The sequence below is a fragment of the Bos indicus x Bos taurus genome, unplaced genomic scaffold, assembly GCF_003369695.1.
Source record: "Bos indicus x Bos taurus breed Angus x Brahman F1 hybrid unplaced genomic scaffold, Bos_hybrid_MaternalHap_v2.0 tig00003492_arrow_arrow_obj, whole genome shotgun sequence".
Lineage (NCBI taxonomy): Eukaryota > Metazoa > Chordata > Mammalia > Artiodactyla > Bovidae > Bos > Bos indicus x Bos taurus.
Window position 1 is genome coordinate 1 of NW_020867685.1, and position 61,334 is coordinate 61,334.

The 61,334-nt window shown below is 50.5% G+C and overlaps 1 protein-coding gene, 1 long non-coding RNA gene and 9 pseudogenes across 2 annotated transcripts; 10 read left to right on the forward strand and 1 right to left on the reverse strand.

The window, feature by feature from the left end:
• Positions 1–4,906: 4,906 nt before the first annotated feature.
• LOC113889046 lies at positions 4,907–8,384 on the reverse strand (annotated as a pseudogene).
• Positions 8,385–11,770: 3,386 nt separating this feature from the next.
• LOC113889055 lies at positions 11,771–11,890 on the forward strand (annotated as a pseudogene).
• A 3,416-nt stretch (positions 11,891–15,306) lies between these two features.
• Positions 15,307–15,426, forward strand: LOC113889056 (annotated as a pseudogene).
• A 4,399-nt stretch (positions 15,427–19,825) lies between these two features.
• LOC113889049 lies at positions 19,826–19,945 on the forward strand (annotated as a pseudogene).
• Positions 19,946–23,361: 3,416 nt separating this feature from the next.
• LOC113889051 lies at positions 23,362–23,481 on the forward strand (annotated as a pseudogene).
• A 3,417-nt stretch (positions 23,482–26,898) lies between these two features.
• LOC113889052 lies at positions 26,899–27,018 on the forward strand (annotated as a pseudogene).
• Positions 27,019–30,433: 3,415 nt separating this feature from the next.
• Positions 30,434–30,553, forward strand: LOC113889048 (annotated as a pseudogene).
• A 4,698-nt stretch (positions 30,554–35,251) lies between these two features.
• Positions 35,252–35,371, forward strand: LOC113889053 (annotated as a pseudogene).
• A 4,703-nt stretch (positions 35,372–40,074) lies between these two features.
• On the forward strand, positions 40,075–40,194 carry LOC113889054 (annotated as a pseudogene).
• An 11,477-nt stretch (positions 40,195–51,671) lies between these two features.
• On the forward strand, positions 51,672–53,586 carry LOC113889047. The gene is made up of 3 exons (XR_003510145.1): positions 51,672–51,767; positions 52,238–52,402; positions 53,504–53,586. It is a non-coding gene; the product is annotated as an uncharacterized LOC113889047 (long non-coding RNA).
• Positions 53,587–53,746: 160 nt separating this feature from the next.
• On the forward strand, positions 53,747–58,821 carry LOC113889045 (liprin-alpha-1-like; the record flags this gene model as incomplete). The annotated part of the gene is made up of 4 exons (XM_027535939.1): positions 53,747–54,046; positions 57,347–57,490; positions 58,361–58,517; positions 58,702–58,821. Coding segments are annotated over exons 1-4 (607 nt in total), but the record flags the coding sequence as incomplete, so codon positions are not given.
• Positions 58,822–61,334: the final 2,513 nt, after the last annotated feature.

The window sequence follows — 61,334 nt, forward strand, 5'->3', positions numbered from 1 at the left end:
GATACATGATATTGATGTTTGTTTATTGATCTAATTAACAGAGGCATTGTGAAGATACTTTTATAAATGATATAACTTTGGGTGATTTATCCTTACCAATCTACAGAATGATGATGTAAAGTACAAGTCATGGTTTCTGAAGAAAAGTAAGATGTGTGTTTTCAATAAAAAGTAATAAGGAATGGAATTCCATTCTATTAAGGAAAAGCAAAGTAAGTCTAAACGTACAGGTGGCTGTCCTCTAAATGGACAAATGAAGTGATGAATACAGAAAGTGTAACCAGGTGTGTTGCAAGTGAAAGAAGAGTTTTGTGCATGCTACAAGTTTGTTAAGACATTAAACTGCCTTTGAAGTCTTATTGTTACTATGACTAAGTGAATAACTATTGTTTCACAGTGAATATAAGCTGTTACCAAACTGGAATTTGGTTTTCTCTCACTGATTAAAAGAACAAAGTTTTCTTGGAATGTGGCTTTTGAGAACAGACTACAGCACATATGAACAAAGCTCATTCTGCTTCTACAAAAGTTAACATGTCTTCAGGGAATTTAAAATGGATTATAAATGGCCATAAACCAAAGAGTTGGGGCTATGAGAGGTCCAAGATGGCCACTTGGCTTTTCCTGGCTCCCTGACAAACCTCATTTTTATTTGATAATGCCTTTCCTGGCTTCAGGATTAATATCTCAGAATAGAAAAAAATGGTTAAAAGGTGCTTTCCACAATCTCCAGTGATCAGGGCACCCACTTTGCTGGACAGGTCATACAGACGTTCACAAAAACTTCATGAGTCTCTTCGAGACTATTGCTTTCACTGATGTCCTTGGTCATTGGGCAAGGACAGCAGAACAAAGGGATCAATTGCATGGGATGGAGTAGACTGCTAAATATGACCACAATTTTCACGACTTTTTGTCTGACATATTGTTGACTTTTACTCTGTGTTTTCAGATATAAAGAAGCACTTCTCCTCGAGTTACTGATCGTTTAAAACAATCTAGTGATTTACTCCTATGGGTAAAATTATACCTTTTTTCTCTCTGCCTCATCCCTCCAGAAACTGGAGACACTTGGGTTCTGAACAGCCTTATCAGGTAAATAAAAAGACTGTCTCCCGACATATACAGAAATCTCAACGTATACTGGGGAGCTCTAAAAGAAAAATCCACCTAACTGATGTCAGGCCTATGGCATCTATTATGTTTCACTGAATATTAAGTTCCAGTTTTTTTAATTAAGGTCTGTATTTACTAAGACTCACTCCTTAGATAGTTCCTTGTGGTTATGTTACATTGCTAAGAGGTTGAATTAAGTTGTTAAAAAGGACATTCTGAGTTTGTTTCTAAAGCTTATCTCAATAACCAGTCTTTGAATAAAGATCAGATGCTCAGGATCTACAAGCAGGATATCAACAGCAAGCTATAGTCATTTAGCAAACTAAGTCAGATGACATGGAGATGTCACTGGGCTACACCTAATAGAAGTTCTTGACTTAACTTCTTATGATTCTACTATTACTGCTATTGTTTTCGATATTGCCTGTTTCAAGAAGTGTTGTTCCTTACATTCTCAGGTGTGTGACTGAGCCACTAAGTGAGTCACTGTATGACTTAGCTGTAAAAAGAAGAGAAGTGAAAAGCAAAGGAGATAAGGAAAGATATAAGCATCTGAATGCAGAGTTCCAAAGAACAGCAAGGAGAGATAAGCAAGCCTTCCTCAGCGATCAATGCAAAGAAATAGAGGAAAACAACAGAATGGGAAAGACTAGAGATCTCTTCAAGAAAATTAGAGATACCAAGGGGACATTTCATGCAAAGATGGGCTCGATAAAGGACAGAAATGGTATGGACCTAACAGAAGCAGCAGATATTAAGAAGAGGTGGCAAGAATACATAGAAGAACTGTACAGAAAAGATCTTCACGACCCAGATAATCACGACGGTGTGATCACTGACCTCGAGCCAGACATCCTGGAATGTGAAGTCAAGTGGGCCTTAGAAAGCATCACTATGAACAAAGCTAGTGGAGGTGATGGAATTCCAGAGGAGCTATTTCAAATCCTGAAAGATGATGCTGTGAAAGTGCTGCACTGAATATGCCAGCAAATTTGGAAAACTCAGCAGTGGCCACAGGACTGGAAAAGGTCAGTTTTCATTCCAATCCCAAAGAAAGCAATGCCAAAGAATGCTCAAACTACCGCACAATTGCACTCATCTCACATGCTAGTAAAGTAATGCTCAAAATTCTCCAAGCCAGGCTTCAGCAATACACGAACCGTGAACTTCCAGATGTTCAAGCTGGTTTTAGAAAAGGCAGAGGAACCAGAGATCAAATTGCCAACATCTGCTGGATCATGGAAAAAGCAAGAGAGTTCCAGAAAAACATCTATTTCTGCTTTATTGACTATGCCAAAGCCTTTGACTGCATGGATCACAATAAACTGTATAAAATTCTGAAAGAGATGGGAATACCAGAACACCTGACCTGCCTCTTGAGAAATCTGTATGCAGGTCAGGAAGCAACAGTTAGAACTGGACATGGAAAAACAGACTGGTTCCAAATAGGAAAAGGAGTACATCAAGGCTGTATATTGTCACTGTGCTTATTTAATTTCTATGCAGAGTACATCATGAGAAATGCTGGACTGGAAGAAACACAAGCTGGAATCAAGATTGCGGGATAATATCATTAACCTCAGATATGCAGATGACACCACCCTTATGGCAGAAAGTGAAGAGGAACTCAAAAGCCTCTTGATGAAAGTGAAAGTGGAGAGTGAAAAAGTTGGCTTAAAGCTCGACACGCAGAAAACGAAGATCACGGCATCTGCTCCCATCACTTCATGGGAAATAGATGGGGAAATAGTGGAAACAGTATCAGACTTTATTTTTGGGGGCTCCAAAATCACTGCAGATGGTGACTGCAGCCATGAAATTAAAAGACGCTTACTCCTTGGAAGAAAAATTATGAACAACCTAGATAGCATATTCAAAAGCAGAGACATTACTTTGCCAACAAAGGTCCGTCTAGTCAAGGCTATGGCTTTTTCTGTAGTCATGTATGGATGTGAGAGTTGGACCATGAAGAAGGCTGAGCACCGAAGAATTGATGCTTTTGAACTGTGGTGTTGGAGAAGACTCCTGAGAGTCCCTTGGACTGCAAGGAGATCCAACCAGTCCATTCTGAAGGAGATCAGCCCTGGGATTTCTTTGGAAGGAATGATGCTAAAGCTGAAACTCCAGTACTTTGGCCACCTCATGCAAAGAGTTGACTCTTTGGAAAAGACTCCGATGCTGGGAGGGACTGGGGGCAAGAGGAGAAGGGGACGACAGAGGATGAGATGGCCTGGATGGCATGACTGACTCGATGGACATGAGTCTAAGTGAAGTCCAGGAGTTGGTGATGGACAGGGAGGCCTGGCGTGCTGCGATTCATGGGGTCACGAAGAGTCGGACAGGACTGAGCGACTGAACTGAACTGAACCGACATAACATAAGAAATCCCCACGTAATAGGAATTAAAATCAGTATATGAGTTTTCTCATACAGTGTGATTTACTAGCGAAAAGCAACCACCACCCCACAACCTGAACTGCTCATGAATCCAGACTGAATGAGGCAGGCAGAATAATGTCTTATTTTAAGCCTCATTCCGAGAGAGAGAGATTTGTATGAATGATGTCTCTGTGAAATGAAGCAATATATTCTGGCCTCTTTGTTTCCTAGTACTTGTACTTATTAACAAGAGAGATAAGAATGGCATATATTGTAAGCATCTTTTTAAAAAATTCCTCACCCAAAATATCTGGTATTAAACTCTGTAGTTCGTGGCTGAAGGTCATGGATTATGGTTTATGCTTAATTTACACATGAAGGCAGAACTGAGGTCTCTATGGAAGGCTATTAAACACTATAAGCAAACACAGAGATGGGGATATTGAAAAATATCAGTTATTACCAGATATTCGCAACTATCTGGGGAGATAAATGGATGATCTTTATGAAAATGTAACTCCAAACAACTGATCCACTTGAGGAGATAATTCAATTGGGAAAATAAGTAAGATTTGGTTAATTTACATTATTTACTACATATTCATTCAGTTACTTTGATAACTTTTGCCTCCTTAAGATTATTATTTACAATTCTGAAACACCATTCTTTTTTGACATGTAAATATGAAGCAAAATATGAAAATAATATTTGCAAAGTATCTTGCAAGTACAAAAATAAGACACATACATATTCAGTTCAGTTCAGTCCCTCAGTCGTGTCTGACTCTTTGAGACCCCATGTACTGCAGCAAACCAGGCCTCCCTGTCCATCACCAACTCCCGGAGTCCACCCAAACCCATGTCCATTGAGTCAGTGATGCCATCCAGCCATCTCATCCTCTGTTGTCCCCTTCTCCTCCTCCCCTCAACCTTTCCAAGCATCAGGGTCTTTTCAAATGCGTCAGCTCTTCTCATCAGGTGGCCAAAGTGTTGGAGTTTTAGCTTCAACATCAGTCCTTCCAATGAACACCCAGGACTGATCTCCTTTGGGATGGACTGGTTGGATCTCCTTGTAGTCCAAGGGACATTCAAGAGTCTTCTCCAACACCACAGTTCAAATGCATCAATTCTTCGGCCCTCAGCTTTCTTTAGAGTCCAACTCTCACATCCATACATGACTGCTGGAAAAACTATAGCTTTGACTAGACAGATCTTTGTTGCTAGTAAAGTAATGCTCAAAATTCTCCAAGCCAGGCTTCAGCAATACGTGCACCATGAACTTCCAGATGTTCAAGCTGGTTTTAGAAAAGGCAGAGGAACCAGAAATCAAATTGCCAACATCTGCTGGATCATCGAAAAAGCAAGAGAGTTCCAGAAAAACTTCTATTTCTGCTTTCTTGACTATGCCATAGCCTTTGACTGTGTGGATCACAATAAACTGTGGAAAATTCTGAAGGAGACACACACATAATATAGCCAAATATTAATATGGCCTATCTTTGTGTGGAGAACAGTTAACAACATTTTTATGACATATTAATAATATGATTCTTTAAAATTCATAATCTTTCCTATTAATTCTAAAAAATATTACATTATTTGAGAGAGAAACATTAGAAAATATCCTATTACCTAAAATAAATCTATAGTATTAAATATAGTTTAACTCATTATATAGAATACAAATCTATACTATCAATAGTTACACTTTATATCCAAAACTGTGCACATTTTCATAAGAAAATGCAGCAATCTTAAAAATGTATTTCAAACAAAATGTATACTTTGCACTAGAAAATCATGAAAATCCTATAGGTATGGATGTATACACATTAGACTTCCCTGGTAGCTCACCTGGTAAAGAATCCATCTGCAATGCAGGAGACCTCTGGTTGATTCCTGGGTCAGGAAAATCCCCTGGAGAAGAGATAGGCTACCCACTCCAGTATACTTGGGCTTCCCTGATGGCTCAGTTGGTAAAGAGTCTGCCTGCAGTATGGGAGACCTGGGTTCAGTCCCTGGCTTGGGAAGATCCCCTGGAGGAGAACATGGCAACCCACTCTGATATTTGTGCCTGGAGAATCCCCATGGACAGAGAAGCCTGGTGGGCTACAGTCCATGTGGCCACAGAGTCAGAAACACCTAAGCACAGCAGCAGAATATATATATTCCCATCACAGAGTCTGATCTATATTTTGTCAAATATTATTTTAGGATTATTCTACACTTGAAATTAGATACGAAGTGAAAGTCTTTTACTTTGAGATAAATCATCTATTTTGAGGAACTAAAGGATTTATATTTTCTTCTTTTTTGTAGCAAAGTCAGTGGTAGTTTATTTATTCCTTGATCATGTATACTTAATATCAAACCCAGTTAAAATAGCAAGAGTTTGTATATATTTTCCCCAATACTTACAATGTTACTTCACAAACAGATCACACAGTGACTTGCTTTTCAGACTGTAAGACTTGCCATGTAGACTATAAGGCTGGACTTTACACTATGTTGTATTTAGATCTACATATTCATTTCACTTAAGTAAAATAATCACAGTTCACAAATACACACAAAAAGATCTCTAGGTACTTGATTAAAAGAAATCTAGAGTTGTAGGATACGAGGCTAGGTATATAGCTCAGAAAGGAGTTTGCAGTATGTGATTGTTCTTATTTTCCTATAACTGCCTTTTTGTTTTTGTTTAGTCGCTGAATCATGTCCAGCTGTTTTGCATCCCCATGGGCTGTAGCCCACCAGATTCCTCTCTCCATGGGATTTCCCAGGCAAAAACACTGGAGTGGGTAGCCATTTCCTTCTCCAGAGGATCTTCCTGGCCCAAGGATTGAACCTGTGTCTCCTGCATTAGCAGGTGGATTCTTCAACTGTCTTTTACCTTTTAACATATTATTACCTTTTATACCTTGAGGCCAAGTATTTTGAGAGCGAAGTCTCCCCCAGGTTTAGCCTTCAATACAGGCAGGATCACTCTCCCTCCAGACTTTTCACTGTGTTTTTACTCTGTAAAAAGTTTTCTTTTCTTTTCTTTTTTTTTTTTTAAACAAAGGGGATTATTAGTGAAAAGTGAAATCAAGGAAAACACATTGAGAGGAAAATAAAGAAGGAATCACTGAAGGCAAGCTGTTGTTGGAGGCTTGGCTTTTACACATTCTGACTGATTTTCCCATTAGCAGGAGAGAATCAGCAACAGAGGGAGTGATGAGAAGACAGTCACTGGCGTCAGATGAATGACCTTCAGATCATTAAGCTCCCTTCCCAGAACCTTTTATTGCACCAAACTCTTCTTATGGAATTTTTCATCTCCATGTTTCTAAGTGTGTAGATAAGCGGGTTGAGCATGGGGACAATAATTGTGTAGAAGAGCGTAAACACTTTATCTTCTGGTAATGTTGTGGCAGGTCTAATGTAAACAAAGATGACAGGTGTGAAAAAGAGGATCACGGACTGTGATGTGGGAACTACAGGTGGAAAGTGCTTTATGGTGGCTTTCTGCAGAATATGTGCACACATTATACAGAATCAAAGTGTAGGAGGCCATCAAAACCACAAAGAGCACCAGTCCCATCAAGCCAGAACTGGCAATGACAAAAAAGCCAATTTTGTGAGTATCAGTGCAGGCTAGTTTCAACAAAAGATATGCATCACGGAAATAGTGATCTATTTCACTGGGGCCACAGAAAGGTCAAACAATCGCAAGAAGAAAGAGACCAAGAGAATGAAGAAGTCCCCCTGCACACGACGCTATGAGAATTGAGTGACGTTTTTGCCTGTTCATGGTGATGGCGTCGTGGAGAGGTTTGCTGACGGCCACATAGCAGTCACAGGCCATCCCTGTGAGGGTGAAGACCTCAATCCCCCCTCAAAGAAGTGGGTGGTGAAAAGCTGTGTCATGCAGTTTTTATAGGAAATGGCCTTTTTCTCCATCAGTAAGTCAGTCATGAGTTTGGGTGTCACAGTGGAGGTGTAGAAGAGGTCTGAGAGTGCAAGGCAGTTAAGGAAGAAGTACATGGGCTGGGTGATTAGCTGACTGCATGTAATAGAAATCACAATGATCAAATTCCCCAACCAAATAGCCAGGTAACAGAATAAGAAAAATAAAAAGCAGAGGATCTGGACTTTCTTGTCCATAGAAAGTTCTAAGAGGATAAATTCAGTAACATTATTTCTATCTTCCATGATCTGATGTTCAAGAAAGTGATCTGAAATGACAAAACCAATGAAACGAATCATTGATGAGAAAATGGAAACCTAATATCTACTTTAAATGGCACCAATGCCTTTTAAAGACAAGTTATTTTGAGACCCACTGAAATCATTTTCATTTAATACGAGTCTTTGACTATCTAGTACTAATATTCTTCTATGAGCTAAGAATACAGTGATAAATTAGACAAAGTTCCAGTTTTTATATAATTTAAATTATTTTGTGAGGAAGCAAGGAATTATATTTATCAAGAGTTTTAAAAAAAGAGATAATCTTAATAGTGTTAAGTAGGGTGACATATAATGTGCCAATTTAGGATGTAAAATAGAGGTAACTATAGAATTTGCTTGATTAAGTGGTTTCTAATGAAATCACAAAATTGGTGTAGGGTGTGTGGGTGGGTTTTGCAGTGCTGGCACAGAGTCAATGTTAAATAAATATCAATTAAATAAAAATCTGGAAAGTGAACAATGTGCTATAATTTTGAAGGAATAATACAATAAATAATCATCCTTTAGTCAGGTAATTCATGATAAAACTGAAGAACAAATCATTTTTATGAGTGGACTCATAATCCTTTTTGACTTTTAAGTTAGTTAAGTTGCTCAGTAGTATCTGATTCTTTGCGACCCCGTGGACTGTAGACCACCAGGCTCCTCCATCCATGGGATTCTCCGGGCAAGAATACTGGAGTGGGTTGCCATTTCCTTCTCCAGGGGATCTTTCTGACTCAGGGATCAAACCCAGGTCTTCTGCATTGCAGGCAGATGCTTTAACCTCTGAGCCACCAGGGAAGCCCTTTTGACTTTTAAGAGGAAATAATTCCTTCATGTGAAATACTCCATGAAACTTTCATATTTCTTAAACAATATTTGAAGCATCTCTAGGTTAATATATTGACAACTATGCTTTTCCTGTTTGTCTATATTTCTCTTGCAAGATTATTTCCTCTTTCAAAATAAATTAACATTCAGAAGTTATTTGAGTTCCATCTTATCAGACTGTAATTATAGTTGCCTAGTTTGGAAATAATATACTGAGAAATGGGCTCCACTAATTCCAAATTAGTTCCCCTAAACACAATGCAATAAACAAGATGGAGCACTTCTTCCCGTAATTTCTTAGAGAATTCACCCACACAGTCTGCATGTGGAGTAGAGTTCCCTTTGGTCCACATCTTCTCTAGCATTTGTTATTGATAGACTTTGCAATGAGGACCATTCGGATTCGAGGAAGTGGTCCCTCCTTGTAATTTGCAGTTGAGTCGCTCCAATCATTAGTGTTATGGAGCAAGATGAACTTTTGGAAATGCAGATGTAATTCTATCACCTCCCTGCCACAACTGCTCTTGGATTTTCCCATCATATTGAATATATGATCACATCCCTTCATTGCTTCTTCCCGAGGTTTGTCTCTGATGTCTTTTCACTGGAATGCCCTCTGCACGCTTTGGCTTCCATCCCATAGGGCATTTTTCATTTCTAGAATGTCCTAAGTTTCCCTGGTCACATAGCCTTCCAAGATGCTATTTTCCCTGCGTGAAATTCTTCCTGCATCTTAACCCTGGTTTACGTAGGTTCAACCTATGGATCACAAATGAATTGTTACTCTGAAAAGCCTTTGCTGACACCCAGGTTTTGGTGAGGGAACAGGTCCCACAATAAGTTTTCAAAGGATCTGGCTGTGATGTATCATTAAATTCCTCTCAGTGAAAGCAGGAACTCTGTGTCTTCTTCTCTCCGCATTCTATTTCCAGAAATTTATTACATGCCTCTTAGCTCATCGTAGGTGCTCAGTATTTACTTACTGTGTGAAAGACAGAAAAGCTCTTGGAGGCCTGAAGGTGTCACTTGGCTCGGCACTTTTGATCTCTTTGTATATTTGGCGATTGAATTCTTTCTTTCCTGGGTTGATGTGTACACTATACTCAAGGCAAAATATAAGGCATTAATACGTATCCATAAATATAGGTTCTTGCTTTCAAGGAACTCGTACAGCAGATTTCTACAAGTTAGGGCTTTTCAAATGCTCTAGAAGTATGTGAACGTTCAGTATGATTCATTTTCACTACAAAGAAAAATCGTTTGACTTCCATAGCAAAGGTGGAGACCTTCCAACGTTGAGTCCAATACTTATACCTTGACCATTTCAGGCAAGACTTGTGGTTCCTTCTGAGGGTGTGTGGCACTTGCAGAAATGTGAAGATTTTCCAATGTGCTCAGACTTTGCTGTCATTTTAAATCATCAAGAAAGCTTCCAGGTCTCACAGCACACACAGTCAGTAGCCAACGGAGTGGATTCCAGGAATATGAGTTGTTAACCAGCATCACCGTTGATACTGTTGCTGTACACTCAATGCAGTGGGCAGGGCCTGGATTGTCCACTGGGTCTCATGTGGAAAGGAAAGAAGGGATTCCCCACCCCCACACAGCCCCCCAACACCACCCGCTCTTCACAGCCTTGTGAATAGAAACGGTCCCCAAAACAAGAATCAGACAAACCAGAGAAGCCCAGATGGTAGGCCTTGAGATGAAGGAACTAAGCAGCTGGTTGAGATGGTACCAAGGGGAAAGGTTGCTCTTTTTGTCTGCCACTCTACTCCTTTCTTTCTGGACGCCTTAGGGGTTCGTCATGGAGATGTGAAATAAACTGCACAAAAGTCATATGTGTTGAATCAAGATTTTGCATTTAACCATCTCTCAAAAAGGAAGAGAGCTTCACCTGCACATGTTTCTTTCAAAAACGTCAACTGCTTTTCAATTCCGGGGTTTCTCTCTTGCCTTGTTCAAGTAGCCTTAATAGTAAAAATCAACGAAAACTACATAAAGATTCACAGATACCAACAAAGGACAGCTTCTGTTTCTGAAATCATCTTTCCATTTAGTAGAACACGAGATCTATTCTTTGTATTTTGCCTAGGGAATTAGCAATGTCCTGGTTCAGATGGCAAGGTAACCGCCCGCAGGAGACTGGGGTTTGATCCCTGGGTCGGGAAGATCCCGCCGGAGAAGGAAATGGCAACCCACTCCAGTATCCTCGCCTGGGAAATGCCACGGACAGAGGAGCCTGATGGGCCGCAGTCCATGGGTCGTATCAAAGTTGGGCTCAACCAAGCAACTACGAACAGAAGTATTTCCAAAGACCACACTCAAGTGTGTGTGTGTGTGTGTGTGTGTGTGTGTGTGTGTGTGTGTATCTCCTCTTGCCGTCTTGGAGTCTGTCTCGGAATCTTCATGTATTTCTGCCTCTGTATCTCCTGACAGCCAGCCGCCGGCCCGTTCGTCTGGCCCCGGCCTCTCCCAGGCGCTCTGGCTCTGGCTGAGGAGCTTGCGCAGGCCAGCTGTCTCCCTTGGCGTGGGTGCGTGCGAGTGTCTGTGTGTCTGTCTGTGTGCCTGCCTGTGGCTCGTCTGCTCTCTCAGGAAGGTCGAGGGCTTGGCGTGGGGGCAAAGGGGGGCCTCGGTAGTGCGAAGGGGAGGGGCTGAGGCGCTCCGGTCGACCGCGCCTCCCTGGCTTCTGCTGGGTTTGGGCACCGGACAGGTGCCGGGCAAGTTGGGCGCTCAAGTTTCGCTGCGCCTAGGCCCGCAGGAGGTTCAGAGGCCCCTGGGCCGCGGGGGTTGGGAGGCGGCGGGCGCCGAAGACCGACACCTCCGGGGCCGCGCGGGCCTGAGCAGCGAATGGGATCGGGGGGAGGCCCCGCTCAGCGAGCGCGGCCGGGTCTGGAGTGGCCGCGGGTGGGAGGGCGCCGAGACCTCCGCACCCCTCAGCCCAGCCCCCAGGCCCCGCGCGCACGCACGCACGCACGCCCTCCCGGTCAATGGGGGGTCCTGGAAGCCCCTCGGGCCCCCGGGCCCGGCCAGGCGCTTGCTGCTCTGGTGTTGGCGGTGTTCGGGGGGGCGGGCCGGCGTCAGCAGGCTGGAGTCCGGTCGCGGGTCGTGCGGCTCAAGTACAGCACGCCCCGCGACGAGAGGTGCGGCCCGTTGGCCCGACCTGCAGGGCAGAGCGAAAGGGAGGCGAAGCGCAAGGCTCTTAGGGCGCCCCGAGCCAACCGCCTCCGGCTCCGGCCCTATCAGCCTGAAGGCGCCCGATCTCGTCTGATCTCGGAAGCTAAGCAGGGTCGGGCCTGGTTAGGATCTTGGATGGGAGACCACCTGGGAATCCCGGGTGCTCGAGGCTTTTTGCCTACCAGAAGAGGTCCTTTAGCCCCCGCCGCGCGTCCCGATTCTTGGATCCCCCCCGCAGCCCCAGCCCCTCCCGGGCCGCGGGGAGCGGCTGGCCGGGGCCCCGACTCCCGCTGCAGACCTGGGTTGCCTCCGCGCGGCCCGCGAGCCCCTCCGCATTCGCATTCGGCTTCCAGGACACCCGACGACCGGCAGTCCCGTCTCCATCTGGGGCTCCTTTGGCTTGCCTCAGGCAATCCCGGGGCTTGCACGGACTCCAGCCAGAGCCCCAGCCCCCGCCCCACCCCCTGCCTCGCAGGCCATCGCGCATGCGCATGTGCGCACGCACGCACAGATAGATGTGCCCAAACGGGGCATCTATCTTGTTCACTTATACCGTGGGTGTATCTATGCCTGGGAGTCGGACTGCTGAACCATAGGCTACTTCCACTTTTAGTTCCTTCGGGAACCTCCATATTCTTTTCCATACCGGCTCTACCCACGCCCATTCCTACTCACCGTGGAGGAGAGTTCCCTTTGCTCCACATCTTCTCCAGCACTGGTTATTGACAGACATCGCAGTGAGGCCCAATCGGACTCATGTGAAGTGGTCCCTCCTTGGAGTTTGGAGTTGAGCCTCTCCAATCATTAGTGATGTGGAGCAAGATGACCTTTTGGAAATGCAGATGCAATGCTGTCACCTCCCTGCTCCAACGGCTCTCGTATTTTCCCAGCATATTGAAGATACGACCACTTCCCTTCAGGCTTGCTCCTCACGTTCTTCTCTGATGTCTTTTGCCTGGAATGCCCTCTGCACTCTTTGGCTTCCATCCCATAGGGCATTTTTCGTTTCTTGAATGTCCTAAGTTTCCCTGGTCACATAGCCTTCCAAGATGCTATTTTCCCTGCCTGAAATTCTTCCTGCATCTCAACCCTGGTTTACCTAGGTTCAACCTATGGACCTCAACGAAATGGTGCCTCTGGAAAGCCTTCCCTGACACCCAGGTTTTGTGGTGAGGGAAGAGGCCCCTCTATAGGTTCTCAAAGGATCTGCCTGTGATGTATCATTAGAGTCGTCTCAGTGAAAGCAGGAACTCTGTGTCTTCTTCTCTCCGCCTTCTATTCCCTGAAACTTATTACATGCCTCCTAGCTCATCGTAGGTGCTCAGTATTTACTTAGTGTGTGAAAGACAGAAAAGCTCTTGGAAGCCTCAAGGGGTCACTTGGCTCGGCACTTTTGATCTCTGTGTCTATTTGGCGAGTCAATTCTTTCCTTTCCTGGGTTGATGTGTACACTATATTCGAGGCACAATCTAAGGCATGAAGACATATCCATACATAGAGGTTCTTGCTTTCAAGGAACTCGTACAGCAGATTTCTACAAGTTAGGGCTTTTCAAATGCTCTAGAAGCATGTGAACGTTCAGTATGCTCCATTTTCATTTCAAAGAAAGATCGTTTGACTTCCATAGCAAAGGTGGAGACCTTCCAACGTTGAGTCCAAGACTTATACCTTGACCATTTCAGGCAAGTCTTGTGGTTCCTTCTGGAGGTGTGTGGCTCTTGCAGAAATGTGAAGATCTTCCATCGTCCTCAGACTTTGGTGTCATTTGCAATCATCCAGAAAGCTTCCAGGTCTAGGTTCCAGACCACCACCACACACAGTCAGTAGCCAACGGAGTGGATTCCAGGAATACGCATTGTTCACCGGCATTACCGTTGATATTGTTGCTGCACACTCAATGCAGTGGGCAGGGCCTGGATTGTCCACTGGGTCTCATGTGGAATGGAAAGAAGGGCTCCCCACCCCCCACACACCCCCCACCCCCACTGTTGACAGCCTTGTGACGAGAAACGGTCCCCGAAACAAGAATCAGACAAACCAGAGAAGCCCAGATGATAGTCCTTGAGATGAAGGAACTAAGCAGCTGGTTGCGATGGCACCAAGGGGAAAGGTTGCTCTTTTTGTCTGCCCCTCTACTCCTTTCTTCCTGGACGCCTTAGGGTTTCGTCATGGAGATTTGAAAGAAAGTGCACAAAAGTCATATGTGTTGAATCAAGATTTTGCATTTAACCATCTCTCAAAAAGGAAGAGAGCTTCACCTGCACATGTTTCTTTCAAAACCGTCAATTGCTTTTCAATTCTGGGGTTTCTCTCTTGCCTTGTTCACTTAGCCTTAACAGTAAAAATCAACGAAAACTACATAAAGATTCACAGATACCAACAAAGGACAGCTTCTGTTTCTGAAATCATCTTTCCATTTAGTAGAACACGAGCTCTATTCTTTGTATTTTGCCTAGGGAATTAGCAATGTCCTGGTTCAGATGGCAAGGCATCCGCCGCAGGAGACTGGGGTTTGATCCCTGGGTCGGGAAGATCCCGCCGGAGAAGGAAATGGCAACCCACTCCAGTATCCTCGCCTGGGAAATGCCACGGACAGAGGAGCCTGATGGGCCGCAGTCCATGGGTCGTATCAAAGTTGGGCTCAACCCAGCAACTACGAACAGAAGTATTTCCAAAGACCACACTCAAGTGTGTGTGTGTGTGTGTGTGTGTGTGTGTGTGTGTGTGTGTATCTCCTCTTGCCGTCTTGGAGTCTGTCTCGGAATCTTCATGTATTTCTGCCTCTGTATCTCCTGACAGCCAGCCGCCGGCCCGTTCGTCTGGCCCCGGCCTCTCCCAGGCGCTCTGGCTCTGGCTGAGGAGCTTGCGCAGGCCAGCTGTCTCCCTTGGCGTGGGTGCGTGCGAGTGTCTGTGTGTCTGTCTGTGTGCCTGCCTGTGGCTCGTCTGCTCTCTCAGGAAGGTCGAGGGCTTGGCGTGGGGGCAAAGGGGGGGCCTCGGTAGTGCGAAGGGGAGGGGCTGAGGCGCTCCGGTCGACCGCGCCTCCCTGGCTTCTGCTGGGTTTGGGCACCGGACAGGTGCCGGGCAAGTTGGGCGCTCAAGTTTCGCTGCGCCTAGGCCCGCAGGAGGTTCAGAGGCCCCTGGGCCGCGGGGGTTGGGAGGCGGCGGGCGCCGAAGACCGACACCTCCGGGGCCGCGCGGGCCTGAGCAGCGAATGGGATCGGGGGGAGGCCCCGCTCAGCGAGCGCGGCCGGGTCTGGAGTGGCCGCGGGTGGGAGGGCGCCGAGACCTCCGCACCCCTCAGCCCAGCCCCAGGCCCCGCGCGCACGCACGCACGCACGCCCTCCCGGTCAATGGGGGGTCCTGGAAGCCCCTCGGGCCCCCGGGCCCGGCCAGGCGCTTGCTGCTCTGGTGTTGGCGGTGTTCGGGGGGCGGGCCGGCGTCAGCAGGCTGGAGTCCGGTCGCGGGTCGTGCGGCTCAAGTACAGCACGCCCCGCGACGAGAGGTGCGGCCCGTTGGCCCGACCTGCAGGGCAGAGCGAAAGGGAGGCGAAGCGCAAGGCTCTTAGGGCGCCCCGCGCCAACCGCCTCCGGCTCCGGCCCTATCAGCCTGAAGGCGCCCGATCTCGTCTGATCTCGGAAGCTAAGCAGGGTCGGGCCTGGTTAGGATCTTGGATGGGAGACCACCTGGGAATCCCGGGTGCTCGAGGCTTTTTGCCTACCAGAAGAGGTCCTTTAGCCCCCGCCGCGCGTCCCGATTCTTGGATCCCCCCCGCAGCCCCAGCCCCTCCCGGGCCGCGGGGAGCGGCTGGCCGGGGCCCCGACTCCCGCTGCAGACCTGGGTTGCCTCCGCGCGGCCCGCGAGCCCCTCCGCATTCGCATTCGGCTTCCAGGACACCCGACGACCGGCAGTCCCGTCTCCATCTGGGGCTCCTTTGGCTTGCCTCAGGCAATCCCGGGGCTTGCACGGACTCCAGCCAGAGCCCCAGCCCCCGCCCCACCCCCTGCCTCGCAGGCCATCGCGCATGCGCATGTGCGCACGCACGCACAGATAGATGTGCCCAAACGGGGCATCTATCTTGTTCACTTATACCGTGGGTGTATCTATGCCTGGGAGTCGGACTGCTGAACCATAGGCTACTTCCACTTTTAGTTCCTTCGGGAACCTCCATAATCTTTTCCATACCGGCTCTACCCACGCCCATTCCTACTCACCGTGGAGGAGAGTTCCCTTTGCTCCACATCTTCTCCAGCACTGGTTATTGACAGACATCGCAGTGAGGCCCAATCGGACTCATGTGAAGTGGTCCCTCCTTGGAGTTTGGAGTTGAGCCTCTCCAATCATTAGTGATGTGGAGCAAGATGACCTTTTGGAAATGCAGATGCAATGCTGTCACCTCCCTGCTCCAACGGCTCTCGTATTTTCCCAGCATATTGAAGATACGACCACTTCCCTTCAGGCTTGCTCCTCACGTTCTTCTCTGATGTCTTTTGCCTGGAATGCCCTCTGCACTCTTTGGCTTCCATCCCATAGGGCATTTTTCGTTTCTTGAATGTCCTAAGTTTCCCTGGTCACATAGCCTTCCAAGATGCTATTTTCCCTGCCTGAAATTCTTCCTGCATCTCAACCCTGGTTTACCTAGGTTCAACCTATGGACCTCAACGAAATGGTGCCTCTGGAAAGCCTTCCCTGACACCCAGGTTTTGTGGTGAGGGAAGAGGCCCCTCTATAGGTTCTCAAAGGATCTGCCTGTGATGTATCATTAGAGTCGTCTCAGTGAAAGCAGGAACTCTGTGTCTTCTTCTCTCCGCCTTCTATTCCCTGAAACTTATTACATGCCTCCTAGCTCATCGTAGGTGCTCAGTATTTACTTAGTGTGTGAAAGACAGAAAAGCTCTTGGAAGCCTCAAGGGGTCACTTGGCTCGGCACTTTTGATCTCTGTGTCTATTTGGCGAGTCAATTCTTTCCTTTCCTGGGTTGATGTGTACACTATATTCGAGGCACAATCTAAGGCATGAAGACATATCCATACATAGAGGTTCTTGCTTTCAAGGAACTCGTACAGCAGATTTCTACAAGTTAGGGCTTTTCAAATGCTCTAGAAGCATGTGAACGTTCAGTATGCTCCATTTTCATTTCAAAGAAAGATCGTTTGACTTCCATAGCAAAGGTGGAGACCTTCCAACGTTGAGTCCAAGACTTATACCTTGACCATTTCAGGCAAGTCTTGTGGTTCCTTCTGGAGGTGTGTGGCTCTTGCAGAAATGTGAGGCTCGACATACGCAAAGGCGGGATCGAGCCTCAGGAGTCCCCCTGGAAATCCTCGAGCATCTACCCCCATAACCAGAGCCTGCCTACTTTACTACTTTGGTGCTCACCTACACCTCTGACTTTACGGGGGGCTGTCCCCCACCACCTCTTTTGGAGAAGGAGTTAACTTAGAGCTCCAGTTTATAATAATTCCTGGGCGTGATAAGAGTGTTTTAAACCTACAAACTCCTCTGAAGGTTCTCTGGCCTGCCTGACAGGCTTGTCCGGCCACATGTGATCGCTCACAGCCTCCCAACCGTGAGAGGCACAAGATGCTTTAAACCTTCTAAAAACAGGTTCCTTAGAAAAGTTAGAAAACTATTAGTATAAGTATAATGGGCTAATTAGAAATTGTGTTGGTGAAGGGTTTTTCATTTGTTGAGCCAATGTTTGTTGCTAAGTCTCCATATCCCTGCCCTTACACACATTAATGAATATATAGAATTAACCTTTGATATTAATCACGTTAGACCTTAGGCTAAGTAAATTCTTTCCTTAACTAAAAACCCACTACACCCTCACCCCTGTAGGAATGTAACTTTATTTGGGTGGCGTCTGTTTTGAGATAATCAGCCCTGGAGAAATAAGTGTCCTGATTGACTGACCGCTGTCACAAGGAGAGGGTCGTAAATTGTCAGCAGGGCCCCTGGCCAGAAGATGATGTAACACCCCTAAGACCTCTTGTATACATTTGTGTGAAGCACCTGACTTTAATGAAAGTCAGGACTGCTGTCCCCATGTGACTTTTGCATAACATCTCAGTGTATAAAAGTAGACCATGGAAAATAAAGAATTGGGATCAGTTTCTCAAAATACTGGTCTCCCCATGTCGCTCTCTCTCTCACTCTGGTTGAGTCTCCATCTGGAGCGCGGAACCCACCATGCTTACTAATTATGCCTGGGCTTCTAAGATCCGACCGGGGAGGCCTCAGTGTCTCCTCTCCTTCGGGAGAACGGCAGACTTTGGTGTCATTTGCAATCATCCAGAAAGCTTCCAGGTCTAGGTTCCAGACCACCACCACACACAGTCAGTAGCCAACGGAGTGGATTCCAGGAATACGCATTGTTCACCGGCATTACCGTTGATATTGTTGCTGCACACTCAATGCAGTGGGCAGGGCCTGGATTGTCCACTGGGTCTCATGTGGAATGGAAAGAAGGGCTCCCCCCCCCACACACACCCCCACCCCCACTGTTGACAGCCTTGTGACGAGAAACGGTCCCCGAAACAAGAATCAGACAAACCAGAGAAGCCCAGATGATAGTCCTTGAGATGAAGGAACTAAGCAGCTGGTTGCGATGGCACCAAGGGGAAAGGTTGCTCTTTTTGTCTGCCCCTCTACTCCTTTCTTCCTGGACGCCTTAGGGTTTTGTCATGGAGATTTGAAAGAAAGTGCACAAAAGTCATATGTGTTGAATCAAGATTTTGCATTTAACCATCTCTCAAAAAGGAAGAGAGCTTCACCTGCACATGTTTCTTTCAAAACCGTCAATTGCTTTTCAATTCTGGGGTTTCTCTCTTGCCTTGTTCAGTTAGCCTTAACAGTAAAAATCAACGAAAACTACATAAAGATTCACAGATACCAACAAAGGACAGCTTCTGTTTTTGAAATCATCTTTCCATTTAGTAGAACACGAGCTCTATTCTTTGTATTTTGCCTAGGGAATTAGCAATGTCCTGGTTCAGATGGCAAGGCATCCGCGCGCAGGAGACTGGGGTTTGATCCCTGGGTCGGGAAGATCCCGCCGGAGAAGGAAATGGCAACCCACTCCAGTATCCTCGCCTGGGAAATGCCACGGACAGAGGAGCCTGATGGGCCGCAGTCCATGGGTTGTATTAAAGTTGGGCTCAACCCAGCAACTACGAACACAAGTATTTCCAAAGACCACACTCAAGTGTGTGTGTGTGTGTGTGTGTGTGTGTGTGTGTGTGTGTGTGTATCTCCTCTTGCCGTCTTGGAGTCTGTCTCGGAATCTTCATGTATTTCTGCCTCTGTATCTCCTGACAGCCAGCCGCCGGCCCGTTCGTCTGGCCCCGGCCTCTCCCAGGCGCTCTGGCTCTGGCTGAGGAGCTTGCGCAGGCCAGCTGTCTCCCTTGGCGTGGGTGCGTGCGAGTGTCTGTGTGTCTGTCTGTGTGCCTGCCTGTGGCTCGTCTGCTCTCTCAGGAAGGTCGAGGGCTTGGCGTGGGGGCAAAGGGGGGGCCTCGGTAGTGCGAAGGGGAGGGGCTGAGGCGCTCCGGTCGACCGCGCCTCCTGGCTTCTGCTGGGTTTGGGCACCGGACAGGTGCCGGGCAAGTTGGGCGCTCAAGTTTCGCTGCGCCTAGGCCCGCAGGAGGTTCAGAGGCCCCTGGGCCGCGGGGGTTGGGAGGCGGCGGGCGCCGAAGACCGACACCTCCGGGGCCGCGCGGGCCTGAGCAGCGAATGGGATCGGGGGGAGGCCCCGCTCAGCGAGCGCGGCCGGGTCTGGAGTGGCCGCGGGTGGGAGGGCGCCGAGACCTCCGCACCCCTCAGCCCAGCCCCCAGGCCCCGCGCGCACGCACGCACGCACGCCCTCCCGGTCAATGGGGGGTCCTGGAAGCCCCTCGGGCCCCCGGGCCCGGCCAGGCGCTTGCTGCTCTGGTGTTGGCGGTGTTCGGGGGGGCGGGCCGGCGTCAGCAGGCTGGAGTCCGGTCGCGGGTCGTGCGGCTCAAGTACAGCACGCCCCGCGACGAGAGGTGCGGCCCGTTGGCCCGACCTGCAGGGCAGAGCGAAAGGGAGGCGAAGCGCAAGGCTCTTAGGGCGCCCCGAGCCAACCGCCTCCGGCTCCGGCCCTATCAGCCTGAAGGCGCCCGATCTCGTCTGATCTCGGAAGCTAAGCAGGGTCGGGCCTGGTTAGGATCTTGGATGGGAGACCACCTGGGAATCCCGGGTGCTCGAGGCTTTTTGCCTACCAGAAGAGGTCCTTTAGCCCCCGCCGCGCGTCCCGATTCTTGGATCCCCCCCGCAGCCCCAGCCCCTCCCGGGCCGCGGGGAGCGGCTGGCCGGGGCCCCGACTCCCGCTGCAGACCTGGGTTGCCTCCGCGCGGCCCGCGAGCCCCTCCGCATTCGCATTCGGCTTCCAGGACACCCGACGACCGGCAGTCCCGTCTCCATCTGGGGCTCCTTTGGCTTGCCTCAGGCAATCCCGGGGCTTGCACGGACTCCAGCCAGAGCCCCAGCCCCCGCCCCACCCCCTGCCTCGCAGGCCATCGCGCATGCGCATGTGCGCACGCACGCACAGATAGATGTGCCCAAACGGGGCATCTATCTTGTTCACTTATACCGTGGGTGTATCTATGCCTGGGAGTCGGACTGCTGAACCATACGCTACTTCCACTTTTAGTTCCTTCGGGAACCTCCATAATCTTTTCCATACCGGCTCTACCCACGCCCATTCCTACTCACCGTGGAGGAGAGTTCCCTTTGCTCCACATCTTCTCCAGCACTGGTTATTGACAGACATCGCAGTGAGGCCCAATCGGACTCATGTGAAGTGGTCCCTCCTTGGAGTTTGGAGTTGAGCCTCTCCAATCATTAGTGATGTGGAGCAAGATGACCTTTTGGAAATGCAGATGCAATGCTGTCACCTCCCTGCTCCAACGGCTCTCGTATTTTCCCAGCATATTGAAGATACGACCACTTCCCTTCAGGCTTGCTCCTCACGTTCTTCTCTGATGTCTTTTGCCTGGAATGCCCTCTGCACTCTTTGGCTTCCATCCCATAGGGCATTTTTCGTTTCTTGAATGTCCTAAGTTTCCCTGGTCACATAGCCTTCCAAGATGCTATTTTCCCTGCCTGAAATTCTTCCTGCATCTCAACCCTGGTTTACCTAGGTTCAACCTATGGACCTCAACGAAATGGTGCCTCTGGAAAGCCTTCCCTGACACCCAGGTTTTGTGGTGAGGGAAGAGGCCCCTCTATAGGTTCTCAAAGGATCTGCCTGTGATGTATCATTAGAGTCGTCTCAGTGAAAGCAGGAACTCTGTGTCTTCTTCTCTCCGCCTTCTATTCCCTGAAACTTATTACATGCCTCCTAGCTCATCGTAGGTGCTCAGTATTTACTTAGTGTGTGAAAGACAGAAAAGCTCTTGGAAGCCTCAAGGGGTCACTTGGCTCGGCACTTTTGATCTCTGTGTCTATTTGGCGAGTCAATTCTTTCCTTTCCTGGGTTGATGTGTACACTATATTCGAGGCACAATCTAAGGCATGAAGACATATCCATACATAGAGGTTCTTGCTTTCAAGGAACTCGTACAGCAGATTTCTACAAGTTAGGGCTTTTCAAATGCTCTAGAAGCATGTGAACGTTCAGTATGCTCCATTTTCATTTCAAAGAAAGATCGTTTGACTTCCATAGCAAAGGTGGAGACCTTCCAACGTTGAGTCCAAGACTTATACCTTGACCATTTCAGGCAAGTCTTGTGGTTCCTTCTGGAGGTGTGTGGCTCTTGCAGAAATGTGAAGATCTTCCATCGTCCTCAGACTTTGGTGTCATTTGCAATCATCCAGAAAGCTTCCAGGTCTAGGTTCCAGACCACCACCACACACAGTCAGTAGCCAACGGAGTGGATTCCAGGAATACGCATTGTTCACCGGCATTACCGTTGATATTGTTGCTGCACACTCAATGCAGTGGGCAGGGCCTGGATTGTCCACTGGGTCTCATGTGGAATGGAAAGAAGGGCTCCCCCCCCACACACACACCCCCACCCCCACTGTTGACAGCCTTGTGACGAGAAACGGTCCCCGAAACAAGAATCAGACAAACCAGAGAAGCCCAGATGATAGTCCTTGAGATGAAGGAACTAAGCAGCTGGTTGCGATGGCACCAAGGGGAAAGGTTGCTCTTTTTGTCTGCCCCTCTACTCCTTTCTTCCTGGACGCCTTAGGGTTTTGTCATGGAGATTTGAAAGAAAGTGCACAAAAGTCATATGTGTTGAATCAAGATTTTGCATTTAACCATCTCTCAAAAAGGAAGAGAGCTTCACCTGCACATGTTTCTTTCAAAACCGTCCATTGCTTTTCAATTCTAGGGTTTCTCTCTTGCCTTGTTCACTTAGCCTTAACAGTAAAAATCAACGAAAACTACATAAAGATTCACAGATACCAACAAAGGACAGCTTCTGTTTTTGAAATCATCTTTCCATTTAGTAGAACACGAGCTCTATTCTTTGTATTTTGCCTAGGGAATTAGCAATGTCCTGGTTCAGATGGCAAGGCATCCGCGCGCAGGAGACTGGGGTTTGATCCCTGGGTCGGGAAGATCCCGCCGGAGAAGGAAATGGCAACCCACTCCAGTATCCTCGCCTGGGAAATGCCACGGACAGAGGAGCCTGATGGGCCGCAGTCCATGGGTTGTATTAAAGTTGGGCTCAACCCAGCAACTACGAACACAAGTATTTCCAAAGACCACACTCAAGTGTGTGTGTGTGTGTGTGTGTGTGTGTGTGTGTGTGTGTATCTCCTCTTGCCGTCTTGGAGTCTGTCTCGGAATCTTCATGTATTTCTGCCTCTGTATCTCCTGACAGCCAGCCGCCGGCCCGTTCGTCTGGCCCCGGCCTCTCCCAGGCGCTCTGGCTCTGGCTGAGGAGCTTGCGCAGGCCAGCTGTCTCCCTTGGCGTGGGTGCGTGCGAGTGTCTGTGTGTCTGTCTGTGTGCCTGCCTGTGGCTCGTCTGCTCTCTCAGGAAGGTCGAGGGCTTGGCGTGGGGTCAAAGGGGGGGCCTCGGTAGTGCGAAGGGGAGGGGCTGAGGCGCTCCGGTCGACCGCGCCTCCTGGCTTCTGCTGGGTTTGGGCACCGGACAGGTGCCGGGCAAGTTGGGCGCTCAAGTTTCGCTGCGCCTAGGCCCGCAGGAGGTTCAGAGGCCCCTGGGCCGCGGGGGTTGGGAGGCGGCGGGCGCCGAAGACCGACACCTCCGGGGCCGCGCGGGCCTGAGCAGCGAATGGGATCGGGGGGAGGCCCCGCTCAGCGAGCGCGGCCGGGTCTGGAGTGGCCGCGGGTGGGAGGGCGCCGAGACCTCCGCACCCCTCAGCCCAGCCCCCAGGCCCCGCGCGCACGCACGCACGCACGCCCTCCCGGTCAATGGGGGGTCCTGGAAGCCCCTCGGGCCCCCGGGCCCGGCCAGGCGCTTGCTGCTCTGGTGTTGGCGGTGTTCGGGGGGGCGGGCCGGCGTCAGCAGGCTGGAGTCCGGTCGCGGGTCGTGCGGCTCAAGTACAGCACGCCCCGCGACGAGAGGTGCGGCCCGTTGGCCCGACCTGCAGGGCAGAGCGAAAGGGAGGCGAAGCGCAAGGCTCTTAGGGCGCCCCGAGCCAACCGCCTCCGGCTCCGGCCCTATCAGCCTGAAGGCGCCCGATCTCGTCTGATCTCGGAAGCTAAGCAGGGTCGGGCCTGGTTAGGATCTTGGATGGGAGACCACCTGGGAATCCCGGGTGCTCGAGGCTTTTTGCCTACCAGAAGAGGTCCTTTAGCCCCCGCCGCGCGTCCCGATTCTTGGATCCCCCCCGCAGCCCCAGCCCCTCCCGGGCCGCGGGGAGCGGCTGGCCGGGGCCCCGACTCCCGCTGCAGACCTGGGTTGCCTCCGCGCGGCCCGCGAGCCCCTCCGCATTCGCATTCGGCTTCCAGGACACCCGACGACCGGCAGTCCCGTCTCCATCTGGGGCTCCTTTGGCTTGCCTCAGGCAATCCCGGGGCTTGCACGGACTCCAGCCAGAGCCCCAGCCCCCGCCCCACCCCCTGCCTCGCAGGCCATCGCGCATGCGCATGTGCGCACGCACGCACAGATAGATGTGCCCAAACGGGGCATCTATCTTGTTCACTTATACCGTGGGTGTATCTATGCCTGGGAGTCGGACTGCTGAACCATACGCTACTTCCACTTTTAGTTCCTTCGGGAACCTCCATAATCTTTTCCATACCGGCTCTACCCACGCCCATTCCTACTCACCGTGGAGGAGAGTTCCCTTTGCTCCACATCTTCTCCAGCACTGGTTATTGACAGACATCGCAGTGAGGCCCAATCGGACTCATGTGAAGTGGTCCCTCCTTGGAGTTTGGAGTTGAGCCTCTCCAATCATTAGTGATGTGGAGCAAGATGACCTTTTGGAAATGCAGATGCAATGCTGTCACCTCCCTGCTCCAACGGCTCTCGTATTTTCCCAGCATATTGAAGATACGACCACTTCCCTTCAGGCTTGCTCCTCACGTTCTTCTCTGATGTCTTTTGCCTGGAATGCCCTCTGCACTCTTTGGCTTCCATCCCATAGGGCATTTTTCGTTTCTTGAATGTCCTAAGTTTCCCTGGTCACATAGCCTTCCAAGATGCTATTTTCCCTGCCTGAAATTCTTCCTGCATCTCAACCCTGGTTTACCTAGGTTCAACCTATGGACCTCAACGAAATGGTGCCTCTGGAAAGCCTTCCCTGACACCCAGGTTTTGTGGTGAGGGAAGAGGCCCCTCTATAGGTTCTCAAAGGATCTGCCTGTGATGTATCATTAGAGTCGTCTCAGTGAAAGCAGGAACTCTGTGTCTTCTTCTCTCCGCCTTCTATTCCCTGAAACTTATTACATGCCTCCTAGCTCATCGTAGGTGCTCAGTATTTACTTAGTGTGTGAAAGACAGAAAAGCTCTTGGAAGCCTCAAGGGGTCACTTGGCTCGGCACTTTTGATCTCTGTGTCTATTTGGCGAGTCAATTCTTTCCTTTCCTGGGTTGATGTGTACACTATATTCGAGGCACAATCTAAGGCATGAAGACATATCCATACATAGAGGTTCTTGCTTTCAAGGAACTCGTACAGCAGATTTCTACAAGTTAGGGCTTTTCAAATGCTCTAGAAGCATGTGAACGTTCAGTATGCTCCATTTTCATTTCAAAGAAAGATCGTTTGACTTCCATAGCAAAGGTGGAGACCTTCCAACGTTGAGTCCAAGACTTATACCTTGACCATTTCAGGCAAGTCTTGTGGTTCCTTCTGGAGGTGTGTGGCTCTTGCAGAAATGTGAAGATCTTCCATCGTCCTCAGACTTTGGTGTCATTTGCAATCATCCAGAAAGCTTCCAGGTCCAGGTTCCAGACCACCACCACACACAGTCAGTAGCCAACGGAGTGGATTCCAGGAATACGCATTGTTCACCGGCATTACCGTTGATATTGTTGCTGCACACTCAATGCAGTGGGCAGGGCCTGGATTGTCCACTGGGTCTCATGTGGAATGGAAAGAAGGGCTCCCCACCCCCACACAGACCCCCCACCCCCACTGTTGACAGCCTTGTGACGAGAAACGGTCCCCGAAACAAGAATCAGACAAACCAGAGAAGCCCAGATGATAGTCCTTGAGATGAAGGAACTAAGCAGCTGGTTGAGATGGCACCAAGGGGAAAGGTTGCTCTTTTTGTCTGCCCCTCTACTCCTTTCTTCCTGGACACCTTAGGGCTTCGTCATGGAGATTTGAAAGAAAGTGCACAAAAGTCATATGTGTTGAATCAAGATTTTGCATTTAACCATCTCTCAAAAAGGAAGAGAGCTTCACCTGCACATGTTTCTTTCAAAAACGTCCATTGCTTTTCAATTCTAGGGTTTCTCTCTTGCCTTGTTCACTTAGCCTTAATAGTAAAAATCAACGAAAACTACATAAAGATTCACAGATACCAAAAAGGACAGCTTCTGTTTCTGAAATCATCTTTCCATTTAGTAGAACACGAGCTCTATTCTTTGTATTTTGCCTAGGGAATTAGCAATGTCCTGGTTCAGATGGCAAGGTATCCCCACCCAGGAGATTGGGGTTCGATCCCTGGGTCCGGAAGATGCCTCCCGTAGAAGGAAATGGCAACCCACTCCAGTATCCTCGCCTGGGAAATGCCACGGACAGAGGAGCCTGATGGGCCGCAGTCCATGGGTCGTATCAAAGTTGGGCTCAACCCAGCAACTACGAACAGAAGTAATTCCAAAGACCACACTCAAGTGTGTGTGTGTGTGTGTGTGTGTGTGTGTGTGTGTCTGTATCTCCTCTTGCCGTCTTGGAGTCTGTCTCGGAATCTTCATGTATTTCTGCCTCTGTATCTCCTGACAGCCAGCCGCCGGCCCGTTCGTCTGGCCCCGGCCTCTCCCAGGCGCTCTGGCTCTGGCTGAGGAGCTTGCGCAGGCCAGCTGTCTCCCTTGGCGTGGGTGCGTGCGAGTGTCTGTGTGTCTGTCTGTGTGCCTGCCTGTGGCTCGTCTGCTCTCTCAGGAAGGTCGAGGGCTTGGCGTGGGGGCAAAGGGGGGGCCTCGGTAGTGCGAAGGGGAGGGGCTGAGGCGCTCCGCTCGACCGCGCCTTCCTGGCTTCTGGTGGGTTTGGGCACCGGACAGGTGCCGCGCAAGTTGGGCGCTCAAGTTTCGCTGCGCCTAGGCCCGCAGGAGGTTCAGAGGCCCCTGGGCCGCGGGGGTTGGGAGGCGGCGGGCGCCGAAGACCGACACCTCCGGGGCCGCGCGGGCCTGAGCAGCGCATGGGATCGGGGGGAGGCCCCGCTCAGCGAGCGCGGCCGGGTCTGGAGTGGCCGCGGGTGGGAGGGCGCCGAGACCTCCACACCCCTCAGCCCAGCCCCAGGCCCCGCGCGCACGCACGCACGCACGCCCTCCCGGTCAATGGGGGGTCCTGGAAGCCCCTCGGGCCCCCGGGCCCGGCCAGGCGCTTGCTGCTCTGGTGTTGGCGGTGTTCGGGGGGGCGGGCCGGCGTCAGCAGGCTGGAGTCCGGTCGCGGGTCGTGCGGCTCAAGTACAGCACGCCCCGCGACGAGAGGTGCGGCCCGTTGGCCCGACCTGCAGGGCAGAGCGAAAGGGAGGCGAAGCGCAAGGCTCTTAGGGCGCCCCGAGCCAACCGCCTCCGGCTCCGGCCCTATCAGCCTGAAGGCGCCCGATCTCGTCTGATCTCGGAAGCTAAGCAGGGTCGGGCCTGGTTAGGATCTTGGATGGGAGACCACCTGGGAATCCCGGGTGCTCGAGGCTTTTTGCCTACCAGAAGAGGTCCTTTAGCCCCCGCCGCGCGTCCCGATTCTTGGATCCCCCCCGCAGCCCCAGCCCCTCCCGGGCCGCGGGGAGCGGCTGGCCGGGGCCCCGACTCCCGCTGCAGACCTGGGTTGCCTCCGCGCGGCCCGCGAGCCCCTCCGCATTCGCATTCGGCTTCCAGGACACCCGACGACCGGCAGTCCCGTCTCCATCTGGGGCTCCTTTGGCTTGCCTCAGGCAATCCCGGGGCTTGCACGGACTCCAGCCAGAGCCCCAGCCCCCGCCCCACCCCCTGCCTCGCAGGCCATCGCGCATGCGCATGTGCGCACGCACGCACAGATAGATGTGCCCAAACGGGGCATCTATCTTGTTCACTTATACTGTGGGTGTATCTATGCCTGGGAGTCGGACTGCTGAACCATAAGCTACTTCCACTTTTAGTTCCTTCGGGAACCTCCATAATCTTTTCCATACCGGCTCTACCCACGCCCATTCCTACTCACCGTGGAGGAGAGTTCCCTTTGCTCCACATCTTCTCCAGCACTGGTTATTGACAGACATCGCAGTGAGGCCCAATCGGACTCATGTGAAGTGGTCCCTCCTTGGAGTTTGGAGTTGAGCCTCTCCAATCATTAGTGATGTGGAGCAAGATGACCTTTTGGAAATGCAGATGCAATGCTGTCACCTCCCTGCTCCAACGGCTCTCGTATTTTCCCAGCATATTGAAGATACGACCACTTCCCTTCAGGCTTGCTCCTCACGTTCTTCTCTGATGTCTTTTGCCTGGAATGCCCTCTGCACTCTTTGGCTTCCATCCCATAGGGCATTTTTCGTTTCTTGAATGTCCTAAGTTTCCCTGGTCACATAGCCTTCCAAGATGCTATTTTCCCTGCCTGAAATTCTTCCTGCATCTCAACCCTGGTTTACCTAGGTTCAACCTATGGACCTCAACGAAATGGTGCCTCTGGAAAGCCTTCCCTGACACCCAGGTTTTGTGGTGAGGGAAGAGGCCCCTCTATAGGTTCTCAAAGGATCTGCCTGTCATGTATCATTAGAGTCGTCTCAGTGAAAGCAGGAACTCTGTGTCTTCTTCTCTCCGCCTTCTATTCCCTGAAACTTATTACATGCCTCCTAGCTCATCGTAGGTGCTCAGTATTTACTTAGTGTGTGAAAGACAGAAAAGCTCTTGGAAGCCTCAAGGGGTCACTTGGCTCGGCACTTTTGATCTCTGTGTATATTTGGCGAGTCAATTCTTTCCTTTCCTGGGTTGATGTGTACACTATATTCGAGGCACAATCTAAGGCATGAAGACATATCCATGCATAGAGGTTCTTGCTTTCAAGGAACTCGTACAGCAGATTTCTACAAGTTAGGGCTTTTCAAATGCTCTAGAAGCATGTGAACGTTCAGTATGCTCCATTTTCATTTCAAAGAAAGATCGTTTGACTTCCATAGCAAAGGTGGAGACCTTCCAACGTTGAGTCCAAGACTTATACCTTGACCATTTCAGGCAAGTCTTGTGGTTCCTTCTGGAGGTGTGTGGCTCTTGCAGAAATGTGAAGATCTTCCATCGTCCTCAGACTTTGGTGTCATTTGCAATCATCCAGAAAGCTTCCAGGTCCAGGTTCCAGACCACCACCACACACAGTCAGTAGCCAACGGAGTGGATTCCAGGAATACGCATTGTTCACCGGCATTACCGTTGATATTGTTGCTGCACACTCAATGCAGTGGGCAGGGCCTGGATTGTCCACTGGGTCTCATGTGGAATGGAAAGAAGGGCTCCCCACCCCCCACAGACCCCCCACCCCCACTGTTGACAGCCTTGTGACGAGAAACGGTCCCCGAAACAAGAATCAGACAAAGCAGAGAAGCCCAGATGATAGTCCTTGAGATGAAGGAACTAAGCAGCTGGTTGAGATGGCACCAAGGGGAAAGGTTGCTCTTTTTGTCTGCCCCTCTACTCCTTTCTTCCTGGACACCTTAGGGCTTCGTCATGGAGATTTGAAAGAAAGTGCACAAAAGTCATATGTGTTGTATCAAGATTTTGAATTTAACCATCTCTCAAAAAGGAAGAGAGCTTCACCTGCACATGTTTCTTTCAAAAACGTCCATTGCTTTTCAATTCTAGGGTTTCTCTCTTGCCTTGTTCACTTAGCCTTAATAGTAAAAATCAACGAAAACTACATAAAGATTCACAGATACCAAAAAGGACAGCTTCTGTTTCTGAAATCATCTTTCCATTTAGTAGAACACGAGCTCTATTCTTTGTATTTTGCCTAGGGAATTAGCAATGTCCTGGTTCAGATGGCAAGGTATCCCCACCCAGGAGATTGGGGTTCGATCCCTGGGTCCGGAAGATGCCTCCCGTAGAAGGAAATGGCAACCCACTCCAGTATCCTCGCCTGGGAAATGCCACGGACAGAGGAGCCTGATGGGCCGCAGTCCATGGGTCGTATCAAAGTTGGGCTCAATCCAGCAACTACGAACAGAAGTAATTCCAAAGACCACACTCAAGTGTGTGTGTGTGTGTGTGTGTGTGTGTGTGTGTCTGTATCTCCTCTTGCCGTCTTGGAGTCTGTCTCGGAATCTTCATGTATTTCTGCCTCTGTATCTCCTGACAGCCAGCCGCCGGCGCGTTCGTCTGGCCCCGGCCTCTCCCAGGCGCTCTGGTTCTGGCTGAGGAGCTTGCGCAGGCCAGCTGTCTCCCTTGGCGTGGGTGCGTGCGAGTGTCTGTGTGTCTGTCTGTGTGCCTGCCTGTGGCTCGTCTGCTCTCTCAGGAAGGTCGAGGGCTTGGCGTGGGGGCAAAGGGGGGGCCTCGGTAGTGCGAAGGGGAGGGGCTGAGGCGCTCCGCTCGACCGCGCCTTCCTGGCTTCTGGTGGGTTTGGGCACCGGACAGGTGCCGCGCAAGTTGGGCGCTCAAGTTTCGCTGCGCCTAGGCCCGCAGGAGGTTCAGAGGCCCCTGGGCCGCGGGGGTTGGGAGGCGGCGGGCGCCGAAGACCGACACCTCCGGGGCCGCGCGGGCCTGAGCAGCGCATGGGATCGGGGGGAGGCCCCGCTCAGCGAGCGCGGCCGGGTCTGGAGTGGCCGCGGGTGGGAGGGCGCCGAGACCTCCACACCCCTCAGCCCAGCCCCCAGGCCCCGCGCGCACGCACGCACGCACGCCCTCCCGGTCAATGGGGGGTCCTGGAAGCCCCTCGGGCCCCCGGGCCCGGCCAGGCGCTTGCTGCTCTGGTGTTGGCGGTGTTCGGGGGGGCGGGCCGGCGTCAGCAGGCTGGAGTCCGGTCGCGGGTCGTGCGGCTCAAGTACAGCACGCCCCGCGACGAGAGGTGCGGCCCGTTGGCCCGACCTGCAGGGCAGAGCGAAAGGGAGGCGAAGCGCAAGGCTCTTAGGGCGCCCCGAGCCAACCGCCACCGTCTCAGGCCCTATCAGCCTGAAGGCGCCCGATCTCGTCTGATCTCGGAAGCTAAGCAGGGTCGGGCCTGGTTAGGATCTTGGATGGGAGACCACCTGGGAATCCCGGGTGCTCGAGGCTTTTTGCCTACCAGAAGAGGTCCTTTAGCCCCCGCCGCGCGTCCCGATTCTTGGATCCCCCCCGCAGCCCCAGCCCCTCCCGGGCCGCGGGGAGCGGCTGGCCGGGGCCCCGACTCCCGCTGCAGACCTGGGTTGCCTCCGCGCGGCCCGCGAGCCCCTCCGCATTCGCATTCGGCTTCCAGGACACCCGACGACCGGCAGTCCCGTCTCCATCTGGGGCTCCTTTGGCTTGCCTCAGGCAATCCCGGGGCTTGCACCGACTCAAGCCAGATCCCCAGCACCCCCCCCCACCCCCTGCCTCGCAGGCCATCGCGCATGCGCATGTGCGCGCGCACGCACAGATAGATGTGCCCAAACGGGGCATCTATCTTGTTCAATTATACTGTGGGTGGATCTATGCCTGGGAGTCGGACTGCTGAACCATAAGCTACTTCCACTTTTAGTTCCTTCGGGAACCTCCATAATCTTTTCCATACCGGCTCTACCCACGCCCATTCCTACTCACCGTGGAGGAGAGTTCCCTTTGCTCCACATCTTCTCCAGCTTGGTTATTGACAGACATCGCAGTGAGGCCCAATCGGACTCATGTGAAGTGGTCCCTCCTTGGAGTTTGGAGTTGAGCCTCTCCAATCATTAGTGATGTGGAGCAAGATGACCTTTTGGAAATGCAGATGCAATGCTGTCACCTCCCTGCTCCAACGGCTCTCGTATTTTCCCAGCATATTGAAGATACGACCACTTCCCTTCAGGCTTGCTCCTCACGTTCTTCTCTGATGTCTTTTGCCTGGAATGCCCTCTGCACTCTTTGGCTTCCATCCCATAGGGCATTTTTCGTTTCTTGAATGTCCTAAGTTTCCCTGGTCACATAGCCTTCCAAGATGCTATTTTCCCTGCCTGAAATTCTTCCTGCATCTCAACCCTGGTTTACCTAGGTTCAACCTATGGACCTCAACGAAATGGTGCCTCTGGAAAGCCTTCCCTGACACCCAGGTTTTGTGGTGAGGGAAGAGGCCCCTCTATAGGTTCTCAAAGGATCTGCCTGTCATGTATCATTAGAGTCGTCTCAGTGAAAGCAGGAACTCTGTGTCTTCTTCTCTCCGCCTTCTATTCCCTGAAACTTATTACATGCCTCCTAGCTCATCGTAGGTGCTCAGTATTTACTTAGTGTGTGAAAGACAGAAAAGCTCTTGGAAGCCTCAAGGGGTCACTTGGCTCGGCACTTTTGATCTCTGTGTATATTTGGCGAGTCAATTCTTTCCTTTCCTGGGTTGATGTGTACACTATATTCGAGGCACAATCTAAGGCATGAAGACATATCCATGCATAGAGGTTCTTGCTTTCAAGGAACTCGTACAGCAGATTTCTACAAGTTAGGGCTTTTCAAATGCTCTAGAAGCATGTGAACGTTCAGTATGCTCCATTTTCATTTCAAAGAAAGATCGTTTGACTTCCATAGCAAAGGTGGAGACCTTCCAACGTTGAGTCCAAGACTTATACCTTGACCATTTCAGGCAAGTCTTGTGGTTCCTTCTGGAGGTGTGTGGCTCTTGCAGAAATGTGAAGATCTTCTGTTGGGGGCCAGAGTGAGGTACTCCGCCCATGGCAAAGGTCATGAGGAAGGAGGCTCGACATACGCAAAGGCGGGATCGAGCCTCAGGAGTCCCCCTGGAAATCCTCGAGCATCTACCCCCATAACCAGAGCCTGCCTACTTTACTACTTTGTGCTCACCTACACCTCTGACTTTACGGGGGGCTGTCCCCCACCACCTCTTTTGGAGAAGGAGTTAACTTAGAGCTCCAGTTTATAATAATTCCTGGGCGTGATAAGAGTGTTTTAACCTACAAACTCCTCTGAAGGTTCTCTGGCCTGCCTGACAGGCTTGTCCGGCCACATGTGATCGCTCACAGCCTCCCAACCGTGAGAGGCACAAGATGCTTTAAACCTTCTAAAAACAGGTTCCTTAGAAAAGTTAGAAAACTATTAGTATAAGTATAATGGGCTAATTAGAAATTGTGTTGGTGAAGGGTTTTTCATTTGTTGAGCCAATGTTTGTTGCTAAGTCTCCATATCCCCTGCCCTTACACACATTAATGAATATATAGAATTAACCTTTGATATTAATCACGTTAGACCTTAGGCTAAGTAAATTCTTTCCTTAACTAAAACCCACTACACCCTCACCCTGTAGGAATGTAACTTTATTTGGGTGGCGTCTGTTTTGAGAATAATCAGCCCTGGAGAAATAAGTGTCCTGATTGACTGACCGCTGTCACAAGGAGAGGGTCGTAAATTGTCAGCAGGGCCCCCTGGCCAGAAGATGATGTAACACCCCTAAGACCTCTGTATACATTTGTGTGAAGCACCTGACTTTAATGAAAGTCAGGACTGCTGTCCCCATGTGACTTTTGCATAACATCTCAGTGTATAAAAGTAGACCATGGAAAATAAAGAATTGGGATCAGTTTCTCAAAATACTGGTCTCCCCATGTCGCTCTCTCTCTCACTCTGGTTGAGTCTCCATCTGGAGCGCGGAACCCACCATGCTTACTAATTATGCCTGGGCTTCTAAGATCCGACCGGGGAGGCCTCAGTGTCTCCTCTCCTTCGGGAGAACGGAAGGATGCCTGCGGCCTACGTAAGTGGTGCAAACTTCTTGTCTTGAAGTTTTATTGGTCTCCCGCGTAAACCAAGCCACTCAGCCTCTTTTCTCCACTGAATTTTCCTACTGAGCTATCCTCATCCTATTACTCTTTATATCTTTGATAAAATATTTAAATAAATAAATAGGTCGCCGACACCGTCCCCGCTTCGAATACCCTGGATCAGCCGGGGCAGGACCCCGGCAATCTTCCATCGTCCTCAGACTTTGGTGTCATTTGCAATCATCCAGAAAGCTTCCAGGTCTAGGTTCCAGACCACCACCACACACAGTCAGTAGTCAACGGAGTGGATTCCAGGAATACGCATTGTTCACCGGCATTACCGTTGATATTGTTGCTGCACACTCAATGCAGTGGGCAGGGCCTGGATTGTCCACTGGGTCTCATGTGGAATGGAAAGAAGGGCTCCCCACCCCCCACAGACCCCCCACCCCCACTGTTGACAGCCTTGTGACGAGAAACGGTCCCCGAAACAAGAATCAGACAAAGCAGAGAAGCCCAGATGATAGTCCTTGAGATGAAGGAACTAAGCAGCTGGTTGAGATGGCACCAAGGGGAAAGGTTGCTCTTTTTGTCTGCCCCTCTACTCCTTTCTTCCTGGACACCTTAGGGCTTCGTCATGGAGATTTGAAAGAAAGTGCACAAAAGTCATATGTGTTGTATCAAGATTTTGAATTTAACCATCTCTCAAAAAGGAAGAGAGCTTCACCTGCACATGTTTCTTTCAAAAACGTCCATTGCTTTTCAATTCTAGGGTTTCTCTCTTGCCTTGTTCACTTAGCCTTAATAGTAAAAATCAACGAAAACTACATAAAGATTCACAGATACCAAAAAGGACAGCTTCTGTTTCTGAAATCATCTTTCCATTTAGTAGAACACGAGCTCTATTCTTTGTATTTTGCCTAGGGAATTAGCAATGTCCTGGTTCAGATGGCAAGGTATCCCCACCCAGGAGATTGGGGTTCGATCCCTGGGTCCGGAAGATGCCTCCCGTAGAAGGAAATGGCAACCCACTCCAGTATCCTCGCCTGGGAAATGCCACGGACAGAGGAGCCTGATGGGCCGCAGTCCATGGGTCGTATCAAAGTTGGGCTCAATCCAGCAACTACGAACAGAAGTAATTCCAAAGACCACACTCAAGTGTGTGTGTGTGTGTGTGTGTGTGTGTGTGTGTCTGTATCTCCTCTTGCCGTCTTGGAGTCTGTCTCGGAATCTTCATGTATTTCTGCCTCTGTATCTCCTGACAGCCAGCCGCCGGCGCGTTCGTCTGGCCCCGGCCTCTCCCAGGCGCTCTGGTTCTGGCTGAGGAGCTTGCGCAGGCCAGCTGTCTCCCTTGGCGTGGGTGCGTGCGAGTGTCTGTGTGTCTGTCTGTGTGCCTGCCTGTGGCTCGTCTGCTCTCTCAGGAAGGTCGAGGGCTTGGCGTGGGGGCAAAGGGGGGGCCTCGGTAGTGCGAAGGGGAGGGGCTGAGGCGCTCCGCTCGACCGCGCCTTCCTGGCTTCTGCTGGGTTTGGGCACCGGACAGGTGCCGCGCAAGTTGGGCGCTCAAGTTTCGCTGCGCCTAGGCCCGCAGGAGGTTCAGAGGCCCCTGGGCCGCGGGGGTTGGGAGGCGGCGGGCGCCGAAGACCGACACCTCCGGGGCCGCGCGGGCCTGAGCAGCGCATGGGATCGGGGGGAGGCCCCGCTCAGCGAGCGCGGCCGGGTCTGGAGTGGCCGCGGGTGGGAGGGCGCCGAGACCTCCACACCCCTCAGCCCAGCCCCTAGGCCCCGCGCGCACGCACGCACGCACGCCCTCCCGGTCAATGGGGGGTCCTGGAAGCCCCTCGGGCCCCCGGGCCCGGCCAGGCGCTTGCTGCTCTGGTGTTGGCGGTGTTCGGGGGGGCGGGCCGGCGTCAGCAGGCTGGAGTCCGGTCGCGGGTCGTGCGGCTCAAGTACAGCACGCCCCGCGACGAGAGGTGTGGCCCGTTGGCCCGACCTGCAGGGCAGAGCGAAAGGGAGGCGAAGCGCAAGGCTCTTAGGGCGCCCCGAGCCAACCGCCACCGTCTCAGGCCCTATCAGCCTGAAGGCGCCCGATCTCGTCTGATCTCGGAAGCTAAGCAGGGTCGGGCCTGGTTAGGATCTTGGATGGGAGACCACCTGGGAATCCCGGGTGCTCGAGGCTTTTTGCCTACCAGAAGAGGTCCTTTAGCCCCCGCCGCGCGTCCCGATTCTTGGATCCCCCCCGCAGCCCCAGCCCCTCCCGGGCCGCGGGGAGCGGGTGGCCGGGGCCCCGACTCCCGCTGCAGACCTGGGTTGCCTCCGCGCGGCCCGCGAGCCCCTCCGCATTCGCATTCGGCTTCCAGGACACCCGACGACCGGCAGTCCCGTCTCCATCTGGGGCTCCTTTGGCTTGCCTCAGGCAATCCCGGGGCTTGCACCGACTCAAGCCAGATCCCCAGCACCCCCCCCCACCCCCTGCCTCGCAGGCCATCGCGCATGCGCATGTGCGCGCGCACGCACAGATAGATGTGCCCAAACGGGGCATCTATCTTGTTCAATTATACTGTGGGTGGATCTATGCCTGGGAGTCGGACTGCTGAACCATAATCTACTTCCACTTTTAGTTCCTTCGGGAACCTCCATAATCTTTTCCATACCGGCTCTACCCACGCCCATTCCTACTCACCGTGGAGGAGAGTTCCCTTTGCTCCACATCTTCTCCAGCTTTGGTTATTGACAGACATCGCAGTGAGGCCCAATCGGACTCATGTGAAGTGGTCCCTCCTTGGAGTTTGGAGTTGAGCCTCTCCAATCATTAGTGATGTGGAGCAAGATGACCTTTTGGAAATGCAGATGCAATGCTGTCACCTCCCTGCTCCAACGGCTCTCGTATTTTCCCAGCATATTGAAGATACGACCACTTCCCTTCAGGCTTGCTCCTCACGTTCTTCTCTGATGTCTTTTGCCTGGAATGCCCTCTGCACTCTTTGGCTTCCATCCCATAGGGCATTTTTCGTTTCTTGAATGTCCTAAGTTTCCCTGGTCACATAGCCTTCCAAGATGCTATTTTCCCTGCCTGAAATTCTTCCTGCATCTCAACCCTGGTTTACCTAGGTTCAACCTATGGACCTCAACGAAATGGTGCCTCTGGAAAGCCTTCCCTGACACCCAGGTTTTGTGGTGAGGGAAGAGGCCCCTCTATAGGTTCTCAAAGGATCTGCCTGTCATGTATCATTAGAGTCGTCTCAGTGAAAGCAGGAACTCTGTGTCTTCTTCTCTCCGCCTTCTATTCCCTGAAACTTATTACATGCCTCCTAGCTCATCGTAGGTGCTCAGTATTTACTTAGTGTGTGAAAGACAGAAAAGCTCTTGGAAGCCTCAAGGGGTCACTTGGCTCGGCACTTTTGATCTCTGTGTATATTTGGCGAGTCAATTCTTTCCTTTCCTGGGTTGATGTGTACACTATATTCGAGGCACAATCTAAGGCATGAAGACATATCCATGCATAGAGGTTCTTGCTTTCAAGGAACTCGTACAGCAGATTTCTACAAGTTAGGGCTTTTCAAATGCTCTAGAAGCATGTGAACGTTCAGTATGCTCCATTTTCATTTCAAAGAAAGATCGTTTGACTTCCATAGCAAAGGTGGAGACCTTCCAACGTTGAGTCCAAGACTTATACCTTGACCATTTCAGGCAAGTCTTGTGGTTCCTTCTGGAGGTGTGTGGCTCTTGCAGAAATGTGAAGATCTTCTGTTGGGGGCCAGAGTGAGGTACTCCGCCCATGGCAAAGGTCATGAGGAAGGAGGCTCGACATACGCAAAGGCGGGATCGAGCCTCAGGAGTCCCCCTGGAAATCCTCGAGCATCTACCCCCATAACCAGAGCCTGCCTACTTTACTACTTTGTGCTCACCTACACCTCTGACTTTACGGGGGGCTGTCCCCCACCACCTCTTTTGGAGAAGGAGTTAACTTAGAGCTCCAGTTTATAATAATTCCTGGGCGTGATAAGAGTGTTTTAACCTACAAACTCCTCTGAAGGTTCTCTGGCCTGCCTGACAGGCTTGTCCGGCCACATGTGATCGCTCACAGCCTCCCAACCGTGAGAGGCACAAGATGCTTTAAACCTTCTAAAAACAGGTTCCTTAGAAAAGTTAGAAAACTATTAGTATAAGTATAATGGGCTAATTAGAAATTGTGTTGGTGAAGGGTTTTTCATTTGTTGAGCCAATGTTTGTTGCTAAGTCTCCATATCCCCTGCCCTTACACACATTAATGAATATATAGAATTAACCTTTGATATTAATCACGTTAGACCTTAGGCTAAGTAAATTCTTTCCTTAACTAAAACCCACTACACCCTCACCCTGTAGGAATGTAACTTTATTTGGGTGGCGTCTGTTTTGAGAATAATCAGCCCTGGAGAAATAAGTGTCCTGATTGACTGACCGCTGTCACAAGGAGAGGGTCGTAAATTGTCAGCAGGGCCCCCTGGCCAGAAGATGATGTAACACCCCTAAGACCTCTGTATACATTTGTGTGAAGCACCTGACTTTAATGAAAGTCAGGACTGCTGTCCCCATGTGACTTTTGCATAACATCTCAGTGTATAAAAGTAGACCATGGAAAATAAAGAATTGGGATCAGTTTCTCAAAATACTGGTCTCCCCATGTCGCTCTCTCTCTCACTCTGGTTGAGTCTCCATCTGGAGCGCGGAACCCACCATGCTTACTAATTATGCCTGGGCTTCTAAGATCCGACCGGGGAGGCCTCAGTGTCTCCTCTCCTTCGGGAGAACGGAAGGACGCCTGCGGCCTACGTAAGTGGTGCAAACTTCTTGTCTTGAAGTTTTATTGGTCTCCCGCGTAAACCAAGCCACTCAGCCTCTTTTCTCCACTGAATTTTCCTACTGAGCTATCCTCATCCTATTACTCTTTATATCTTTGATAAAATATTTAAATAAATAAATAGGTCGCCGACACCGTCCCCGCTTCGAATACCCTGGATCAGCCGGGGCAGGACCCCGGCAATCTTCCATCGTCCTCAGACTTTGGTGTCATTTGCAATCATCCAGAAAGCTTCCAGGTCTAGGTTCCAGACCACCACCACACACAGTCAGTAGTCAACGGAGTGGATTCCAGGAATACGCATTGTTCACCGGCATTACCGTTGATATTGTTGCTGCACACTCAATGCAGTGGGCAGGGCCTGGATTGTCCACTGGGTCTCATGTGGAATGGAAAGAAGGGCTCCCCACCCCCCACACAGACCCCCCACCCCCACTGTTGACAGCCTTGTGACGAGAAACGGTCCCCGAAACAAGAATCAGACAAAGCAGAGAAGCCCAGATGATAGTCCTTGAGATGAAGGAACTAAGCAGCTGGTTGAGATGGCACCAAGGGGAAAGGTTGCTCTTTTTGTCTGCCCCTCTACTCCTTTCTTCCTGGACACCTTAGGGCTTCGTCATGGAGATTTGAAAGAAAGTGCACAAAAGTCATATGTGTTGTATCAAGATTTTGAATTTAACCATCTCTCAAAAAGGAAGAGAGCTTCACCTGCACATGTTTCTTTCAAAAACGTCCATTGCTTTTCAATTCTAGGGTTTCTCTCTTGCCTTGTTCACTTAGCCTTAATAGTAAAAATCAACGAAAACTACATAAAGATTCACAGATACCAAAAAGGACAGCTTCTGTTTCTGAAATCATCTTTCCATTTAGTAGAACACGAGCTCTATTCTTTGTATTTTGCCTAGGGAATTAGCAATGTCCTGGTTCAGATGGCAAGGTATCCGCGCACCAGGAGATTGGGGTTCGATCCCTGGGTCCGGAAGATGCCTCCCGTAGAAGGAAATGGCAACCCACTCCAGTATCCTCGCCTGGGAAATGCCACGGACAGAGGAGCCTGATGGGCCGCAGTCCATGGGTCGTATCAAAGTTGGGCTCAATCCAGCAACTACGAACAGAAGTAATTCCAAAGACCACACTCAAGTGTGTGTGTGTGTGTGTGTGTGTGTGTGTGTGTGTCTGTATCTCCTCTTGCCGTCTTGGAGTCTGTCTCGGAATCTTCATGTATTTCTGCCTCTGTATCTCCTGACAGCCAGCCGCCGGCGCGTTCGTCTGGCCCCGGCCTCTCCCAGGCGCTCTGGTTCTGGCTGAGGAGCTTGCGCAGGCCAGCTGTCTCCCTTGGCGTGGGTGCGTGCGAGTGTCTGTGTGTCTGTCTGTGTGCCTGCCTGTGGCTCGTCTGCTCTCTCAGGAAGGTCGAGGGCTTGGCGTGGGGGCAAAGGGGGGGCCTCGGTAGTGCGAAGGGGAGGGGCTGAGGCGCTCCGCTCGACCGCGCCTTCCTGGCTTCTGCTGGGTTTGGGCACCGGACAGGTGCCGCGCAAGTTGGGCGCTCAAGTTTCGCTGCGCCTAGGCCCGCAGGAGGTTCAGAGGCCCCTGGGCCGCGGGGGTTGGGAGGCGGCGGGCGCCGAAGACCGACACCTCCGGGGCCGCGCGGGCCTGAGCAGCGCATGGGATCGGGGGGAGGCCCCGCTCAGCGAGCGCGGCCGGGTCTGGAGTGGCCGCGGGTGGGAGGGCGCCGAGACCTCCACACCCCTCAGCCCAGCCCCAGGCCCCGCGCGCACGCACGCACGCACGCCCTCCCGGTCAATGGGGGGTCCTGGAAGCCCCTCGGGCCCCCGGGCCCGGCCAGGCGCTTGCTGCTCTGGTGTTGGCGGTGTTCGGGGGGGCGGGCCGGCGTCAGCAGGCTGGAGTCCGGTCGCGGGTCGTGCGGCTCAAGTACAGCACGCCCCGCGACGAGAGGTGTGGCCCGTTGGCCCGACCTGCAGGGCAGAGCGAAAGGGAGGCGAAGCGCAAGGCTCTTAGGGCGCCCCGAGCCAACCGCCACCGTCTCAGGCCCTATCAGCCTGAAGGCGCCCGATCTCGTCTGATCTCGGAAGCTAAGCAGGGTCGGGCCTGGTTAGGATCTTGGATGGGAGACCACCTGGGAATCCCGGGTGCTCGAGGCTTTTTGCCTACCAGAAGAGGTCCTTTAGCCCCCGCCGCGCGTCCCGATTCTTGGATCCCCCCCGCAGCCCCAGCCCCTCCCGGGCCGCGGGGAGCGGGTGGCCGGGGCCCCGACTCCCGCTGCAGACCTGGGTTGCCTCCGCGCGGCCCGCGAGCCCCTCCGCATTCGCATTCGGCTTCCAGGACACCCGACGACCGGCAGTCCCGTCTCCATCTGGGGCTCCTTTGGCTTGCCTCAGGCAATCCCGGGGCTTGCACCGGACTCAAGCCAGAGCCCCAGCCCCCGCCCCACCCCCTGCCTCGCAGGCCATCACGCATGCGCAAGTGCGCACGCACGCACAGATAGATGTGCCCAAACGGGGCATCTATCTTGTTCAATTATACTGTGGGTGTATCTATGCCTGGGAGTCGGACTGCTGAACCATACGCTACTTCCACTTTTAGTTCCTTCGGGAACCTCCATAATCTTTTCCATACCGGCTCTACCCACGCCCATTCCTACTCACCGTGGAGGAGAGTTCCCTTTGCTCCACATCTTCTCCAGCTTGGTTATTGACAGACATCGCAGTGAGGCCCAATCGGACTCATGTGAAGTGGTCCCTCCTTGGAGTTTGGAGTTGAGCCTCTCCAATCATTAGTGATGTGGAGCAAGATGACCTTTTGGAAATGCAGATGCAATGCTGTCACCTCCCTGCTCCAACGGCTCTCGTATTTTCCCAGCATATTGAAGATACGACCACTTCCCTTCAGGCTTGCTCCTCACGTTCTTCTCTGATGTCTTTTGCCTGGAATGCCCTCTGCACTCTTTGGCTTCCATCCCATAGGGCATTTTTCGTTTCTTGAATGTCCTAAGTTTCCCTGGTCACATAGCCTTCCAAGATGCTATTTTCCCTGCCTGAAATTCTTCCTGCATCTCAACCCTGGTTTACCTAGGTTCAACCTATGGACCTCAACGAAATGGTGCCTCTGGAAAGCCTTCCCTGACACCCAGGTTTTGTGGTGAGGGAAGAGGCCCCTCTATAGGTTCTCAAAGGATCTGCCTGTCATGTATCATTAGAGTCGTCTCAGTGAAAGCAGGAACTCTGTGTCTTCTTCTCTCCGCCTTCTATTCCCTGAAACTTATTACATGCCTCCTAGCTCATCGTAGGTGCTCAGTATTTACTTAGTGTGTGAAAGACAGAAAAGCTCTTGGAAGCCTCAAGGGGTCACTTGGCTCGGCACTTTTGATCTCTGTGTATATTTGGCGAGTCAATTCTTTCCTTTCCTGGGTTGATGTGTACACTATATTCGAGGCACAATCTAAGGCATGAAGACATATCCATGCATAGAGGTTCTTGCTTTCAAGGAACTCGTACAGCAGATTTCTACAAGTTAGGGCTTTTCAAATGCTCTAGAAGCATGTGAACGTTCAGTATGCTCCATTTTCATTTCAAAGAAAGATCGTTTGACTTCCATAGCAAAGGTGGAGACCTTCCAACGTTGAGTCCAAGACTTATACCTTGACCATTTCAGGCAAGTCTTGTGGTTCCTTCTGGAGGTGTGTGGCTCTTGCAGAAATGTGAAGATCTTCTGTTGGGGGCCAGAGTGAGGTACTCCGCCCATGGCAAAGGTCATGAGGAAGGAGGCTCGACATACGCAAAGGCGGGATCGAGCCTCAGGAGTCCCCCTGGAAATCCTCGAGCATCTACCCCCATAACCAGAGCCTGCCTACTTTACTACTTTGTGCTCACCTACACCTCTGACTTTACGGGGGGCTGTCCCCCACCACCTCTTTTGGAGAAGGAGTTAACTTAGAGCTCCAGTTTATAATAATTCCTGGGCGTGATAAGAGTGTTTTAACCTACAAACTCCTCTGAAGGTTCTCTGGCCTGCCTGACAGGCTTGTCCGGCCACATGTGATCGCTCACAGCCTCCCAACCGTGAGAGGCACAAGATGCTTTAAACCTTCTAAAAACAGGTTCCTTAGAAAAGTTAGAAAACTATTAGTATAAGTATAATGGGCTAATTAGAAATTGTGTTGGTGAAGGGTTTTTCATTTGTTGAGCCAATGTTTGTTGCTAAGTCTCCATATCCCCTGCCCTTACACACATTAATGAATATATAGAATTAACCTTTGATATTAATCACGTTAGACCTTAGGCTAAGTAAATTCTTTCCTTAACTAAAACCCACTACACCCTCACCCTGTAGGAATGTAACTTTATTTGGGTGGCGTCTGTTTTGAGAATAATCAGCCCTGGAGAAATAAGTGTCCTGATTGACTGACCGCTGTCACAAGGAGAGGGTCGTAAATTGTCAGCAGGGCCCCCTGGCCAGAAGATGATGTAACACCCCTAAGACCTCTGTATACATTTGTGTGAAGCACCTGACTTTAATGAAAGTCAGGACTGCTGTCCCCATGTGACTTTTGCATAACATCTCAGTGTATAAAAGTAGACCATGGAAAATAAAGAATTGGGATCAGTTTCTCAAAATACTGGTCTCCCCATGTCGCTCTCTCTCTCACTCTGGTTGAGTCTCCATCTGGAGCGCGGAACCCACCATGCTTACTAATTATGCCTGGGCTTCTAAGATCCGACCGGGGAGGCCTCAGTGTCTCCTCTCCTTCGGGAGAACGGAAGGACGCCTGCGGCCTACGTAAGTGGTGCAAACTTCTTGTCTTGAAGTTTTATTGGTCTCCCGCGTAAACCAAGCCACTCAGCCTCTTTTCTCCACTGAATTTTCCTACTGAGCTATCCTCATCCTATTACTCTTTATATCTTTGATAAAATATTTAAATAAATAAATAGGTCGCCGACACCGTCCCCGCTTCGAATACCCTGGATCAGCCGGGGCAGGACCCCGGCAATCTTCCATCGTCCTCAGACTTTGGTGTCATTTGCAATCATCCAGAAAGCTTCCAGGTCTAGGTTCCAGACCACCACCACACACAGTCAGTAGTCAACGGAGTGGATTCCAGGAATACGCATTGTTCACCGGCATTACCGTTGATATTGTTGCTGCACACTCAATGCAGTGGGCAGGGCCTGGATTGTCCACTGGGTCTCATGTGGAATGGAAAGAAGGGCTCCCCACCCCCCCACAGACCCCCCACCCCCACTGTTGACAGCCTTGTGACGAGAAACGGTCCCCGAAACAAGAATCAGACAAAGCAGAGAAGCCCAGATGATAGTCCTTGAGATGAAGGAACTAAGCAGCTGGTTGAGATGGCACCAAGGGGAAAGGTTGCTCTTTTTGTCTGCCCCTCTACTCCTTTCTTCCTGGACACCTTAGGGCTTCGTCATGGAGATTTGAAAGAAAGTGCACAAAAGTCATATGTGTTGTATCAAGATTTTGAATTTAACCATCTCTCAAAAAGGAAGAGAGCTTCACCTGCACATGTTTCTTTCAAAAACGTCCATTGCTTTTCAATTCTAGGGTTTCTCTCTTGCCTTGTTCACTTAGCCTTAATAGTAAAAATCAACGAAAACTACATAAAGATTCACAGATACCAAAAAGGACAGCTTCTGTTTCTGAAATCATCTTTCCATTTAGTAGAACACGAGCTCTATTCTTTGTATTTTGCCTAGGGAATTAGCAATGTCCTGGTTCAGATGGCAAGGTATCCCCACCCAGGAGATTGGGGTTCGATCCCTGGGTCCGGAAGATGCCTCCCGTAGAAGGAAATGGCAACCCACTCCAGTATCCTCGCCTGGGAAATGCCACGGACAGAGGAGCCTGATGGGCCGCAGTCCATGGGTCGTATCAAAGTTGGGCTCAACCCAGCAACTACGAACAGAAGTAATTCCAAAGACCACACTCAAGTGTGTGTGTGTGTGTGTGTGTGTGCGTGTGTGTGTGTGTGTATCTCCTCTTGCCGTCTTGGAGTCTGTCTCGGAATCTTCATGTATTTCTGCCTCTGTATCTCCTGACAGCCAGCCGCCGGCGCGTTCGTCTGGCCCCGGCCTCTCCCAGGCGCTCTGGTTCTGGCTGAGGAGCTTGCGCAGGCCAGCTGTCTCCCTTGGCGTGGGTGCGTGCGAGTGTCTGTGTGTCTGTCTGTGTGCCTGCCTGTGGCTCGTCTGCTCTCTCAGGAAGGTCGAGGGCTTGGCGTGGGGGCAAAGGGGGGGCCTCGGTAGTGCGAAGGGGAGGGGCTGAGGCGCTCCGCTCGACCGCGCCTTCCTGGCTTCTGGTGGGTTTGGGCACCGGACAGGTGCCGCGCAAGTTGGGCGCTCAAGTTTCGCTGCGCCTAGGCCCGCAGGAGGTTCAGAGGCCCCTGGGCCGCGGGGGTTGGGAGGCGGCGGGCGCCGAAGACCGACACCTCCGGGGCCGCGCGGGCCTGAGCAGCGCATGGGATCGGGGGGAGGCCCCGCTCAGCGAGCGCGGCCGGGTCTGGAGTGGCCGCGGGTGGGAGGGCGCGGATACCTCCGAACCCCTCATCTCAGCACCCAGGCCCCGCGCGCACGCGTATCCTGCCAGTTACTTCCTAGCACCAAACTGATTTTTCCTCAACATTGTTCAGTGCCTGTCATGGAGGGAAAGAGGGAGAGTTACTGAAAAAATATTCAAAGTCTCTTATAGGAAAATATTTTGAAATATTATATTTTAGAAGTATAGACTAGTAAATTTTTTTTAAAGTATTCATCCTATTATGTACAGGCTGTAAAATGCTATCAAGGGGCACTCTTGGATAAATACTTTAAAATATACGAGTCATTTTGGCCTGTGTGAAACAGACTAAATAGCCTAAGCCATGAGTTCCGTTTTAGTCTTAACTCAGATCAACTCGTGGTGGTGGTGGTGGTGGTGGTGGTCATTCGTTAAGTCGTGTCGGACTCCTTGTGACCCATGAACTGCAGCACGCCAGGCTTCCCTGTCCTTCACTATCAAAGAGCCCTGTCTTTTTCACTATCAAAGAGCCCTGTCTTTTTCGGCTACTGTTGTAAATCCCGTAGACTAGCTGATAAACAACAGAAAGTTGTTTCTTGTAGTCCTGGAGGCTGGGGAGTCCCAAGATCATCAGCAGGTGCCACGTCTGGTGAGTCATGTTTCCTGGTTCCTAGACTGCCTGCTGCTTCTCCCTGTCCTCGCAGCACGGGAGCCCATTCCTTCCTGGCCTGACCCCTCCCAGAGTGCCTGCCTCCTAGGATCATCACCACATGCGGGGTGAAGTTTGAGGGCCCATAAACTGTCAGCCCATTGCAGTCCCTAAGTATACTCTGCATTATTTCAGTCTTTTGAAATAATTCGAGCTTTCCTAATAGCCCAATACATGTTCTTTTTGTTATATGTTCGTTGGGCTCTTGAAAATAATATGTATCAGTGGGAATGCAGTGTTCCGTGTGTATCAGTTACATCAGGTATGTCACTCATGTAATTCAGCTTCCAGTAGCCACGTTGAGTAAAAGCAGAAGTAGGTGAAATTACCTGTAATATATTTTATTTTAACACACCCCAAATATTATCATTTCAGTGTGTAATCAACATGATAAAACCTAATGCAATAGTTCACGTTCTTTTTTTCATGCTAAGTCTTTAAAATCCAGCATGTGTTTCAGGCTTGCAGTGCATCTCATTGTAGAGCCAGCCACATTTCAGGTACTTCATGGTTGCTGGTGACTATGTACCAGGGAGCCCAGTTCCAGGAGAGATGTGTCTTTAACGTCTCCCACTGGGATTATGAACTCGGCTGTTACTCCTTTTCTATTTCTGTCAGTTTTTATGTATTGATATTTTGAGGTTATGTTATTAGGTACATTCAAGTTTAGAATCCTCATCTTCTTGCTAGACTGAACTTGTATCAGTATGAGATGTTCTTTTTTATTGCTAGTAATGCTTCTTTCTTTAGACATTATTTGACAGTGATGTTGCCACATCAGTTTTCTGTCCGTGTTAGCTTGGGTATCTTTTACTTTCACCTGTCTAAAAGACCTTCCATCTTAACATGTACCTCTGAATAGTGTATAGTTTTCACTGGAATCAGTTTGAGTATTGGCTCTGTTTATAATGTTGATATTTCAGTGTGTAGACACCATGTTGCTGTGTGATTTCTGTTTGTCCCACCTAGTCTGTGTTCTTTGCTCTTGCCTTCTTTTAGAAGTATGAAGTGTTTCTCTAGTTCTGTGCTCCTCTGTCAGGTTGTTGGGTGTACATTTGCAGACACAGCGTGTGTTTTACATTCAAGTCTAACTTAGTACTCTTACTGCCTCCCTGACACGACTGTTTCCTCCTTGTCACTGTCACACTTTAAACGGTTAGATATATTTTTGGCATTAACATCATTGTTTTGTAGAGTTAGTATTTACCCTCACAGTTACCTCATTGTTGGTCTTTACTTGTTTTTTATATTTCCATCAGAGACAACTTTTCTTTTTCCCAAAGCACTGCCTTAATATTTTTTTTTAGTTCATGTGTGTGGGTGATGAGTTGTCTCATTTCCATTTGCCCTCAAAGTCTCTATTTTGCTTTCACTTTCGAAGAGAGTTTTTGTTGGATGTAGAATTCCAGGTTGGTGGTTATTTGTTTTTCAGCATTTTACAGATGCCAGTCCATTATCTTCTCACTTCCTTGTTCTTGGAAAGTCAGCTCTCAGTGTTGTTGTGCCGTTAAAAGCCACACCCTTTTTCCTCTGAGTGCTTGAACATTTGCTTCTTGCCTTAGGCACCCGCAGAGCTGCTGAAACCAATGTGTGGTTTTCATTTTTGACTCAATGGTCTGATTCTTGAACCAACTCTTACCACTGTCCCTGTCAGTCAGTTCAGTCGCTCCATGTCTGACCCGTTGCAACCCCATGGGCTGCAGCACGCCAGGCTTCCCTGTCCATCACCAACTCCTGGAGCTTGCTCAAGCTCATGTCCATCGAGTCGGTGATGCCATCCAACCAGCTCATCCTCTGTCGTCCCCTTCTCCTCCTGCCTTCAGTCTTCCCCATCATCAGGTTCTTTTCCAATGAGTCAGCTCTTTGCATCAGGTGGCCAAAGTATTGGAGCTTCAGCATCAGTCTTTCCAATGAATATTCAGGACTGATTTGCATTAGGATTGACTGACTGATTGGATCTCCTAGTAGTCCATGGGGCTCTCAAGAGTCTTCTCCAATTCCCCAGTTCAGAAGCATTGATTCTTTGGCATTCAGCCTTCTTCATGGGCCAACTCTCACATCCATACATGACTACTGGAAAAACCATAGCTTTGACTAAATGAACCTTTGTTGGCAGAGTAACGTCTCTGCTTTTTAATATGCTGTCTAGATTTGTCATAGGTTTCCTTCCGAGGAGCAAGCATCTTTTAATTTCACCATCTGCAGTAATTTCGGAGCCCAAGAAAATAAAGTGTGTCACTGTTTCCACTGTTTTCCCATTTATTTGCCATGAAGTGATGGGGCTGGATGCTATGATCTTCATTTTTTGAATGTTGAGTTTTATGCCAGCTTTTTCACTCTCCCCTTTCACTTTCACTAAGAGGCTCTTTAGTTTCAGCCCCTGGAGGCATTTCTTATTCCCCTTTCTGTCTTTTCTCCACCATGAGGGTCCCCATTTATAGTTTTTAACAACATAGTTTAACAACAGATTCCTTCAATACATTCTATCCCTTTTCCCTCTTATATATATATTGTAACCGATCCGTCCTTCAGTTCACTGATCGTCTCTTCAGCTACATCCAATCTGATGTTAAGCCCAGAGACTGAGTTCTTAAATTCAGTCACTGTTATTGTAAAGTTCTAGATTGGTTTTGATTCTCAGAAATTTTTCCTTTTGTCAAGTATATTTTTGAACAGGTGACATTTGCATCTGATACCTCTAGCATACCTCTGATACGCTGATATATATCTCATACCTCTGGATCTGGTTCAGTTCTTTTTCTCTTGGTCCTGTTTGTTGTTACACCCTCTTTTGCTTGTTTGGTTGCATGTTGGACATTATGTTTGGAAAACCCTAGAGGTTCTGAGTGATGCTGCGTTCTCCAGAGTTTCCTCTGACGCAGACCTCCAGTGGGGACAGAGCTGTCTGTTCACTCAGGGCCTGAGGGACTTGAGGCTTGGGGGTCCTTTTAAGCTCAGTCTCAGCAGCCTTCACCCACCTTCCCCCCGACCCCAGGGAGGAGCTTTCCAGCGTCTCCAGTGTCTGGAAGCCTGGGGTGCCTCCCAGGGCCCCGCGTTCTCGGCAGGTCCTGAAGCCCACCGTCTCTCCTGAGCACCAGGAAGTGACTGATAGTCAGCGCTCAGCCGGTTTGGGCAGAGTGTTGGGTACGTTTTCTGACATCCAGACTGACTCGTCAGGCCTGCGCTTGACTTTTTGTCTCCACAGCCCAAGGAACCCTCCAGAGCTGTGTTAGCCAGCCCCCTCTGCTTGACTTTTTCCCTTCCTTTTCTTCACAGAGTCAGCTTTGCTCAGATGCCCCGAGGGAACGAGCGGCCCTCTCAGTCTCCAGCTCCCTCACTGAGCTTCGCTTGTGTTTGAAATCTTGGATTGTGGCTGCCTAAGGACCTCTTTTAAACCTTATTTAGCTTTTCTAGCTCTTGGTAGGCTGACCTACAAGATGCTTGCGTCTGTCACTGGAAGTGGAGACACCCTGGGGGGGGGGTCTTCTGTCATCTGAAGCCACATGTAACAGTCACAGTAATTGTCTTGATCAAGTTAATTTGATACCAGGGAAAACAAGAACCAGGGGTCCTTGCTTGGTACCCATGGCTGTGTTTCTGGTCAGAGTCCCCAGCTTGCCTGGGCTGTTTCAGTGCCACGTGAACTTGGGAAGGAGGTGGAGCAGGCGGCCCACGCGGCCTGGAGACAGAGGAGCCGGTCTCCCCTCTGCCCTTGCCCCTGGCGGCCCAGGGCAGGCCTTGCATTGCCGGGCTGCTGGTGGTGGAGGCCAAGGCTGAGGAGGGAGGGGTTACGTGACCTGTATTCTGTGACATGGTCACACGTGGGTTTTCTTTTTCAGTTTGAAAAAATGACTGCTTTTAGTCTTCCCTCCAGTTTCACTTTAAGGTGGAAAATGAAGATTTTATTCGTAAAGTTGAGCACAGTGACCTTACAGTCTTTTTGAAAGCAACAGTTGATGTTTTAAGAACACATCTCAGAGAACTCCAGTAGATAAAGCTAAAAAAAGAGAACGTGTTCAGGGTGAACTGCGGGCAGGACCCCAAACTGTACCCTGTCTCTCCCAGAGTGTGTAATTGCTGAGATGGGTGGATATAGGACCCAAAGCACCCTGGGGACCGAGGTCCTCAAATGACAGCAGAGGGCCGGGCTGAGCCAGGAGCAAGTGGCCTGTGCCCTGGCGAGTGGAGAACCGCGAGGGTGGGAGTGGAGCCAGGAGAGGGGTGGGAGACTCAGGCGGGGTCTGGGAGGTGCTGGCTGTCGCGGCTCGAGGCAGGGACACCCCTGAACCTCCACCATGCAGTCCCCACGGGGCAGAGTCGTCTGGCAGCCGAGGGTCGAAGTAAAGAGGGCGAGTTCACAGCAGGTTGAATGAACCCCTGTACCCACTGTGGGTTCATTTTAAGTGCCTGGAGTGAGGTTGGTCAAGCCCTTGCTGAGCTCGAGTGAGGGTTCCGACAGGGAGGACCGAGCTCAGGGTGAGAGTGAGGGGCAGCTAGCGTGGTGAGTCCTCCTCAGCTGAGTGGGTTCTGGGGACGCCCTTGAGTTCAGGGCTGCCCTTTCAGTAGCCTCACTGGAGGCTTGTTTGGGGGGTAGAGGGGGCAGAAGCCCACTTAGAAGACGTGCTCATTCCCAGGGGTGGTGGTTTCTGAAGGAGTTTATACTGGTTGGTTCGACTGTGACCCAGTACCTTGCAGGGTCGTATTTGACAGGGGGCCTGAGCTGTGGGCACAGCCTGCCTTCTCCTGCACTCCGCACTCAATTGTTGACTTTTTGGCAGCCCCTCTCCCCTCTCTGCACCCTTGACAGTGGACCTGAGCCCAGCCCCCCTGTTGCCACGGAGCCCCTTGTGACCGAGTGGGTTCCAGTTCTGGGCTCCTGGGAGATGTGCTGGAGGCGGAGCCTTCATGCCATTTGGTGGTCATAGTGTGAGAGCAGTGGTCATAGTGTGAGAACGGTGTGTGTGAGAGTGGTGTGTGAGAGCAGTGTGTGTGAGAGTGGTGGTCGTAGTGTGAGATTGGTGGTGATAGCTCGGTAGCCGAGGTATCCTACCGTGAAACAGCGGTTGCCCCCGAGTCGGGGGCTGCCCCTATCCGCGAGGATGGGTCGCAGAAGGGCCCGCCTTTGGGCGTTATTCCAGCGCTGCAACCCCAAGGCAAAGGCGAAGACTAGGAAGGACTTGGCCTCGGCCCACGTCCTGGAAGCAGAGCAGCCTGAGGTGAGAGCAGCCGGGGGCTGGGCCCGTCAGATTGGCCCTCACCCGGCGAAGCATTGGGGTTGTGTTTCATTTTGTTAGCATGGTTGTGGGCCCTGCCGGCCAGGGCATTCTGGCCTTAGTGGGCAGGATCGACCCCAGCAGGTTTACCTTGTAAGAGGTTGTGCAGTTGCTGCATGGAGGATGGGCGGGGGCCCCACAAGAAGGGAAACACTGGCTGGAGAAGTCACTGGGGCACATGGACTGAGCTATAGAGTCAGTCCTTGAAGCAGAAAGGGTAAGGCCCTTAATGTCTCCCTTCTTGCAAAGAAAGGATATACGGGCTGGAGGAATCTCTGGGGCATGAGGATCAAGCTAGAGAGTCAGTCCTTGAAGCAGAACGGCTAAGCCCGTTAATGTCTCCCATGTTACAAAACACACACCAGTGTGTCCAGTATTTTAATGACAGGTACCTACTGCTTACGTGTATGACATACACCCTCATAGCTACACATGTCTACTGCATGCCTCTTACAAGTGCTGGGCACTGTTCTGGGTGCTGAAAACTCAGTATGTAGTAGTGGATACGTAGCCCAGGATTTTTTTAATTTCTGCAAAGAAAAATAGAAGAACGAAAGACCCCGTGTGGTTCAGTTTGAGCAAGTTCACCACGTGGATGGCCCCGCATGCACGCAAATTGTGGTAAAGTACATATAACATAAATTTAACATTTTAACCGGTTGATTGAATGACTGGGTGGCTTCTGTGGAGTCAGGCTAACAGATGGCTTTGAGGTGCCATCCGCCTTTTTCCCAGAGGAACACTCCAAAGCCTCGTGGCCTTGTAGACCTTCCTTTTTTTCTTCACTTTCCCCAGTGGCTCCAGGTCTGTGTGTCGTTTAAGAATCTCTTTATCCACTTTGTTGTTAGGTTTACGTTTTGGAAAGTTTCTCAAATGTCCCTGGGTCTTGAGAAGGCAGGCTTGGATTCCAGGTTCTCTCCTGCCGCATGCCTGCCAGGTCGAGGTGGAGGCTGAAGGCCGGTCTGAGTTGTGGTGGTCTGTGTGGTCTTGGGGTCAGTGGACCCCTCTTCTCTGGAGGGGCATGGAGATCCTTTGTGTGGAGCCTGGAGAGACTTGGCAGGGTCAGTCTTCACAGTCTCGCTCTCTTTTTAATTTATGTTTGCATTTAGTTTCTCATTTAACTGTTTTCTAGGAATTTCCAACTCCCGAAGGATACACCTACAGGGAGCAGCTTTGTAAAGCCAAAGAGGAAATCGCTCAGCTGAAAGCTGAAAGAAACAACACCAGGGTCAGTAGGGGGATTCTCACGTGTTGACATTTGCCCCGCGGGGGTCACCGCTGGCCTCCGTGTGCTGTCTTTAAACTTTGTCTGATTTTCAAGTCATTTTCCACATCTTCCCGCTGAACAGACCAGGGTGGATCAGTTCTGGGTTCTCATACCTTGCTTCAAATTTCTGATGAGAGCTAATGTAATTTTAGTACATATGAGGGGGGAGTTCTCTTAACTTACATTTTTGTCCACGCTACACTTTGTGTGGGATCTTAGTTCCCCGACCAGGGGTTAAAACCCATGATCCTTGAAGAAGTGTGGAGTCTTAACTACTGGACCCCTGGGGAAGTCCACTCTAACTTTCGACGGAACTGGCAGGATTCCGACGTGCCTTAGCATGTTTCCGGCTATAGCGTGAGGCTGAGAGGAGTTATCGGCCCGGAATTCAAGCATGAGGTTGAAGGTGTTCCTTTGGCCCTGCCCTGCAGCTGCTGCTGGAGCACCTGGAGTGCCTGGTTTCGCGATATATTCCACCCGTCGGGATGACAGCAGGCAAGCGGCAGGCGCAGTCCCCAGCCGGCATGAGGAGTGAGGTGGAGGTGCTCAGGGCGCTGAAATGGCTCTTTGAACACCACAAGGCCCTGGACGAGAAGGTACCAGCCATCCGGCCGTCCTGGATTTGTACACTTGCTGCCTTGTTAGGCGGATGATGCACATATTTATGTAACTAGTTGACTTTTGAGCGTCTTGAATTCTTGTATATACATTTTTTTCTGTAAGAATTCAGAGTTTTATATGGTTAAAAAGCGTTGCCTGCATACATGCTCAGTCGTGTCCGAATCTTTGCAACCCTGTGGACTGTAGCCCACCATGCTCCTCTCTTCATGGGGCTTCCCAGTCATGAATACTGGAGTGGGTGGCCATCTTCTACTCTAGGGAATCTTCCTGACCCAGGGATCGAACCTGCCCTCGTGCATTGGCAGGCGGATTCTTTACCACTGAGCCACCTGGGAAGCCCCCAGTTAAAAAGTATTAGTTGGCATGAATGTCTCAAGATTTATTATATTCTGTATATCAATTTGCAGTTAAAAACTGGGTAATAATTAATTTAGGAGAACATTTTGTTCTCTCAAACTTAGAATTTAAAGCTGTTAACAAGCAGATTCTCTTGATGTTAAGATCAATGAGAGACATTCAAGGTATTCTGTGACAGTATCCATGTATTAGGGTGAGTATACACTAAGAAGTGTACTAACGTATATACACACATCAACACACAGTGACTCGGCCCCTTTGATTTGAGTTGAGAGCGTGATTACGAGTAGCACTCGAAAGGTGTAGTTTGTTAGAAGAAGAATTAGGTGCCACACATAAAGAGGTAAGTTTGATCAGTCTTTGTGTAATTTCCGTGAAGGGTTTGTCATTTGAATCCTTTCATTTTAAAAAAGAATGAAGGCTGTAGTGGTGGGCATCAGATGTTATTTATCTTTCTGATTGAGGACCCGCCCACCAGGGTTATTTTAATGAGTAGTAAACTAGACTTGTGGCTCAGAGTTGCAGGATCTCTTAAGTACCCCTTTGTCCAGTAGAAGACAAATTCTGACTCTAATCACCTGGTGGTATTCGGGATGGATAGCATCACCATGTATTTTCTTTTTATGTTGTGTTTTCAGTTTAGAGTTGAGTTTTCCAGGTGGAGTTTTGCTGTCTTTACTTATTTCTTAACTCTGATTCAATTTTTTTGGTTTTAGCAGATGATTCTTTCAGAGGAGAATAACCAGGAAAAGATACTAACGGACAGGGTGCTTGATGTACATCATGAGCAAGAAAACATGCCAAACGCCAATGGAAAGGCAAGTCCTTGGTCTCGCTCTCTGTCTGGTTCTCGTCTTACCATCCAGTCTGTGCGGGGCTGTTGGGACCTCTCACCGATGCACCATGTAGGTTTGAGTGGCCACGAGGGTCCTGTGAGCTCCCAGAGCGCAGAAGGCAGTTTTGACCTCACAGATTGCCCGGAAGTACTGTGTTCCCTCCCTCCCAAAACCAGGCTGTGTAAGGCTTCCTTTCCCCCTTAGAGACCCTCCGACGGCTCTCTAAGCCACAAGGAAGACATGGTTAAGAAGATGGAGCTCCAGGAAATCATAGAGAGGCAGTTGCGGGAGCAGAGCCAGATGGAGGAGCGCCTGGCAGCCCTCTCTGCCCACGTGAAACATCTGGAGGAGGACCTGGACACGGCCAGGAAGGACCTCCTCAAGTCCAAGAACATGAACAGAAAACTTGAGCAGGACATCCGCGAAGTGAGTGACTGCAGCTGTGTCTGTTGTCCTGAGGTGGAATGTGGGTTTCTTGTTCTCCCGGGGATCTCAGCCTTGGGATGGCTGCGTGAGTAAGAGCAGAGCACTGGACAGACCACAACTGGCTGCCTCCCTGCCTCCGCGTCGAGGTCTCTGGGGTAGAAGAGGCCTGGTCCAGGCGGTCCGTTGGCAGTGGACCAACATGAGGGCAGCCCTGACGCTGTGCCGCACCCTGGGTGTGGACTCCTCATTTCCACAAGTTCTAGGGGGCCCACTGTGTTCCTTTTTTAAAAATTCATTCATCCATTCATTCATTTATTGGCGTATAGTTGCTTTACACTGCTGTGTCAATTTCTGCTGTACAGCAAAGTGAATCAGTCATCTATCTATCTATCTATTTACGTGTCTGTCTCTCTTTTAGATTTCCTGCCCATTTGCTTCACCACAGAGCACTGAGCAGACTTCCCTGTGCTGTACACTAGGTCCTCACTCGTTGACTTTATGTGTAGTATCAGTGCTGTATATATGTCAACCCGAGTCTCCCGGTTCATCCCCGCCCCCCCCCCCCCCCCGCAACTGCCTGTCGAATGTGTTCCTGATGATGCTGAAATTTGCTTCTGATTCACTCAGGCGAGTCTGGTGACACCTGTGGAGCCTGTTCTCTCGGAGAGATGGGAGCATGCTGTGTGGGCTCTGCTGAGGCAGCTTGCCTGGCCATCTTCTCGAGTTTTCTGAGGTTCCGCTCCTTGAAGGGATGTGTGACAGTGATACCGGCGGTCAGACAAGTCGAGTGGTGTTTGCTCACCCTCAGATCCTCAGGCCCGAGCTGTGTAACCATGTGGAATCGTGATGTCTCTGGCGGTCATGTCTGCGGGTGTCCTGATTTATGAGAAACTCCCTAGCGGTCACTGTGAAAACAGAGAGTGCTGGGGACTCAGGCCTCTTCCTGTGAGCCTCGCCTCTCCTCTGTGCACAGACAGACAGCACCCACCCGGCCCACCCCTCTCCCGTGAGACCGTCTCAGAGAGAACCCCTCCAACATGTGGTACAGCAGGTGTACTTGTTTAGTAGCTTGGTGTGAGTAATTCTGTGTGAGAACTCAAAACAGAAATATTTGCACAGGTTTGCATAAGCTATTCACACTACTCTTTGGCAACAGGAGATTAGGTGGCACAGTTTAATACGTATAGAATTCTAGAAAACGCGTTTTCAAGACCTTTCACTTTTAAAGTTAGGACTTTGCTCGCACATTGGTTACTTAGTGACCAGGGAGGGACCTGAAGTGGATTTTGAAGTGGCGGACAGGAGTTGCACCAGCAGCAAGTTCTGGTCCTGGTTTGAGCGTTTCATCCATGTGGTGTAACTCTGCTTTTGAAGAACTAGGCTTGAGAAGGCTGCTCCCAGTTGTGTACAATTTGACTTCTGTTTCCACTCGTTAATATTCTACTTTAATTCTGAGGAAATTGCATGAGACTTTTCCAACTTTCACTCGAGGAAACGAGCCTCAGAGCTCCCCGTTGGATCTGTTGAAGGTCCCTCCTTGTTCTGGGTCAAGCCCGCCTGTATGGTGTAGCAGACAGAGGTCCTGACTTCATGCCAGATACCTTCCCTCCTAGAATTCTTGGAATAACAGGGTAGTTTAGTATACTTTTCGTTTGCTGTTTGGGTTTATGATGTAGAAAAGAAGCTTGGTAAACCAAGTGGCTGGACAGAACGTTAAGACAGATGGGTGCCAATCGTGACCTTTGGGATAGGCACATTTTTGCTCACGTCCGAGAAAACTGCCGTGTCTAGGATTTTTATTCTGAGGATGTTAACTTTATGTTTGATTTGAAACTTAGGACGACATCAGTAATAAACTTGAAAATGAAATTGCAAATAAGGATTCTAGGCATCGACAGGTAATGGCTTTTATGAACCGTGTCTGACTTTTATAGTAGTGAATTACTGAGGAAGGAAGGTAAAGATCTTTCCATGTGACTCCCACATTGGAAATCAAGTCCCAGTGTAAAGTTCTTATGACCCTAAAATACTGTGTTCAAAAGTGTGGATGTACTTCATGGTAAATCAGCTGTACTGGAAGGAAATACATTTTTAAAAAATTGCGGGTGACTGCAACTTACAGGTTTGAATTATTTGGGACTTGGTTTAACCATTTTGTGGAATTCCATTCCTGACTCTTTTGTTTTACTTGAAGGTGAATCTGTTGGCTTGTTAGAGTTGTTACCGAAAGAGTAGAGAGCAGCAGGGAACTTCACGGCAGCTGGCTGCCTGTTGGGAACTGGGGTCACTGTGACAAAAGGCAGGGTTAGAGCTCCGGTCTGATTAGGGTTTGTACTTCCTGTGGTGTGGTGAGCCTTACTCGCTCCTGTTCCCGAGTGGTCTCAGATAATCAGGACTTAACCAGGAAAACCAAATCTGGCTTCTCCAAAACAAAGTGAGTCAGTCTGGTGCGTGCCAAAGTGTATCATTGTCCCCACCCCAAAAATAAAATACTAGAAAGCCATTGAAAAGTATGATGGGGAATGCTAATTAAAAGCATCACGATATACAAAATAATGGCTGTAAAAGGCAGATCAGAAAATACTATGTACCATATGCTATTGTTTTCTGCGGGTTTTAAAGCATAGCATATTGTTTGTGTACGTACATAGAGGAATACGCACACAGAAAAAGTAAGAAAGCTGCTTAGAAACAAACGCTAACCTCTCAGGAACCTGAGCTTATAGATAGTTTAATTTTTTTCTTTTTTAAAAAGAATCTGTCTAAATGTTCTACATTGAAAGTTTTTCAGAGTAAGAAGATCTGTTAAAAGAATAATCGTGCATTTACAAATACTAGTTGACTGGCATTTCACCAGGCATGCTCTTCTCAGGTCTGTATTTCAGAGGAGATGAAAGCCATATTTTGGCTTACACGCCCGTAGCCATCTGCGGTCGGTAGGGTTCCGTCTAAATGATGATTCTGGTGACGTTTTAAGAAGGGTCTGTAGTGAACCCTTCTTCCCTTAACTTGTCAATAAGAATGAATAAGATTCTACAGATCTTCTTTAATATAGAAGAACTTTTTTTTTTTTTTTTAAGATGTCCTTGGGGAATGTTTAGGAAAAGCAAATACTCTGGCAGGAGGTGTTCTGCTCACTGAGACCAAGCCCAGGAACACTGAGAGAAAATATACCCTGAGGGAGCTTCCGAAACAGAATGAATCCACTAGACACGTGCATTTAGGTTTTGTCTCAGCTTACTTAAAGCGACAGTGGCTACACCTCTCGGCCTGTGTTGATCCTCTGCTCTCCCTTTGTAGACAGAGGATAAGAACCGCCAGTTGCAGGAGCGCCTGGAGCTGGTAGAGAAGCTGCAGCAGAGACTGCGGAGGGCAGAGACGCTGCCCGAGGTGGAGGCGGAGCAGGCGCAGAGGGTGGCCTCGCTCTCCAAGGTGCTGCTTTGGGTCCCTGGGGGGCGGGCACAGGGAGGGCCTGTTCCCCTGCTCTCCCACCGAGCCCCTGCCCATGCTGCTCAGTCCACACAGGAGCGCAGACATGGGGGTCGTGCTGCCCGTCTGAGATGGGAGCGCTCCCTGAGTGTCAGGCACGCCCCACTTCTGCGTCATCCCTACGTTAATTTCCCTCCAGTTTTGTCCCGAGTTCTGTGTGTCCCTAGGACGCTTCAGCTCCGAGTCACTGCTGCTCAGAGTTCAGTCAGCCACTCAAAGCCTAGCAGGATAGAGACCTAGAAAAATCCCATTCTCGTTTAAGAGATGGCCAAAATAGCTCTGTAATGAACACAGTTTTAAGTTGTTATCCATACACTTGTTAAAGAAGTCCCAGCAGGGCACGTGCAGACCCGAGGCCCCACTCCCCACTCGCCGTCCCCAGAAGCCCGTGGGTGAGAGGCCATGTCCTTGGGATGTGGCGCTGCTGGGGGCACCGACCCCATTGCCAGCCAGCCAGCCACCCTGTCCTTCTGACGGGAAAGGTGTTGCCCTGCGCTGCTGGTGGGCACTGGCTGAACATAGAGAGTCGGGCCGGGTCTGTGCTGACGTGGCTGTCGGAAGCCTTGCCAGGAGCTCAGTGAGTGCCCGAGGGGCCATCACGTCGCGGGAGGCCGCCAGTGTCCGGTGCTCACAGACCCTCCCAGAGCAGGGTCACTAACAGCCGCCAGGGGGCACCCTTCTGCCTGTGATCTTCCTCTCCAGGCTTGGTTTCTCCTCTCCCCTGGCATCTCTGCTGTCCATCCCCAGTCGGCCTTGTAGTCCGACCTTTTGTCTTCCGGAAGCTCTACCACTCAGGAGGCTAAACGGTTCGAACTTCCTTCCCAGCTTAGGAAGGTAGAACGTGTGCCTCGGGTTTGCCGCTGTCTGCTGCCCACGCGGGCTCGCCACAGGCAGTCAGAGGAGGGAGCGCAGCGGCCGTGGGTGTGGGGCCTGGGGCACGGGGAGCACGTCTCCTCTCACGAGCTGGTCACCAGCATCCTCCGTGAGCCATGTGTCACACACGAAGCCGCGCAGGCTGTGTGAGCAGGCATGCGGGCATGCCCCGGCGAACCCAGGGCCCGTGGTTCGCACAGAGCATGGCCCGCTTGCCGCCCCTGCGATCACAGCCCGCGTGCTGTCAGGACAGGGTTGTTGTGAGCGGAGCTGACGCTGTTCTTGGCCGACAGGCAGGAGAGAGAGACACAGCAGCATCGAGGATAGGCTGCGCCAGATGGAGGCCCAACTGGAGGCAAAGAACAAGGAGCTGCAGCGGGTGCCTGTGCTGACAGGGAGGCGGCGTCTGGGCAGTAGACGTGGCTTGGGCGGGGCCAGCACTGCCTTTCTCCACCAGTCCCGTCTCTGGCATCGAGTGTGTGCCTGTGTGGCCCCATCTGCTGATCCGGGCACCCACCTCCTTGGGAGCAGGGCCAGAGGTGGTCGCCCATAGGCAGTGGGTAGGAGCCAGGGCTTCCCCACATTCAAAGAGGCTGCTTGTTGCTCTGACCAGCCAGTCCGGGGAGCTGCTTGGGATACAGGTGGACCTCCCAACTGCCCCTCAGACAAACCTAGGGGTGCCAGCCTGGGGCCCATGAAACTGAAGGCATGGCACCCAGGTGTGGAGCCTGCTTGCCTCGGACGTGGCGCTGGAGTCCCACATGCCAAACCGCTGGTCCAGACACGGTGTATGTGTAGGATGGCTGCCTCTAGACAGGAGAACCGCAGTTGCGCTGCAACAGAAGGCGCATCAGGAAAGGGTGATGGTGGAGGCTCACATCACCGAGTCCTGAGAGAGGTTTCCTGGAAAGGTTGGCCACACGGCAATACAGGCCATCCAGGAAATGGAGTGGGGATCCCGGGTCCAGCCTCACGTGTCAGTACTGTCCCCACCATACCTGTGTTTTTGGGGCCTGGACTGCAGAGCCTCACAGGCGAACTTCCAGGGAGCAGTGGTTCTGACTCCCATCGTGAGACCCGCGGTGAGGCGCCCTCCCCGCTTAGGCAGAGAGCTCAATATCTGCCGATCAGGGGTGCACTTCTTACTTTCATAACTGCTGCTCAGAGGCTGTTGAGATCGGGATGCTGTTTATGACTAGACTAAGCCAATTCAAAGTCAACTTTTGTTTTGCTTTAAAAATCTTTGAATGCCGACGCCTTATTGTGGAAGCTGTGACAGGTTTTGTTTCCTTGGGCTCAAAAATCACTGCAGACGGTGACTGCAGCCATGAGATTAAAAAATGCTTGCTCTTTGGAAGCTACGACAAACATAGACGCATATTGAAAAGTAAGAGACATCACTTTGCCAACAAACCATATACTCAAACCTATATGACAAACCATATACTCAAAAACTATGGTTTTTCCGGTAGTAAACATATGGGTGTGAGAGTTGGACCATAAAGAAGCTGAGCACTGAAGAATTGATGCTTTCGAATTGTGTTGCTGGAGAAGACTCTGCTTTAACAGAAAATAAACTTTTTAAATGTATTACGATAGAGAATTGCAAACATGCACAAAAGTGGATGGAGTAGTATATAAATACCCATGACCCGTCCCGTCAATTAGTCTCAGCAATTTCTCATACAGAGCCAATCTCAAATAGATCATTCTTTTGTCTTCTCTCTCTCATTTTTTTTAATACAGTAGGTCCTAAAACAGCTTTTTAAACCTTGAATTGATGCTCATCTTATAAAACACAGACTTGGCAACTTTGTTATTGCATTTAAAATGCTTGAGGTAATTATTTCCATTTTTTAATATGAATTTTCATATTGGAAAAGACCCTGATGCTGGGAAAGATTGAAGTCAGGAAGAGAGGTGGATGACAGAGGATGAGATGGTTGGATGGCATCACACCAGCAGTGGACATGAGTTTGAGCAGATGCTTAGCAGAAGTCGAGTTCCATTTTCCTTATGGCTAATCCACTGCTATAAACACGTTATAGCACTTCTGTTTTTGAACACTGAATGTGTTTGCATTATAGATGGATTTAGAGTGTGTGGCTGTTGTGTGTGGTTCAGAATTCTGAGTAGTCCTTTCAGGGATCACCCAAAAGCTCAGACAAAGCGTGAGCCATTCACGTGGACTGTGCTGTGCGTCAGAAGATAATACGAGCCACCTACACAATCTAAAATTTCTGAAAACCAACAGGCTACTCGACGTCCTTCTTTCACCATGAGTCTTGAAATCCTCTGTGTGATTCCCACATCGGGCTTTGCACCAGCCTGTCTCACGTGCTCAGGGCTGCACGAGGCGAGTGACTGCCGTGGCCGACAGCACAGAGCTTCCAGGTTGAGTTGAGTGACTCACAAACTGGCCCGTTTGACTTGTTTTACCCCATGAGCAAGTGAAGTGGGCTGTAGAGGAATGATGTGAGGAATGCAGGTGAGCTCCATGGAGACAGTTTTAAAGCAGTGAGAGGAGGAGGGCAATAGAGTGAGTCATGTCCCCCTGACCCGAACCCCCCCGCTGAAGTCTAGCTTCTCTCTACAGACTTCATCGTTGTTAATGGCTTGCCATGTTTCCTCCAGAGAAACCTTTTCTACCTGAGATGGAACTTCCTTCATTATGGTTTATAAGGTTAATATTGTTCTGAGTGTTCTATTTGCTAGGGACCTTAGAGAAATTTTCTCAGAATTACAATGTGGGAGTTGATACCTACTGATGTAACCTGTTCTGCACATTTTGGTGCAAGTCACTTTACATCCAAAAAGCAAGCGGTTGCAGGCTGTGCATTTGCTGTTTCGTAGGACCAGTGATTCTAAACCTGGAACCCTGAGAGCCGAAGTGACCAGACGAGACCGCGAGGGGCTCCCTTCCACC